At 51.9% G+C, this 72089-nt stretch overlaps 1 protein-coding gene across 1 annotated transcript; it reads left to right on the top strand.

Annotated features, from left to right (window-relative positions):
- The first annotated feature begins 18863 nt into the window (after positions 1-18863).
- Positions 18864-60697, top strand: MPZL2 (myelin protein zero like 2). Its single transcript, XM_066606033.1, has 6 exons — positions 18864-19001; positions 20516-20670; positions 47298-47508; positions 52038-52179; positions 54686-54751; positions 57356-60697. The coding sequence occupies exons 1-5, from the start codon at positions 18947-18949 to the stop codon at positions 54726-54728; spliced, it is 606 nt and encodes a 201-aa protein (XP_066462130.1). The 5' UTR covers positions 18864-18946; the 3' UTR covers positions 54729-54751; positions 57356-60697.
- Positions 60698-72089: the final 11392 nt, after the last annotated feature.

Here is a 72089-nt window from a genome sequence, read left to right as displayed (position 1 = left end):
CGTCCCAGTGGAATGAAAGGTGATGCCGGATTCTCCCCCTTCCACGCTCCTACCTGGAGTTATGAGCCTGCGAGGAGGGCGCTGCACAGTGGACTTGTTTGCAGGGCAGCGCAGTTACTCGTGCCGGCTGCTAGAAGGTGCTGCTGCACCGCCAATGTGGAGACCTGCTCAGTAAGAGCAAGCAAGCTTGACTGAAGACGAGAGGGCTGCAGATGATGACAGACGGCGCCCTTCAGATGATCTCAGGCCAGAGAGAGAGATGGGAGCAGAGACTAAGCCTGCTCAGTGTAAGGCGACTTGAGTACCTTGGGCTTCCCTGTAAGTAGGACGAGGGGCTAAGAGTGAACTGTGGCCTTCAGAGGTGGGCAGGAGACTCTCCACACCTGCATAGTGGACCCAAACTAGGGGCCCGTAAGAGCAAGCAGCCTGTAGTAGAAGCTGCTGTTGGGCTGGAGAACACCATTCCTGTATCAGGGAGCTCCCTCAGGACTGCAGGACAATTAGAGACTTGGTATATACACTGCATTAGGGACACCTACTGAACAACGGGTCGGTGCACCTTTTTCGGTGATTATGGCTCTCAGACTTTGGGGGAACATCCTCCATACTCATCTCGGCCCATGTCCGTCACTATTCGTCTCACCCCATTTCCATCACTACTCTTCTCGCCACAAGTCTATCACTACTTATCTCGCCCCATGCCTTCTGCAGCAACTACGTCACTAGGTGACATTTGGCAGATAAGTCGAAGCAGATCTCACGGCCCCTTTCAGCATATCATAAGCATGTTCATTGGGGGTCACAGTCAGAGTTTAGGGGCTGAAGCAGTGTGGGCATTCATTGTCATGGTCCTCCAACCCCTCTCTAGTCATCTGTGCTCGATGACACGGAGCCATGCCTGGTTGATAGATTGCACGGTGGTCAGGGAAGACGTCCTGAAGATATGGGTGCAGATGGTCAGCTGACAGGTCCCTGTAGCATTCACCATTCAAGGATTAGGGTATGATGACCAACGGTCCTAGGTCAGACCAGGAAAGTCTCCGCAGACCATGAAACCCACCAGCAGCCTTCTGAACCCAAACGACGCACCCCTGACATACGGCTTCACACTGTTTATGTCAGATGCTATCCATATGGTTCAACAGAAAATGAGACTTGTTACTCCAGACGATCTTCTGCCATGTGTCCACTGACATCTTTCCTAGGCCCATGCGAGGGGTTGTTGGTGATGACGTAGGGTCATCAAGGCCACCCTTGTTGGTGTTCGGTTATTGAACCCCTTAGATGCAAGGTGCACCACATGCTCTAGTACTGCTGGGTGAGATACCAGACGTGCCGCCTGACGCTCGCCTCTAGGATCGACCACATGTGGCCCAAACTTTAGGGTCACTGAGCACTTTAATTACCTCCTGCAGTGTGATTGTATTTGTGATTGTCTTGTGTAATGGAGGAGACACAAGGTGGTTTGTGTATTGTAAAGAAGACAGAAGACAGAAGACATATTAATTATTGAATATAGGCAGTGGGCCTTTCCAAAAACATTTGGGAAAAAAAATCTATTTGGGCTGCCTGTGAGTGTCCTCAGTGTTCTGGGTCTGTGCTGGGGGTAGTTGTCCTAATTCATACGCAGCCAGCTAAGTGTTACAGCAGGCTTGCGCAAAATTATTTCCTGGCTCTGCTGTGTGTTCCGTAAGCGAAGTCAGCCTCCAACCACAGGCCAATAAGCGGCACATTTAATTACAGCGTTCTGTTTCTGCACTACTGGTAATACAGCATGCTGAGGGGTAGGGGTAGGCCTAGAGGACGTGGACGCGGGCGAGGACGCTGAGGCCCAAGTCAGGGTGTGGGCACAGGCCGAGCCAGTGCGGTGGCCAGGGGTAGAGGCAGGGCGAGACCGAATAATCCACCAACTGTTTCCCAAAGCGCCCCCTCGCGCCATGCCACCCTGCAGAGGCCGAGGTGCTCTAAGGTGTGGCAGTTTTTCACAGAGACGCCTGACGACCGACGAACAGTGGTGTGCAACCTTTCTCGCGCCAAGATCAGCCGGGGAGCCAACACCAACAGCCTCACCACCACCACCATGCGCAGACATATGATGGCCAAGCACCCCACAAGGTGGGACAAAGGCCGTTCACCGCGTCCGGTTTGCACCACTGCCTCTCCCCCTGTGCCCCAACCTGCCACTGAGATCCAACCCCCCTCTGAGGACACAGGCACTACTGTCTCCTGGCCTGCACCCACACGCTCACCTCCACTGTCCTCGGCCCCATCCAGCAAGGTCTCTTAGCGCAGCGTCCAGACGTCGCTAGCGCCACTGTTTGAGCGCAAGCACAAGTACGCCGCCACGCACCCGCACGCTCAAGCGTTAAACGTGCACATTGCCAAATTGATCAGCCTGGAGATGCTGCCGTATAGGCTTGTGGAAACGGAGGCTTTCAAAAGCATGATGGCGGCGGCGGCCCCGCGCTACTCGGTTCCCAGTTGCCACTACTTTTCCCGATGTGCCGTCCCAGCCCTGCACGACCACGTCTCCCGCAACATTGTACGCGCCCTCACCAACGTGGTTACTGCCAAGGTCCACTTAACAACGGATACGTGGACAAGCACAGGCGGGCAGGGCCACTATATCTCCCTGACGGCACATTGGGTGAATTTAGTGGAGGCTGGGACAGAGTCAGAGCCTGGGACCGCTCACGTCCTACCCACCCCCCGAATTGCGGGCCCCAGCTCGGTGCTGGTATCTGCGGCGGTGTATGCTTCCTCCACTAAAGCACCCTCCTCCTCCTCCTCCTCCTCCTACGCAACCTCTGTCTCGCAATCAAGATGTGTCAGCAGCAGCAGCACGTCGCCAGCAGTCGGTGTCGCGCGGCGTGGCAGCACAGCGGTGGGCAAGCGTCAGCAGGCCGTGCTGAAACTACTCAGCTTAGGAGATAAGAGGCACACGGCCCACGAACTGCTGCAGGGTCTGACAGAGCAGACCGACCGCTGGCTTGCGCCACTGAGCCTCCAACCGGGCATGGTCGTGTGTGACAACGGCCATAACCTGGTGGCGGCTCTGCAGCTCGGCAGCCTCACGCACGTGCCATGCCTGGCCCATGTCTTTAATTTGGTGGTTCAGCACTTTCTGAAAAGCTACCCACACTTGTCAGACCTGCTCGGAAAGGTGCGCCGGCTCTGCGCACATTTCCGCAACTCCAAGACGGATGCTGCCACCCTGTGGACCCTGCAACATCGGTTTAATCTGCCAGTGCACCGACTGCTGTACGACGTGCCCACACGGTGGAACTCTACGCTCCACATGTTGGCCAGGCTCTATGAACAGCGTAGAGCTATAGTGGAATACCAACTCCAACATGGGCAGCGTAGTGGGAGTCAGCCTCCTCAATTCTTTACAGAAGAGTGGGCCTGGTTGGCAGACATCTGCCAGGTCCTTGGAAACTTTGAGGAGTCTACCCAGATGGTGAGCGGGGATGCTGCAATCATTAGCGTCACCATTCCTCTGCTATGCCTCTTGAGAAGTTCCCTGGAAAGCATAAAGGCAGACGCTTTGCACTCGGAAACGGAGGCGTGGGAAGACAGTATGTCGCTGGATAGTCAGAGCACCCTCATGTCTATATCTCAGCGCATTGAGGAGGAGGAGAGGGAGGAGCATGAGGAGGAGGGGAAGAGACAGCTTGGCCCACTGCTGAGGGTACCCATGCTGCTTGCCTGTCATCCTTTCAGCGTGTATGGCCGGAGGAGGAGGAGGAGGAGGATCCTGAAAGTGATCTTCCTAGTGAGAACAGCCATGTGTTGCGTACAGGTACCCTGGTACACATGGCTGACTTCATGTTAGGATGCCTTTCTCGTGACCCTCGCGTTACACGCATTCTGGCCACTACGGATTACTGGGTGTACACACTGCTCGACCCACGGTATAAGGAGAACCTTTCCACTCTCATTCCCGAAGAGGAAAGGGGTTCGAGAATGATGCTATACCACAGGGCGCTGGTGGACAAACTGATGGTAAACTTCCCATCCGACAGCGCTAGTGGCAGAAGGCGCAGTTCCGAGGGCCAGGTAGCAGGGGAGGCGCAGAGATCAGGCAGCATGTACAGCGCAGGCAGGGGAACATTCTCCAAGGCCTTTGCCAGCTTTATGGCTCCCCAGCAAGACTGTGTCACCGCTCCCCAGTCAAGGCTGAGTCGGCGGGAGCACTGTAAAAGGATGGTGAGGGAGCACGTAGCCGATCGCACGACCGTCCTCCGTGACGCCTCTGCCCCCTACAACTACTGGGTGTCGAAGCTGGACACGTGGCCTGAACTCGCGCTGTATGCCCTGGAGGTGCTTGCTTGTCCTGCGGCTAGCGTCTTGTCAGAGAGGGTGTTTAGTGTGGCTGGGGGAATCATCACAGATAAGCGTACCCGCCTGTCAACCGACAGTGCCGACAGGCTTACACTCATCAAGATGAACAAAGCCTGGATTTCCCCAGACTTTTCTTCACCAGCGGAAAGCAGCGATACCTAAGCAATACGTAGGCTGCACCCGCGGATGGAAGCATCGTTCTCTATCACCATCCAAAACGGGGACCTTTTAGCTTCATCAATCTGTGTCTAATATTCCTCCTCATCCTCCTGCTCCTCCTCCTGAAACCTCACGTAATCACGCCGAACGGGCAATTTTTCTTAGGCCCACAAGGCTCACTCATATAATTTTTCTAAACAATTTTTATACGTTTCAATGCTCATTAAAGCGTTGAAACTTTCACCTCAACCAATTTTTATTTTAACTGGGCTGCCTCCAGGCCTAGTTACCAATTAAGCCACATTAACCAAAGCGATTAATGAGTTTCACCTGCCCTCTTGGTTGGGCATGGGCAATTTTTCTGAGGTACATTAGTACTGTTGGTACACCAATTTTTTGGGGCCCTCGCCTACAGTGTAATCCAATTAATTTTTTGCCCACCTGCATTAAAGCTGAGGTTACATCAGCTGTGCTGGGCACTGCAATGGGATATATTTATGTACCGCCGGTGGGTTCCAGGGAGCCACCCATGCTGTGGGTGCACACGGAATTCCCATTGTGGAGTTGGGGATTCCCAGTTGTACCTGCCTGTGACTATTTATAAAAAACCGCGGTCTGACTGGGGCATGCAGACACCTTGACAGAATGAATAGTGTGTGGCACATAGGTTCCCCATTGCTATGCCCACGTGTGCAGCTCCTGATGGTGGTGGCACAGGATTCTATTTCTCATTGCTTCTGTACAGCATTGTGGGCTATTGCCCCGCCCCTTTTAAAGAGGGTCGCTGCCTAGCCGTGCCAACCCTCTGCAGTGTGTGCCTGCGGTTCCTCCTCATGGCAGACGCACTTATAAATAGACATGAGGGTGGCGTGGCATGAGGGCAGCTGAAGGCTGCACAGGGACACTTTGGTGTGCGCTGTGGACACTGGGTCGTGCAAGTGGGTTGGGCAGCATGTAACCCAGGAGAAGTGGCAGCGGAGTGTCATGCAGGCAGTGATTGTGCTTTGTTGGAGGTAGTGTGGTGCTTAGCTAAGGTATGCATTGCTAATGAGGGCTTTTCAGAAGTAAAAGTTTTTGGGAGAGGGGGGGGCCCACTCTTGCCGCTATTGTGGCTTAATAGTGGGACCTGTGAACTTGAGATGCAGCCCAACACGTAGCCCCTCGCCTGCCCTATCCGTTGCTGTGTCGTTCCCATCACTTTCTTGAATTGCCCCGATTTTCACAAATGAAAACCTTAGCGAGCATCGGCGAAATACAAAAATGCTCGGGTCGCCCATTGACTTCAATGGGGTTCGTTACTCGAAACGAACTCTCGAGCATCGCGATAATTTCGTCCCGAGTAACGAGCACCCGAGCATTTTGGTGCTCGTTCATCTCTAGGGTCTATATTACCACTTATGAAGCCACTAAAGCCATATTTAATGGCAGATAGCTCCTTGGGCACAACTCATCACACATGGACAGCCGCCCCGTATGTGGTGTGATGTGTTAGACACCGCACATTGCAAGTCCTTTTCTTGTGCCATTGAAAGGCAGTTTTACAGGATACAGAGGAGGCGTGGCTTAGCATAAAAGGGCGTGGTCTGTCATTACAATTTGCTGCAATATGTGCACCGCTGGCCCTTTCATTAATGTGTCCCCAAATGTGGCCCCTTTTGTAACAATACCCCCAAATGTGTCCCCTTTGGTAACAATGCCCCCAAATGTGTCCCCTTTGGTAACAATGCCCCCAAATGTGTCCCCTTTGGTAACAATGCACCCAAATGTGTCCCCTTTAGTAGTACTGTCCCCAAATCCCCGGAGCATGTATCATCCTTGAGCCTGAGAGAGTAGAAAGGCCAAGCTGTCCAGCAATGGATCCAGCCAACCTGCTATCTTGGTGTTTCCGGCCACAGATGGCCTTTCATCTGCACCGGACTGCCTCAAATGATCCTGAACTTCTACGTACAAGGACTGCTACCCTGCAGCCCATCAGTCCAGATGCATCCTGACCTTCCGGAGAGAGAAGTACCGGTTATGTGCTCTGAAAGGACGGCTACCTGACCGGTATTTAGGCTGAGCTTCTAATCCAACTAACTTTGTTTCCCTGTTTTATCCAAGCTGAAACAATGCCCCAGTTCCCAGTGCTACCTCTACGTCCCAGTACACAGTGCTACCTCTACGCCCCAGTCCACAGTGCTACCTCTACGCCACAGTCCACAGTGCTACCTCTACGCCACAGTGCTACCTCTGCGCCACAGTCCACAGTGCTACCTCTGCGCCCCTGTTCACAGTGCTACCTCTGCGCCCCTGTTCACAGTGCTACCTCTGCGCCCCTGTTCACAGTGCTACCTCTGCGCCCCTGTTCACAGTGCTACCTCTGCGCCCCTGTTCACAGTGCTACCTCTGCGCCACAGTTCACAGTGCTACCTCTGCGCCACAGTTCACTGTGCTACCTCTGCGCCACAGTTCACTGTGCTACCTCTGCGCCACAGTTCACTGTGCTACCTCTGCGCCACAGTTCACTGTGCTACCTCTGCGCCACAGTTCACTGTGCTACCTCTGCGCCACAGTTCACTGTGCTACCTCTGCGCCACAGTTCACTGTGCTACCTCTGCGCCACAGTTCACTGTGCTACCTCTGCGCCACAGTTCACAGTGCTACCTCTGCGCCACAGTTCACAGTGCTACCTCTGCGCCACAGTTCACAGTGCTACCTCTGCGCCACAGTTCACAGTGCTACCTCTGCGCCACAGTTCACAGTGCTACCTCTGCGCCACAGTTCACAGTGCTACCTCTGCGCCACAGTTCACAGTGCTACCTCTGCGCCACAGTTCACAGTGCTACCTCTGCGCCACAGTTCACAGTGCTACCTCTGCGCCACAGTTCACAGTGCTACCTCTGCGCCACAGTTCACAGTGCTACCTCTGCGCCACAGTTCACAGTGCTACCTCTGCGCCACAGTTCACAGTGCTACCTCTGCGCCACAGTTCACAGTGCTACCTCTGCGCCACAGTTCACAGTGCTACCTCTGCGCCACAGTTCACAGTGCTACCTCTGCGCCACAGTTCACAGTGCTACCTCTGCGCCACAGTTCACAGTGCTACCTCTGCGCCACAGTTCACAGTGCTACCTCTGCGCCACAGTTCACAGTGCTACCTCTGCGCCACAGTTCACAGTGCTACCTCTGCGCCACAGTTCACAGTGCTACCTCTGCGCCACAGTTCACAGTGCTACCTCTGCGCCACAGTTCACAGTGCTACCTCTGCGCCACAGTTCACAGTGCTACCTCTGCGCCACAGTTCACAGTGCTACCTCTGCGCCACAGTTCACAGTGCTACCTCTGCGCCACAGTTCACAGTGCTACCTCTGCGCCACAGTTCACAGTGCTACCTCTGCGCCACAGTTCACAGTGCTACCTCTGCGCCACAGTTCACAGTGCTACCTCTGCGCCACAGTTCACAGTGCTACCTCTGCGCCACAGTTCACAGTGCTACCTCTGCGCCACAGTTCACAGTGCTACCTCTGCGCCACAGTTCACAGTGCTACCTCTGCGCCACAGTTCACAGTGCTACCTCTGCGCCACAGTTCACAGTGCTACCTCTGCGCCACAGTTCACAGTGCTACCTCTGCGCCACAGTTCACAGTGCTACCTCTGCGCCACAGTTCACAGTGCTACCTCTGCGCCACAGTTCACAGTGCTACCTCTGCGCCACAGTTCACAGTGCTACCTCTGCGCCACAGTTCACAGTGCTACCTCTGCGCCACAGTTCACAGTGCTACCTCTGCGCCACAGTTCACAGTGCTACCTCTGCGCCACAGTTCACAGTGCTACCTCTACGCCCCTGTTCACAGTGCTACCTCTACGCCCCTGTTCACAGTGCTACCTCTACGCCCCTGTTCACAGTGCTACCTCTACGCCCCTGTTCACAGTGCTACCTCTACGCCCCTGTTCACAGTGCTACCTCTACGCCCCTGTTCACAGTGCTACCTCTACGCCCCTGTTCACAGTGCTACCTCTACGCCCCTGTTCACAGTGCTACCTCTACGCCCCTGTTCACAGTGCTACCTCTACGCCCCTGTTCACAGTGCTACCTCTACGCCCCTGTTCACAGTGCTACCTCTACGCCCCTGTTCACAGTGCTACCTCTACGCCCCTGTTCACAGTGCTACCTCTACGCCCCTGTTCACAGTGCTACCTCTACGCCCCTGTTCACAGTGCTACCTCTACGCCCCTGTTCACAGTGCTACCTCTACGCCCCTGTTCACAGTGCTACCTCTACGCCCCTGTTCACAGTGCTACCTCTACGCCCCTGTTCACAGTGCTACCTCTACGCCCGTTCACAGTGCTACCTCTACGCCCCTGTTCACAGTGCTACCTCTACGCCCCTGTTCACAGTGCTACCTCTTCGCCCCTGTTCACAGTGCTACCTCTACGCCCCTGTTCACAGTGCTACCTCTTCGCCCCTGTTCACAGTGCTACCTCTACGCCCCTGTTCACAGTGCTACCTCTACGCCCCTGTTCACAGTGCTACCTCTACGCCCCTGTTCACAGTGCTACCTCTATGCCCCTGTTCACAGTGCTACCTCTTCGCCCCTGTTCACAGTGCTACCTCTACGCCCCTGTTCACAGTGCTACCTCTACGCCCCTGTTCACAGTGCTACCTCTACGCCCCTGTTCACAGTGCTACCTCTATGCCCCAGTTCATAGTGCTACCTATATGCCCCAGTTCATAGTGCTATCTATATGCCCCAGTTCATAGTGCTACCTATATGCCCCAGTTCATAGTGCTACCTATATGCCCCAGTTCATAGTGCTACCTATATGCCCGTTCATAGTGCTACCTATATGCCCGTTCATAGTGCTACCTATATGCCCCTGTTCATAGTGCTACCTATGCGCCCCAGTACATAGTGCTACCTCTACGCCCCTGTTCACAGTGCTACCTCTACGCCCCTGTTCACAGTGCTACCTCTACGCCCCTGTTCACAGTGCTATCTCTTCGCCCCAGTTCACAGTGCTACCTATATGCCCCTGTTCATAGTGCTACCTATATGCCCCAGTTCATAGTGCTACCTCTATGCCCCAGTTCATAGTGCTACCTCTATGCCCCTGTTCATAGTGCTACCTATGCACCCCAGTACATAGTGCTACCTCTATGCCCCAGTTCACAGTGCTACCTATGCTCCCCAGTACATAGTGCTACCTCCACGCCCTAGTTCATAGTGCTATCTATGGGGGCTGCTGCCAAAGCAAATGGGGTCATGGGGGCATCAGAAGAGTTCTAGGGGCACATGACGAGAACAGTGTACCCCCTCTAAACAAGTCACTGGACAGACCACACATGGAATATTGTGGACCGTTTTGGGCACCGATACTCAACAAGGACTTATCAGAGCTTGAGCGTAATAAATGTAATTGGCGGACAACAATACCCAGAGAGGCTATCAAAACCGCGGTTATTTAATTTAGAAAAAAGAATCTGAGGGGCGACCTAGTAACTATGTATAATATATCAGGGTCAGTACAGAGATCTCTCCCATCATCTATTATACCCAGGACTGTAACAAGGGGGCAGTCTAATAACTATGTATAATATATCAGGGTCAGTACAGAGATCTCTCCCATCATCTATTATACCCAGGACTGTAACAAGGGGGCGCTCTAATAACTATGTATAATATATCAGGGGTCAGTACAGAGATCTCTTCCATCATCTATTATACCCAGGACTGTAACAAGGGGCGCTCTAATAACTATGTATAATATATCAGGGGTCAGTACAGAGATCTCTCCCATCATCTATTATACCTAGGACTGTAACAAGGGGGCGCTCTAATAACTATGTATAATATATCAGGAGTCAGTACAGAGATCTCTCCCATCATCTATTATACCCAGGACTGTAACAAGGGGGCGCTCTAATAATTATGTATAATACATCAGGGTCAGTACAGAGATCTCTCCCATCATCTATTATACCCAGGACTGTAACAAGGGGGCGCTCTAATAACTATGTATAATATATCAGGAGTCAGTACAGAGATCTCTCCCATCATCTATTATACCCAGGACTGTAACAAGGGGGCGCTCTAATAACTATGTATAATATATCAGGGGTCAGTACAGAGATCTCTCCCATCATGTATTATACCCAGGACTGTAACAAGGGGGCGCTCTAATAACTATGTATAGATATATCAGGGGTCAGTACAGAGATCTCTACCATCATCTATTATACCAGGACTGTAACAAGGGGGCACTCTAATAACTATGTATAATATATCAGGGGTCAGTACAGAGATCTCTTCCATCATCTATTATACCCAGGGCTGTAACAAGGGGGCAGTCTAATAACTATGTATAATATATCAGGGGTCAGTACAGAGATCTCTTCCATCATCTATTATACCCAGGACTGTAACAAGGGGCGCTCTAATAACTATGTATAATATATCAGGGGTCAGTACAGAGATCTCTACCATCATCTATTATACCAGGACTGTAACAAGGGGGCACTCTAATAACTATGTATAGATATATCAGGGGTCAGTACAGAGATCTCTACCATCATCTATTATACCCAGGACTGTAACAAGGGGGCGCTCTAATAACTATGTATAATATATCAGGGGTCAGTACAGAGATCTCTCCCATCATCTATTATACACAGGACTGTAACAAGGGGGCGCTCTAATAACTATGTATAGATATATCAGAGGTCAGTACAGAGATCTCTCCATCATCTATTATACCCCGGACTGTAACAAAGGGCGCTCTAATAACTATGTATAATATATCAGGGGTCAGTACAGAGATCTCTCCCATCATCTATTATACCCAGGACTGTAACAAGGGGCGCTCTAATAACTATGTATAATATATCAGGGTCAGTACAGAGATCTCTACCATTATCTATTACACCCGGACTGTAACAAGGGTGCGCTCTAATAACTACCAATAGATATATCAGGAGTCAAAAAAGAATCTCCCAATCATCTATTATACCCAGAACTGTAACAAGTGGGGCGCTCTAATACCCATGTATAATATATATGTTACGGCACTCTGCCCCCCCCCCCCCCCCCGAGCGCCAGGTGGGGTGCCCTGATCTTCTCGCACCCCACTGTCCCTGCCTACTTGCCTCGGCCCTGGCTAACCACAGGCGGACAACTGGACGGCGGTCCCTGCACTGGCAAGGGACCTGGCGACTGACAAGATGTGACTAACTGATGGGGGGAACAGAGTGCCGACAGAGAAGGCAGATGGAAATGACCAACAGGGAAGGGACAAAAGTTTTCAATAACGACTTATGGAACACCTTGTGAACCCCCCATGTAGCTGGCAACCCCAGTTCGTAGGCGAGCGGGTTCACCACCCGCGTGATGACAAACGGACCCATGTAACGTGGCGCCAGATTCAGGGATAGAACCCTTAATTTGAGATTTTTAGAAGACAGGTATACCTTCTCTCCCACCTTGTAAGGTTCAGATACAGACAGACTCTTCCCACTACGCAACTGCATACGAGTCCCCGTTGCTTCCAAGTTTTTCTGTACCTCTTCCCATACTCCCCGAAGCATATCTGTGGCGACATCAGCTGCAGGACTGACCGAGGGAGTAGGGATCGCTGTAAGGAAGCGAGGATGCTGACCGTATACACAAAGGAATGGAGACACCCCAGTGGAAGAACAAGTGCGGTTGTTTACTGCAAACTCTGCCAACGGCAGGAACTCTGCCCACTGATGAGCCTTCTCGCTAGCAAACAACCCGTAAATATTGCACTAAATCCTGGTTCTTCCGCTCCGTCTGACCATTAGTTTGCGGGTGGAATGCTGAAGAGAAGGAAAGCGACGTTCCCAGGTTTCTGCAGAAGGCTCGCCAAAACTGTGACACAAACGGAACCCCAAGATCAGATACGATGTTCTCGGGAACCCCATGTAGGCGAACGATTTCTTTTACAAAAATCTTGGCAAATTCTTTTGCCAAAGGTAGCTTCTTTAGCTCCACGGAATGAGCCATCTTTGAGAACCGGTCGACCACCACTAAGATAGTGGTGCACTTCTGGGATTCTGGTAGATCAGTGATGAAATCTACCGATAAGTGCGACCACGGACTGGTAGGGACCGGTAACGGTCTCAGAGGCCCCTCCGGACGACGACGCTGACTCTTATTGCGAGCACAGACCGAGCATCCCCTAACAAAGTTGCGGATCTCCTGAGACATGCCTGGCTACCAGAAGTGTCTGGAACAAAGATCCAGGGTCCCCTGAAACCCTGGATGCCCTGCGAGAACCGACGAGTGAGATTCATCCATGACTCTAGGACGTAGAGTCTCTGGCACAAACCATCTGCCCTCCGGCACCCCTGAAGGAGCGTCCTGCTGAGCATCCTGTAGTTGAGGGACAACTTTAGACTCTACAGCTGCCACCACCACTCCAGGGGCTAAGATATTCTTGGGGGTCATGGTCTCACTATCCGGCACCCCGAAACTCCGTGACAGGGCATCCGCCTTCACGTTCTTCTCTCCTGGGATGTATGTCACAACGAAATTAAACCTGGTGAAGAACAGCGCCCACCTGGCTTGACGAGCTGTGAGTCTTTTAGCATTGGCGAGATATACCAGATTCTTGTGATCAGTATACACGGTAATTGGGTGTCTAGCTCCCTCAAGATGGTGTCGCCACTCTTTCAGAGCCCATTTGACCGCCAGTAATTCACGGTTACCCACGTCGTAGTTGCGCTCTGCTGAATTAAACTTCCGCGAAAAGAACGCGCATGGGCTATACCCAGATCTCCCACTGACTTCCTGCGACAATACTGCTCCTGTCCCCACCTCAGACGCATCTACCCCAGTAAAAAAGGGTAGTCGTGCGTCCGGCTGTATTAGCACCGGGGCAGTCGTGAATGCCCTCTTTAGATGCCTAAAGGCCTCAAGGGCTGCAGGCGACCATCTTACCAAGTCGGCCCCCTTCTTAGTCAGGTCGGTCAGGGGTTGAGCAATAACTGAGTAATTCCTAATGAATTTGCGGTAAAAATTTGCGAAACCCAAGAACCGCTGGAGAGCCTTGAGGTTGTCTGGTCTGACCCATTGGGAGATTGCTGCCACTTTATCAGACTCCATTTGAATCTCCGTACGTGAAATCACATAACCAAAGAAAGACACTTGTTTAGAACCAAATATACATTTCTCTAACTTGACAAAAAGTTGATACTCACGCAACCGGGTCAGAACCAGCCTCAGGTGCCGCACATGTGAGTCCCAGTCTGGGGAGTACACCAGAATGTCATGGAGATATATGACCAGAAATACCCCCAGGAAGTCGTGAAAGACCGCATTCATAAACCCGTGGAACACAGCAGGGGAGTTACAGAGTCCGAAGGGCAAGACCAGACATTCAAAATGTCCGAATGAGGTGTTGAACGCGGTCTTCCACTCATCTCCCTCTCTAATGCGAATTAAATTGTAAGCCCCCCGCAAGTCCAGTTTGGAGAACCAGTGGGCCCCTACCAGATTCAACAAGTCCGGAATCAGGGGCAAGGAGCACTGGTTCTTCACTGTAATTTTATTCAAGGCCCGATAATCCACACAAGGCCTCAATGTCCCGTTCTTCTCTACAAAGAAGAGACCTGCCCCGGTAGGGGACCTGGACGGCCTGATATGTCGTTTGGCCAGAGACTCTGAGATATAGAACTTGAGGGCCTCATGCTCACGGCCTGACAAATTGAAAATGGCTCCCTTAGGGATGGGACTGTCGGGAATGAGATCAATACCACAGTCCCGCTCCCTATGAGGAGGCAGAGCCTTAGACAGTTCTCTGGAGAATACATCCTGAAAGTCTGCCAAATACTCCGAAATGAGCACCGTATCTGCGGAGCACACAGCTATGGTAGACAGGTGGTCGTAACAGGATGACCCCCAATGAGTCAATTCCCGGGTGGACCAATCAAATTGGGGATTGTGCAGTGCCAACCAGGGCATACCAAGCACCACATCAACCGACATTTTTTCCATAACCAGGAAAGACAGTTCTTCTGAGTGGAGAATCCCCACCGTGAACTGTAATCCTGGGGTCCTCCATCGTACCAGGCCTGTAGAGTGAGGGGTAGCATCAATTCTGGTAAAATGAATTGGCGTCTTCAGCGCCACAAATTCCGCCATCAGGGAACGGACAAAACACAGACTTATCAAGTTAGCGGCGGCTCCGGAATCAAGAAACGCCCGTCCTGATCGGGAAAAATCTCGGAATCTAACGTGACACGGTACCAAAAGCTTAGGAAGTACCTGAAGTCCGAGGCGATCCTCCCTGCAATCGCCTAGGACTCGGAGTTTTCCGCCGGTTCCGACTGCGAGCGTTGAGACCTCAGTGGGCAGGTTATCACCCGATGTCCAGCTTTCCCGCAGTAGAGGCAGAGACGGTGCAACAAACGGATCCGGCGTCGCTCTTTGGGGTCCAGCGGATCCACCTCCATCGGCTCGGGGACAGAGACTGCTACGGAAGAAGAGTGAACAGGACTGACGACCTCCCTGACTCTATGGGTCGGTCTATCTTGCTTCCCAGCCCTGAGCCTCCTATCTGCCTTCACCGCTAGCTCCATAGCCTCCCTTAAGGACCCGGGAACGGGATGGGAAATCAACAGTTCTTTAACCGCGTCCGAGAGACCCTGCAGAAAAACGTCCTTCAGAGCGCTATCGTTCCATGCAGTATCACCCGCATAGCGTCTGAAGTTGGAGCAATAATTCTCCACACAAAGCGACCCCTGATGCAGCGCCAGCAACCGAGAAACCGCCAACCCCACACGGTCTGGCTCATCGAAGATACCCCCGAGTTCCTGAAAAAAGGAGTCCACCGACTGCAGGCAGGGGGAACCCTCGGGAATGGAAAAAGCCCCGCAGCAAGGACATTATAAGCCCGACCCTCTGAGCCTCCGACCCGGAAGAACGGGGACGCATCCGAAAAAATAAGCGACACGCCTGTTGGAAAACAAAAAATTTGTTCCTCTCCCCAGAGAACACCTCAGGAAGAGGGCACTTAGGTTCTGGGCTGGTTGAGGCGTCCAGACCCTGCGACGACCCTCGCTGCTCCTGGGCTGCCATACGGGCGGATAAATCCTGGACCACCGGCACCAGGGCTTGCAGCTGGTTCACGAGGGAGCTCATCGCCTCCATGAAAACGGTTTAAAGGGCCAGTTATTATGTTACGGCACTCTGCCCCCCGAGCGCCAGGTGGGGTGCCCTGATCTTCCCGCACCCCACTGTCCCTGCCTACTTGCCTCGGCCCTGGCTAACCCCAGGCGGACAACTGGACGGCGGTCCCTGCACTGGCAAGGGACCTGGCGACTGACAAGATGTGACTAACTGATGGGGGGAACAGAGTGCCGACAGAGAGGCAGATGGAAATGACCAACAGGACATACAGAGAAAGCAAAGCTGGAAATGGAAGCTGACAGGCAAACTAGAGGCTGAACTGAGGCTTAGCTGCAGACCGGACCGACTAGAGGCTAGCAGAACCAATAACTGGCAGTGAGCTCAGGTCACTGCCAGCCTTATAACTGCAAGCCTCCGCCCAGGGGCAGAGAGTGGGAGGGGCTGACTCTCCCACTGCTGCATAAGAAAGTTGGATGAGTGCGGACGGCACCCTACGGGATGACACGCCCACGCCGCCGCACACTGGCTGCCCCACGCCTACGAGAGAGCCCCGACTCCAGAGCTCCAGGACGCCGGAGCCGACCGCGGGACCCTGCGCCGCCCTGCATGGTATCAATATGAAGTGTCAGTACAGAGATCTCTCCCATCATCTATTATACCCAGGACTGTAACAAGGGGGCGCTCTAATAACTATGTATAGAGATATCAGGGGTCAGTACAGAGATCTCTCCCTTCATCTGTTATACCCAGGACTGTAACAAGGGGGCGCTCTAATAACTATGTATAATATATCAGGAGTCAGTACAGAGATCTCTCCCATCATCTATTATACCCAGGATGGTAACAAGGGGGCGCTCTAATAACTATGTATAATATATCAGGGGTCAATACAGAGATCTCTCCCATCATCTATTATACCGAGGACTGTAACAAGGGGGCGCTCTAATAACTATGTATAATATATCAGGGGTCAGTACAGAGATCTCTCCCATCATCTATTATACACAGGACTGTAACAAGGGGGCGCTCTAATAACTATGTATAATATATCAGGGGTCAGTACAGAGATCTCTCCCATCATCTATTATACACAGGACTGTAACAAGGGGGCGCTCTAATAACTATGTATAATATATCAGCGGTCAGTACAGAGATCTCTCCCATCATCTATTATACCCTGGACTGTAACAAGGGGGCGCTCTAATAACTATGTATAGATATATCAGGGGTCAGTACAGAGATCTCTCCCATCATCTATTATACCAAGGACTGTAACAAGGGGGCACTCTAATAACTATGTATAATATATCAGGGGTCAGTACAGAGATCTCTCCATTATCTATTATACCCAGGACTGTAACAAGGGGGCGCTCTAATAACTATGTATAATATATCAGGGGTCAGTACAGAGATCCCCCATCATCTATTATACCCAGGACTGTAAGAAGGGGGCGCTCTAATAACTATGTATAGAGATATCAGGGGTCAGTACAGAGATCTCTCCCATCATCTATTATACCCAGGACTGTAACAAGGGGGCGCTCTAATAACTATGTATAGATATATCAGGGGTCAGTACAGAGATCTCTTCCATCATCTATTATACCCAGGACTGTAACATGGGGGCGCTCTAATAACTATGTATAGATATATCAGGGGTCAGTACAGAGATCTCTCCCATCATCTATTATACCCAGGGCTGTAACAAGGGGGCGCTCTAATAACTATATATAGATATATCAGGGGTCAGTACAGAGATCTCTCTCATAATCTATTATACCCAGGACTGTAACAAGGGGGCACTCTAATAACTATGTATAATATATCAGGGGTCAGTACAGAGATCTCTCCCATCATCTATTATACCCAGGACTGTAAGAAGGGGGCGCTCTAATGACTATGTATACATATATCAGGGGTCAGTACAGAGATCTCTCCCATCATCTATTATACCCAGGACTGTAACAAGGGGGCGCTCTAATAACTATGTATAATATACCAGGGTCAGTACAGAGATCTCTCCCATCATCTATTTATACCCAGGACTGTAACAAGGGGGCGCTCTAATAACTATGTATAGATATATCAGGGGTCAGTACAGAGATCTCTCCCATCATCTATTATACCCAGGACTGTAACAAGGGGGCGCTCTAATAACTATGTATAGATATATCAGGGGTCAGTACAGAGATCTCTCTCATCATCCATTGTACCCAGAACTGTAACAAGGGGGCGCTCTAATAGCTATGTATAGATATATCAGGGGTCAGCATACTGAGTGAGTAAATACACTGCACAACAGTGCAGGCACTTGTGTATTTATATTGTGTTTTTGCACAGCGTATTTACGTGACCGAAACCCAGAATACGCCTGAACCCTTAGGGCGACTTCACACTGGCGAGGAAATTGTGCGAGATTTAGGTGTTGCGAGATGCACAAATATGAACCGCAGTCTTTTAAATAATGGGGTCGTTCACATTAGCGATGTTTTTCTGCATGGCGCCGCGAAACGGGAAACCAATCGCATGTCGCAACTTTTTGCACGATCGGCCATTGTTTTCCACAGCAGCGCCGGTCCCATTGAAAGCAATATGAGAGCTTGTCGCTCCTCCGCCGCGCCATGGATTCCCTTCATCCTCTATCTTCATGAAGACGCCTCCCCTCTTCGGGTTTCCCATGGATGGCGAGGGCGATATCGGGCCGGGAATGGCATATTCCTCTCGCCAGCGTGAAGCAGCGCTTGCAGAACCTTCACCCAGGATGTATTAGTTGCAGCAACCTGCTGCGGACTTTCTATTGCGTTTCTGCAGGTGGGCGGAGTTACCAAGCGTTGTGGAAGTTGTGCGTTTTCATGTTCCGGTTTTGTGTATGTACCTACACATACTGCTGCGGACTGTGGCGCTCCTGTGATGCGGCAGCCGCAGCTCCTGCACGGCAAGCCTTATTAACCCCCCACTACTCCTCCTGCTGCTCATTGATCTCTATGGTGACAGTCTGCAGCAGATTTGCGCAGTTTCCGCCGCAGACATGTTGCGCGAATGTAAACTGTAGCGCTTCTCAAATTTGCAATGCAGATTCATTGCAGAAAGCTTTAGGTGTGAAGCTGTGCAGCGCGTCGCTCCCCTGCAGCCTGTGAAGGGGGCCTCATGCATGCGCCTGCCGCAGCGGACCACCATGCGCTCTCAGCTCTCGCTGTCCTTCCTGAATGTCTCACCTGCATTCCCAGTACAAGCAGCTCCTCCCAGTGTAACCGGAGCCAGCAGGACAGGTGGGGGCGCTGCTCCCGGGAGCCGGGCAGACATTCCAGCACACAGCCATGACCGCTCGCAGCTCCCTGGGGTTCGTGGTGCACCTAGCCCTGCTTGTGGCAGGTAAGTCCCCAGCACTCACCTGACTGATCTATGGAGGAAGGAGCACAAGCATTGGGATCGTTAACCCTATCATTGCCCTGCAGCCGGCTGGACTCTGACCACAGGGTGCAGACAGATGGGCAGCTGCCGCGGTCGTTGTGCGGCTGACGTCTGCCTGTCTTGTGCAGAGAGTGCAGACCTGTAGGGACGCGTTTCCCCGGCCGCTGTGAGCAGCACAGACAGCCCATCGTGTTCCGTCTGTTCACACCGGCGGTTTTCTCTTGCAGCAGTTGTGCAGTAAACGTACGCGCTGTCTTATGGGTTACGCCCGTCTCGCCCTCGCACCGCGCCAGGAGACTCTTACCGGTCGCTATGGAAATAACATCAGATTTTCTGGCGCATTTACCGCCATTTCTTTTTTCTGCAAAATGTATTTCACTCACAGGGCAGAGTGCATTATGGGGGAGCGCTGCGTACGGCGAGGATGATATATAGCCTTCAACTACCTCCGGCACTCCCATTGGTATACACGACCGCCGCTCCATCCTCGTGGCTGCTGGGAGTTCCAGCAGTCAGACAACAACCAATCAGATGCCGACGCGCCCTCCCCCTGCTCTCTACTGCCGACGCAACTCCCCCCCCCCCCCTGCTCTCTACCGCTGATGCACGCTCAATGCTCTCTACTGCACTCTTCCCCACTCCTTACTGCCGACACGCTTTCCCCCACTCTCTACTGCGCACCCCTCCTTCGGCTCTCTATTGCCAACGTGTCCCCTCCCCCAGGTCTCTACCACGCACTTGCCCACTTCTCCCCTGCTCTCTACTGCTGACGCGCCCACTCCCCCGGCTCTCTACTGCCAACCCGCCCCCTCCCCGACTTTCTACCACACACTTGCCCACTTCTCCCCCTACTCTCTACCGCTGATGCACGCTCCCCGCTCTTTACTAACAACACGATCTCTATGCGCACTTGCACACTCCTCCCCCACTCTCTACTGCCAACTCGCCTTCCCCTCCGCTCTCTACTGCCAACTCGCCCCCTGCTGACTCGCCCTCCGCCCGCTCTCTATTGTGCACCTGCTCACTCCTCCCCCATCTTTCTGCTACCAACTCACCCTTTCTCCCGCTCTCTACTGCTGACTCGCCCTCTCCCCGCCTCTCTACTGCCGACTCCCCCTCCCCCTGGACACCTACCCAGTCCTCCCCCGCTCTTTACTGTTGACGAGCCCTCCCCCGCTCTCTACTGCTGATGCGCGCTCCTCGCTTTCTACTGTGCACTTGCCCGCTCCTCCCCTGCTCTCTACTGCTGATGCGCTCTACCCACTCTCTATTGCCGACTCGCCCTCTCCCCTGCTCTCCACTGCCAACAGAGCAACCAATCACAGGGCAGCTTTGATTTTAGCACAGCAGCTTTAGGAATGAAAGCTGCGCTGTGATTGGTTGCTGTGGGCGGCATGGACGTCTCAATGTTAGACAGTTGTAGTAAGTGAGGCTGCGGTCGTCTGGTCTTTGTCTGATCTCTTTCTCCTCCTCAGCCTCGGCGATGGAAGTCTACACGCCAAAGGAGCTCCAGGCCAAGAATGGGACCGACGCCCGCCTGAAGTGCACGTACAGCTCTGCTGAGCCCCAGAGTGATGGCCTGATTGTGTCCTGGACGTTCCGCCCTCTTCTGGGGGGCAGCGAGGAGACGGTACGTAGAAGCGCCGAGTATTGCTGGCGACGCCCATCTGTTTGTTCTTCGTAAAGATGTGATTCATAGAGGAAGGCAAGATGTAAACCAGTTGAGCTTGTGGAGTACTGATTCGTGTGAGCACATGTGCCGCTCGCTGAGACGCCACAGCACGCCGAGCGCCAATCACATCCCCAGCGAGAGCCACACAGAAGTAGATGTAAAAATCCAAGCCACAAGTCTCTACCTGCCGCAGCTGTAAACTACTGAGGGCCCGAAGGCAGGGCAGGTCATCCATAGTAGATACGTGGGTGCTGCTGCCCAGGACCCTCGCCCATTAGCTGTCCTCTGGGCTGCTGTACTTGTGCGCTGATGTGGCCAGGAAGCGGACAGCGCCATTCTCTCTACGGTGGCCAGGCTTGGTATTGCCATTAAGATGAATTTGTCCATTGGATAATTATTCCGTATGAAGGTGCTGAGAAATGCGCAAGCGCTCCTGTGTCCGTGAGAGGGTTCGGCGTCGGGGAATGTTTGTGGTTTTTCGTATTGTATAGCTTTAAATCTGTAATAGAGCTGGGAGGGCCGAGGGGAGACGGTCTCGCTGCGTGCCGGCGGTCCGCCCTCCACCCGGCAATATAAGAGAAGACGTGAAGATCTACACCTGCGGCCCTACAGGAGGGTGAGCAAGAGTCTCGCTGCTGCGGCGGGCGGGTGAGCTGCATTACAAAGTATCAGTTTTAGGGCGTGTATATTTCTGCAACCAGATTCTTGCAGTCGTCTTCTTTCCATTCTCCGCTCTAAGATGTCGGCTTCTCCTCCATGGGGTCGTGCAGACAGCGGGTCACACGGAGACCTCAGAAGTGATTCCTCTTGGTCAGGTTGGTAGTATGACATAAATACATACATACATATCGGCTGTTCTTCACTTGGCAGCTACAGTTGGACCACTTCTTCGTTTTGGGACGGGCGCCATGATGCTTCAGAGCAGATGAATCGTCTCCTTTGTGGAAGTTTTCCTGCTTTTCTTTGTCAGGTCGATCTTCTGTTTCACTAACGGCGCAGCAGAGTCGGTGACGGGCCATCTGTTCCGGCGGCGGTGTTGGCACTACTTCCATACAGAATCTTTGTATGAGACCCGCAGCTAAACAAAGTGTAACCCTCAGCATTCAGTGCTTTGTGGGTGGCATGACCAGTGGTCTGCTGGCTAGCCATGGTGCCGGTCTTGCATGCCGCCTGGACTACTGGTGGCGCTACTCTAGTGGCCCGGAGTGTATCAGATCACTGTTCAGACTGGTGGATTCTGCAGTGTGATGTGCAATGACTCAGGTCACAAAAGGGTTAATGTCCGGTGTTGTATCAGTCTAGTCTGGTTATGTGTATTGTTCTTCCTAACCTGCTGCGTGTGCGCGTGATGTGAAGTGAGTCAGGTGATAGGGGGAGGAGCTAGACAGTGGAGTGGTAGTCGGGAGGAAGACGTAAAGGAGGTAGTTGGAGAGTGGAGATGCGATGCAGAAGCAGAGCTGTGTGAGGAGGCAGGAGTCTTGGAGCTTACCCGTGCCTTACCCTCCAACAGCACCAGAAGGCCTTCCCTTTGGAGCGGTCGGGGAGCAGATCCTGTTTTCCTGGAGTTGGCAGTGGCGTGCACACGGTTCCTCCATAGATCTGCTAAGGAGTGAATGTGAGAGAGACTGTAGAGCTGGAGTTGGGGAGTAAGGAGTTATTTAAGAGAGGAACTGTACTGAGACATGTGCCTAGTTTTACAACCGGAGCACTCCAACAAGGGTCCGTTAGATAACTTAGACTACAGACCAGAGATGAGCGAGCATACTCATTAAGGACAGATACTCGAGCGAGTATTGTCCTTTTCGAGTACCTGCCCGCTCATAAGAAAAGATTCGGGTGCCGGCGGGGGTGAGCGCTGTGTTGCAGGAGGAAGCAGAGGGGAGAGAGAGATCTCCCCCCTGTCCCCCTCCCCCCCCCCCCCGTCCCGTCCCATCCCGCTCTCCTCCCCGCCCCCCGACGGCACCCGAATCTTTTCTCACGAGTGGACAGGTACTCGAAAAGGACAATACTCGCTCGAGTATTTGTCCTTAATGAGTATGCTGGCTTATCTCTACTGCGGACGCATCAAAAGAGAGAGAGAGACTTCTGGATATAAACTTGTAAGGGAAGAATTTAAGAACAAGTGTTTGCATGCTTTTACTTAAGACTGTTGAAACCGTGTAATGGAACCGCACTGTATGAATAAGGGGAAAATACGTGTGCCTCCGGTTTTGGAAAAATGTATTCCTTTGTCAGCTTTTATATTTACACTCAACATTGGAAAGGGGCACTGGCGTCACGAAGACAATCCGGTATGAGCGGTTCCCTGCGTGTTACTTACAGGACCTGTGAGCGGCGGGTTTAACTAGGCTTTGCGGCCTTGGAGGAGAAGGTGGTAGAGCCGCCTAGGACAAAAGTAAGTGTTCTATCCCGCCATCTTCCCCAGCGCCAAGAATGGTACTAGGCCACTGCACTGCCGTCGCAGAATGTGTAGACTCGGGGTATGCTCACACCAGCTAATTCACAGCAGGAAATAAATGTGGATATGCTGCAGTTTCGCCATTTGCATTGTGAACGCTGTACAGCAACAATCGGCAGCAAACAATTAATATTTAAAATCCACACTGCACTGCGCTTGTCTTCCTATGAAGGAATTCCTGGGGTAGCTTCACGCTGCCGCGGCCGCCTACAGTCCTGCCTGCTTGCAGGTAGCGGGAGGGCTCCGCAGCAGTCATCCTGGGAGCACTCCGCAGCGGGGGGAGAGAGGCCTCCATGGAGGGATAGGCCAACCGCACGGTTAGGCTATGAGGAGCTCCGACGGCCTGGCAATGGGCTGGGTCTCCCTCACTACCCCAAAGAGGAGGGAGAGTCTCTCTGGGAGGAATCCAAGTAGGTGGCCGGGTCCAGCGGTGTTAGGTCGGCCTTAGTCTGATTGGTGGGCAGGACTTACCACAGCAGATGGCATGAGGGAGCCTAGTTCTACGGTGAGCTCTCTTCATGAAGTACAAGTTGGGGATTACATCAGTCGGCGGGAGAGACAGAGGCAAGAGAAGAAGAGGGTTTGCAGCAAATCTGGTTGGCTGTACAGCATGTGCGACGGAGCGGGCAGTGGTCGGCTGACCCGGCATCTGGTAGGAGTTCCATGGAGTCTGAAGCGTCGCCTCCATCCATATTATCTATCTCCATGGTGCAGCAATACCAGCAATGACCATGCAGCAAGCGGAGGAGGGTCCAGCAGTCCCAAGTACCGATCATCTGCATTCCGGGTTACCTGCTGGTGGGCTCATGGCTCCTGCACAGCCTGGTATGTGTCCGTGTCCTGTTAGCTGTAAGGGCAGTTCATGGGTGTTTGGGGTCTCCACTGGGGTCTGACATTAGCCAGGGTGGCGGGGACCTGAGGGCATTGTTGGGCAGTGTTAGGGACTTGGTGTGAGAGGGGAGCTGTGGTTGGCTTGCCGGGTTATCCTTCACCGCTGTTGGCATGGATAACCCGTTCAACTTCATTTGCTATTCTGGATGGGGGACGTATGCCAGGTAGCCAGTTGGTGGCAGGCTATCAGCGGGCAGCCGGGTTGACGGTAGCGGTGCAGACAGAGGGATACGCTTGGATGATAAAGCAAAAGACAAGGCACTTATTTGCTTTCAGGGTCCGTTGGGAGCAGGAAGTAAGGGAAAAAATATGGTGGGATGAATACGTGGGGATTATTTTCTCTCCTCCCTTTGGAGAAATCAGATACAGGAAAGTGGAGTGATTGTAAAGAGACGGAAGAGAGGCAGAGATGGCGCCTGACCCCGCAGACGTTGGCCAACTGGCTGCAGACTTGTGGTATTTTAGCTAGTGTGGTTGGAGAGTGCCGGACAACTGTTCAGCTCTGCCTCGCTATATGGATTCAATGCGTTTGGCATTCATGGGGTCAGGCGTGGCTTCAATCCAACAACCCGTTTAGACAGCGTAAAGCAGTCCATCCTAACATTCAGTGGGACCATAAGGACATTTGCCTATGAATATGGGTCATGGCGCCATTGCGTTATGGGCTGTCCTTTCAAGGGGCCGCCAAGTCTTTGGGCACAGACAGTACTGCCAGTGGCTCCATACAGGAGGGCCAGTCCTCTGGACAGAAATCAGGACTCTGTTGGCAATGTAATGGGGGACAGTGTAAATTTGGAACCGTTAGTAAGTTGTAACCCATCTGCTCGCGCTGCACTGGCGCCTCACTTGGGTCATCCCACAGTTTTGAAAGGGGAAGGCAAAAGGCACAACTGGTGCTGGACAAAGGGACGACTGCCCTGAGGCTTCCAGAGATGGTCCTCTATCTGAACAGGTTTCCAGATGGGGCTAAGGGTGACTACCCGCTGCAGTTTTGTTTCACTGCGAAATTCGCAGCGTTTTTTTCCCTGCAGGGGTCTATGGGACTTGTAATGTTAACATCGCGATTCCGCAGTAAAGCTGAAACTCTATATTCAGGTTTTAAAGAGGGTTTCAGAATTCCATCCTCTTCGCGGTTAAAAAAGCAAGGTAGAGGGTACACCTGCCACTCTCACCGCTGCTGGCCGCACTGATTGTCTGTGATGCGTTCCGGCCGCAGGGAGGATGAGGACTGATTGCGGGATGGCGGCTACCTCTTCCGTTTCAGCGGCCGCCTACCAGCCCCGAGCATCCAGGGCCCTGTGTGCTCCCTTAAGGCGGCTCCCCTGCGCACACCTAGTGCCCATGTGTCGGCCCCGCCGCTGACGATGTTGCTGTGGTCCGGCAGCGCACTCTGATCCCTGCTCTGCTGCTGCACCGTGCTTACAGCCTGCTGTCACAGTGCCTTCCCACCATCGCCGGGCCCTCCATACTGCTGCCGCCGTCATCATTAAGTGACATGCTGGGGTCCGCTAATGGCCTGCAGGAGAAGCTGAGTAGTACGAGAATGTGCCAGCGCCGCCGCTCACGATCCTGCTGTGGTCCGGCGGCGCACTCCCATCCCTCCAGTGCTGCTACACTGTGCGTCCTGCCGGGTCTGACAGTGCCTTCAGTCGCCGCTGCGCCCTCCCTGCCGCGGGTGGCATCTGTAAGTTGCATGTGCGGGGAGGGGGGGGGGGGCACTAGTGGGCTGCAGTAGAAGCCGCCTCACTGCTTTGTAGCCCCAGCAGCGGCCGACGCTGTATGACTTGATAGGTTTTATTACCTTCCAGGACCTACTGCCTTGGCAGCTGTCTAGCCAATCAGCTACAGGGGGCGTCACCCCCCTGTCAATCTTGACTCCACCAGGACTTCCTGGTGGCGTCAAGATGAACTAATACCAGTTCCTAAAAAGACTGAAGCCCCTCCACTTGTCTTGGGTTTCTTAGTCTCACTATTGACACGGACTTGATAAAATGTAGGCTGCCAGGAGATAAATTGGACTCTTTGCATTAAGACATTAGTAGGCCCGTCGCTTGAATAAGATTTTAGGTAAGCTCAGTTTAGTGCCGGATCACGTCCGTGGGAAGGGTTTTTGCCGCAGATTGGTAAGTGATACGTCAGGGATAAAATCGTCCCATCATTCCATTCGTCTAAACAAGGAGCACAAGGCAGACTTGGACGTCTGGTTGTCTTTTCTTGAGCAATGTAACGGCTGATCATTGATAATGGCGCAGATGATTGATACTTTTGATTGCGAGCTGTTCACTGATGCGGCGGCAAGCGCGGTGCGTTTTGTCAAGGGCCGTGGTGTGTCGCTCCATGGCCACAGTCTAGGGTGGGAGCTAGCCTTGTTAAAAGCTTGGTGTTGTTGGAACTCTTCCCTATTGTGATGGCGGTGGAGTTACGGGGTGAATGGTTTTGTAATAAAAAAGTTAAGTTTCATTGTGACAACTTGGGGTTCCATTAACAACACAACAGCGTCCCCTCCCCCGTTGTCTGTCTGTTAGGGCATCTGCTGTTGTCTTGCTTTTCCTTGAATGTGTGGTTGGTGGAAGTTCATGTAGAAGGGGTTAATAAGCGTTTCAGATCCTTAGCGCCGGAAGCAGGAGGGAAACCTTGCCCTCCTCAACTTTGGAGATGTGTAGTGAGTCATCTGATTCAGGGGTCATTGGCGCCGGGTACGTAGATGGCGTATGAGGTGGTGTGTTGGGAATGGGAGCAATAGGTTGACTGGTTGGGTGCGTACGGATGAGGTAGGGGTGCTGTCGTATTTATTGACAGAAGCTTCGGTTATCAGATGGTCTACAGCAAAAGTTAATTGTTTCATAGCAGCCGTGGCCTCTGTGTTAGATGTAAGGGCGTCGGGGATATAATGAATTTGTTTAGTTGGCCAGGCCATACGAGGGTTTAGACAGAGCAACATTACAAAGGCCAAGCGTAGGCGCATTTCATTTCACTTACTAGGGTGTTTGGGCGGCCTGGAATCCATCTGGTTTACTTATAAAGAGGTCATTTTAGTTTGTCTTGCTCTCTTTGGCGTTTTCCATGTGAGTGAATTAGCATCTCCCAGCACAAAATTGGGGAAAGGGATCCTGAGTTTCGATGTACTTCTGGGGGATCATTTGGCAATTTGGGTTGGAAAAAATGTACCAGTTTGGTAGTGGCGGACGTAGTTAGAAAGGGGAAATGGAAGGGATTCGTAGAGGTGGACATAGTATGAGCAGTACAGTGAGACGTGACTCTGCTATACCTGAGTCATGTGAAGGTGGCCAGGCGGTACGAATACTGAGGAACAAACCTTCATTCGGTCTGACTTCCCGCACCAGTAGCTGAGCTAAATAAAGCTTTGGTCACATCTGCATCGGAGGAGCCTTCTGCGGGTGCAGATCCATCTGGGGATCCCGGAGGAGAGAACTCGGCATGCTGCACTATTTCATCTGGGAAATGCCAAAGGATATGAGGGAAGCCTGATGGACGCTATTGTAGTCAGTGGGGTCTGTCAGGCTCCCTTTGCTTCCATCGTGGGACGAATCTGGCTTCCTGTGATGGAACAGATGAACGGACAACTAAATGCTCATGTGATCAGAGCCGGAGTGCGTTCTCATTGGAGCGCGGCGAGACGAGCGGCTGCCGGCAGACACTTCTGGTGTCCTTTGTCTCCCTGCTAAAAACTGGGATTGGATACAAAATCATCCTCCAGCACATTCCTCATGACTCAATATTAGTGGAGGGCACTTGACTTACACCACATGGATGGCCCTCCAACAATAACCAAAATATGTTTCCTGTGATCCTTGTTGATCGTTCCGTAGAGATTAGAGGACCGTTAGAGATAACTGATGAAAAATTGTACTCCACATCTAAATATCCCACGGAGATCTTCCCAACCTCCTACCAAATGGTTCTTTGTAAAGACGTCTTATCACTTCACAACGCGCTGAGGAAGAATCTTGGGACTGCATCACAGATAATCGAATTAAAGGGTTCCCGCAGTCCATCAGAGCGCATTAGTGTCCAAGAGAACACTTACAAAGGTGGTGTATGACCCCTGACCAGAGACATCCTACTCTTCAAGCCCAAATACCCACAGGAGGTGCCCCCGGGCCCTGGCACGTGCATCCAGATCTGGTGGCCATCCCCCTCCCTTTCTCAAACCCTTCTGGGACTCCATTCTCAAAATCTCAATCCAGTTAATCTAATTAAATGACCCCCCCCCCCCCACCACCACCACCCCAAACTCTTCCCGTCAACCATTAGGCAATTACTACAGGCTGATCAACCAGCTCTTTCCTGCAGGCCGGAGATGAATTACCTGGAGGCCCTCGGTGCCCGTCAGCCCGCAGCTGGTTAATACCTGATGGGAGAAGCTGCAGCCATGGACACACAATCTTTTACAGGACTCTTGATGGACGTTCTGCTCCTCTCTTTCCTCCTCTCCTTGAACGACTTCTCTTAACAACTCCTGAAAGACCGTCCAGCATCAACCTGCGAGCAGCGAGGCTCAAACAATGAGGACTCAGTAGTAAAGGGGACGTATTGTCCGCCCAGGAATAAATGGTTTGCTCGGGTTACCGATTGGCGATCCCGCGGCTCCAGCTGCCGTACAGTACAACACCAGTATGGAAAGTGTTCACAGTGACTCTCCGGTCGGTCCAGGAAGAGGCAGTCTAGTCAGCTGGTGCCTCCTTGCTCCATGTTCTCGGTCCTACCACTGTTCAAAGCACATGCCGGCCAATCGGGACTGTACGTGCTGTCATAAAGGACTTTGCCGCTTTCTGCTGACTTCTTCAGTTTTTACTTTGTTACAGAATAGGAAAAAGAAAATTCTAATAGAAATGCACTTAAAATTCTACTCGCGTACCTGTCTGTGGAGGAGACATTATACAGTATTACTACAGCAGCGTCTCCTCATGTCTGTCAGTGTCTGTGGAGCAGACATTATACAGTATTACTACAGCAGCGTCTCCTCATGTCTGTCAGTGTCTGTGGAGCAGACATTATACAGTATTACTACAGCAGCGTCTCCTCATGTCTGTCACTGTCTGTGGAGGAGACATTATACAGTATTACTACAGCAGCGTCTCCCCATGTCTGTCAGTGTCTGTGGAGGAGACATTATACAGTATTACTACAGCAGCGTCTCCTCATGTCTGTCAGTGTCTGTGAAGGAGGAGACATTATACAGTATTACTACAGCAGCGTCTCCTCATGTCTGTCAGTGTCTGTGGAGGAGCAGACATTATACAGTATTACTACAGCAGCGTCTCCTCATGTCTGTCAGTGTCTGTGGAGCAGACATTATACAGTATTACTACAGCAGCGTCTCCTCATGTCTGTCAGTGTCTGTGGAGGAGGAGACATTATACAGTATTACTACAGCAGCGTCTCCTCATGTCTGTCAGTGTCTCTGGAGGAGACATTATACAGTATTACTACAGCAGCGTCTCCTCATGTCTGTCAGTGTCTGTGGAGGAGACATTATACAGTATTACTACAGCAGCGTCTCCTCATGTCTGTCAGTGTCTGTGGAGGAGCAGACATTATACAGTATTACTACAGCAGTGTCTCCTTATGTCTGTCAGTGTCTATGGAGGAGAAGACATTATACAGTATTACTACAGCAGCGTCTCCTCATGTCTGTCAGTGTCTGTGGAGGAGACATTATACAGTATTACTACAGCAGCGTCTCCTCATGTCTGTCAGTGTCTGTGGAGGAGCAGACATTATACAGTATTACTACAGCAGCGTCTCCTCATGTCTGTCAGTGTCTGTGGAGGAGACATTATACAGTATTACTACTGCAGCGTCTCCTCATGTCTGCAAGTGTCTGTGGAGGAGCAGACATTATACAGTATTGCTATAGCAGCGTCTCCTCATGTCTGTCAGTGTCTGTGGAGGAGCAGACATTATACAGTATTACTACAGCAGCGTCTCCTCATGTCTGTCAGTGTCTGAGGAGGAGACATTATACAGTATTACTACAGCAGCGTCTCCTCATGTCTGTCAGTGTCTGTGGAGGAGACATTATACAGTATTACTACAGCAGCGTCTCCTCATGTCTGTCAGTGTCTGTGGAGGAGGAGACATTATACAGTATTACTACAGCAGCGTCTCCTCATGTCTGTCAGTGTCTGTGGAGGAGCTGACATTATACAGTATTACTACAGCAGCGTCTCCTCATGTCTGTCAGTGTCTGTGAAGGAGGAGACATTATACAGTATTACTACAGCAGCGTCTCCTCATGTCTGTCAGTGTCTGTGGAGGAGCAGACATTATACAGTATTACTACAGCAGCGTCTCCTCATGTCTGTCAGTGTCTGTGGAGGAGCAGACATTATACAGTATTACTACAGCAGCGTCTCCTCATGTCTGTCAGTGTCTGTGGAGGAGCAGACATTATACAGTATTACTACAGCAGCGTCTCCTCATGTCTGTCAGTGTCTGTGGAGGAGCAGACATTATACAGTATTACTACAGCAGCGTCTCCTCATGTCTCAGTGTCTGTGAAGGAGCAGACATTATACAGTATTACTACAGCAGCGTCTCCTCATGTCTGTCAGTGTCTGTGGAGGAGACATTATACAGTATTACTACAGCAGCGTCTCCTCATGTCTATCAGTGTCTGCGGAGGAGACATTATACAGTATTACTACAGCAGCGTCTCCTCATGTCTGTCAGTGTCTATGGAGGAGACATTATACAGTATTACTACAGCAGCGTCTCCTCATGTCTGTCAGTGTCTGCGGAGGAGACATTATACAGTATTACTACAGCAGCGTCTCCTCATGTCTGTCAGTGTCTGTGGAGGAGACATTATACAGTATTACTACAGCAGCGTCTCCTCATGTCTGTCAGTGTCTGTGGAGCAGACATTATACAGTATTACTACAGCAGCGTCTTCTCATGTCTGTCAGTGTCTGTGGAGGAGCAGACATTATACAGTATTACTACAGCAGCGTCTCCTCATGTCTGTCAGTGTCTGTGGAGCAGACATTATACAGTATTACTACAGCAGCGTCTCCTCATGTCTGTCAGTGTCTGTGGAGGAGCAGACATTATACAGTATTACTACAGCAGCGTCTCCTCATGCGTAGAGCTATAGTGGAATACCAACTCCAACATGGGCGGTATAGTGGTAGTCGGCCTCCCCAATTCTTTACCGAGGAGTGGGCCTGGATGGCAGGTATCTGCCAGGTCCTCGGAAACTTTGAGGAGTCTACCCAGATGGTGAGCGGCGATGCTGCAACCATTAGCGTTATCACCCCGCTGCTATGCCTGCTAAGAAGTTCGCTGCAAAGCATAAAGGCCGACGCTTTGCAGTTGGAACAGGAGACGGGGGATGAGAATATGTCGCTTGATAGCCAGACCACCCTCATGTCTATATCTCAGCGCGTGGAGGAGGAGGAGGAAAAGGAGGGGGAGGAGGAGGGGGGAAGAGACAGCTGGGTACCCATGCTGCTTGCCTCTCATCTGCTCAGCGTGTATGGGCTGAAGAGGAGGAGGAGGATCCTGAAAGTGATCTTCCTAGTGAGGACAGCGATGTGTTGCATACTGGTAGCCTGGCACACATGGCTGACTTCATGTTAGGCTGCCTTTCTCGTGACCCTTGCATTAGACGCATTCTGGCCAACACTGATTACTGGGTGTACACCCTTCTCGACCCACGGTATAAGGAAAACCTTTCCACTCTCATTCCCGAAGAGGAAAGGGGTATGAAAGTGATGCAATACCACAGGGCCCTGGTGGACAAACTGATGGTAAACTTCCCATCTGACAGTGCTAGTGGCAGAAGACGCAATTCCGAGGGCCAAGTAGCAGGGGAGGTGCGGAGATCAGGCAGCATGTCGAACGCAGGCAGGGGAACACTCTCCAAGGCTTTTGCCAGCTGTATGGCTCCCCAGCAAGACTGTGTCACCACTCGCCAGTCAAGGCTGAGTCGAGAGGAGCACTGTAAAAAGATGTTGAGGGAGTACATAGCCGATCGTACCACCATCTTCCGTGATGCCTCTGCTCCATACAACTATTGGGTGTCAAAGCTGGACACGTGGCACGAACTTGCGCTGTATGCCCTGGAGGTGCTGGCTTGCCCTGCCGCTAGCGTCTTGTCAGAGAAGGTGTTTAGTGCAGCTGGGGAAATCATCACGGATAAGCGTACCCGCCTGTCAACTGCCAGTGCCGACATGCTTACACTCATAAAGATGAACAAAGGCTGGATTTCCCCAGACTTCTCTTCTCCACCAGCGGAGAGCAGCGGAACCTAAAGATTCTTTTCGCTGCAACCAGAGAAAAAAGCATTCTCTATCCCTGGAAAAAAAGAGGGAATTAGCTTTATCAATCTCTCTCGGATATTAGTCCTTTCCCTCCTCCTCCTCCTACTCCTCCTGAAACATCATGTCCTCACGCTGAACTGCCAATTTTTCTGTGGCCCAAAAGGCTCTGCTTTCAATTTTTTTTACAATTTTTCAAAGTTTCAAAAGTATTGATACTTTAACATAAACCAATTTTTTTCACAGTTCTGCCTCCAGGCTCTCTTACAAATTAAGCAACAGTGAGCTATATTTTTAAAAAATATTTATGGGTTTCACCTGACCTCGCGGTTGAGCAATTTTTCAGGGGTGCACTTATACTCTTGGTACACTAATTTTTCTGGTCCTCGCCTATACTGCTATCTAACTAATTTTTCCAGACTTCGCCTACACTAATGGTACACCAATGTTTCAGGGGTTCACCTATACTCTTGCTACAGAAATTTTACTGGGGTCTGACTATACTTTTACTTCAGAAATGTTACTGGGGTCTGCCTATACTTCTGCTACAGAAATGTTTCAGGGTTTCGCCTATACTTCTGCTACAGAAATGTTACTGGGGTCTGCCTATACTGTTACTACAGAAATGTTACTGGGGTCTGCCTATACTTCTGCTACAGAAATGTTACTAGGGTCTGCCTATACTTCTGCTACAGAAATGTTACTGGGGTGTGCCTATACTGTTACTACAGAAATGTTACTGGGGTCTGCCTATACTGTTACTACAGAAATGTTACTGGGGTCTGCCTATAACTTTGCTACAGAAATGTTACTGGGTTCTGCCTATACTTCTGCTACAGAAATGTTACTGGGTTCTGCCTATACTGTTACTACAGAAATGTTACAGGGGTCCGCCTATACTTCTGCTACAGAAATGTTACAGGGGTCTGCCTATACTTCTGCTACAGAAATGTTACAGGGGTCTGCCTATACTGTTACTACAGAAATGTTACAGGGGTCCGCCTATACTTCTGCTACAGAAATGTTACAGGGGTCTGCCTATACTTCTGCTACAGAAATGTTACAGGGGTCTGCCTATACTTTTACTTCAGAAATGTTACTGGGGTCTGCCTATACATCTGCTACAGAAATGTTACTGGGGTCTGTCTATACTTCTGCTACAGAAATATTACAGGGGTCTGCCTATACTTCTGCTACAGAAATGTTACAGGGGTCTGCCAATACTTTTACTAAAGAAATGTTACAGGGGTCTGTTTATACCTTTGCTACAGGAATGTTACTGGGGTCTGTCTATACCAGACCTGGGCAAAGCACGGCCCGCGGGCCACATCCGGCCCGCTGAATAGCTCGGACCGGCCCGCAAAGAGTGTCCTGGTGACTCACCAATGAGTCCGGTGCTCATGTCCACGGGGAAAATCGGGCCCGCTACGGATTCTACATGTAGAATCTGCAGCGGGTCCCTCCTTCCCCCGCGGACATGAGCGCTGAAAATACAAATAAATGACAATAAACTCACCTCCCATCCGCTCCGTTTCTTCTCTTCGCGGCGGCGTCATCTTCTCTCGTCGCGGCCGGATCTTCATTCTTCGGCTCGGCGGATGTGCACGATGACGTCGGTGACGTGCCCCGCGCATGCGCCGGGCCGAAGCAAAATGATCCGGCCGCGGCTGAGAGAGGATGGCGCGGCGCCGAAGAGAAGAACCGGAGCGGGTAAGTAAAATGTGATTTTTGTGTCCCGCGGATCCGGACGGCTTCCATAGGCTTTTAAAATCACTTTTATTGACGATCCGCGGGTATTTATCTACCCGCGGGTGGTCAATGCATCCCTATGGGGTGCAGATCCGTGCGCGGGAGAAGAGTTAAAATCCGCTGCGGATTTTAATTCTTCTTTTCCTCGTGGACATGAGCCCTAAGGGCTCATGTCCACGGGCAAAATGAGATTTAAAATCCGCAGCGGATCTCCCGCGCGCGGATCCGCACCCCATAGGGATGCATTGACCACCCGTGGGTAGATAAATACCCGCGGATCGTCAATAAAAGGGATTTTAAAAAAAATGGAGCATGAAAAAATCTGGACCATGCTCCATTTTCGTGCGGGTCTCCCGCGGGGACGGCTCCCGCGGGCTTCTATTGAAGCCTATGGAAGCCGTCCGGATCCGCGGGAGACCTAAAATAGGAATTTCAAGGATTTACTCACCCGCAGCGGGCCGCGAAGCTCTGCTCTTCCTCACGGCCGCATCTCCCTTGCTTCGGCTTGGCGGATGTGCCCGGCGGATGCGCGCGGCACGTCGACGACGTGCCGGCGACGTGCCGCCGGCGTAAGGAATTCATCCGCCGGCCGAAAAAGAAAATCCAGCCGTGAGGAAGAGCAGAGCTTCGCCGCCCGCTACGGATAGGTAAATTCCTTTTTATTTGTATTTTCAGCGCTCATGTCCGCGGGGCAGGAGGGACCCGCTGCAGATTCTACATGTAGAATCCGTAGCGGGCCCGATTTTCCCCGTGGACATGAGGCCTAAGTGATGCCACTGTAACTTCTGAGTGGAGATGGGAGTGCTCCTTACCGCTCCCCTCTCCATTGGCAGACACGGGGGCCGCGCCGTAAAACGGGGTGAAACACCGGGTGTTCACCACGCCGTATTACAACGCCATTCATTTTCAATGGCGGACGTATTCTGGCCGCAAATCGGGCGGCTGGAATACGGCCCCATTAAGGCAATGTGCATGGAGCCTTCGTATGTTGGTCTGGCCCTCTAAAACCATTCCAATTTCTCATGTGGCCCCATGGGAAAATTAATTGCCCACCCCTGGTCTATACTATGGGTGCACTAAATCTTCCCATCGCGGTGCTTTACCTATCTGGCACAAATACACTGACTGACTAGGGCTTGAATTGTGGGCCGAGGCCAAGGTCGTTGGCGAGGTGAAACTCTCCCATGGTTGGGCACTCTGATTTCTTCCTGTGTAATACCATCTTTGTGCACTGACAGCATAGGCGAGCCCAAGGAACTCAAAGACTTACCCTTGCAGTGTTGAGCTATCTGTGTGGGGACACATGGATTTCCCATTGCTATTTAATTCAGGGCACCTTGGGTCACACAAGGTGGAGGCTGGGACCGAGCCTGACCCAGGGCCCTCTCACATACTTCCCACACAGAGTATAGCGGGTCCTGGTCATGGTTTCTTGACCTTGTAATGCCACCTCCTCCTCCAGCTTGGGGTCGGGGATCAGCACTGGGCAGCATGTATTTTCTCTCGTGTTACCACAGTTATCTGAGGCACTGGTTTGGGCCAAACAAGAAGAGCGTTACTGCATTCATGAGACGTTCACAGCTGTACTAGCATCGGAGTCCGCTTTATGCCCGCGATTGCTGAGGGTGTGGGCAGAGGCCTATGTCCTCGGCACAGTGAAAGTCTGCCATGTTTGAGCACTGTGATTTCTTCAGGTTTAATACTTTCCTTGGGTTCCTTCGGCTCGCCTATGCTGTGGGTGCACACAGACTTCCCATCGCAGTGTTTTACCCGTCTGGCACAAATACACTGACTGACTTGGGTAGGGTGCAGAGTGCAGATAGTTTGGGCCAAACAAGAAGAGCATTACTGCATTCATGAGACGTTCACAGCTGTACTAGCATCGTAGTCCGCTCTATGCCCGCGATTGCCGAGGCTGTGGGCCGAGGCCTATGTCCTGGGGGAAATGCAACTGCACCAGGTTGGGCCTGTGGAACTTGTTCCTGGTTAATCCCAGTCTTTGGAGCAGTGAAAGCAACCGCAAATAATTAAATGAGACGTTCACAGCTGCACTAGCATCGAAGTCCGCTTTATTCCCACGATTGCTGAGGGTGTGGGCAGAGGTCCTTGGCGGGGTGAAACTTTGCCACGTTAGGGCGCTGTGATTTCTTTATGCGTAATACCATCTTTAAAGGGGTTGTCCCGTGCCGAAACGGGTTGTTTTTTTTTCAACAGCTCCCCGTTCAGCGCGAGACAACCCCGATGCAGGGGTTAAAAAAGAAAACCGGACAGTGCTTACCTGAATCCCCGCGCTCCGGTGACTTCTTACTTACCTGGTGAAGATGGCCGCCGGGATCTTCTCCCTCGGTGGACCGCAGGGCTTTTGTGCGGTCCATTGCCGATTCCAGCCTCCTGATTGGCTGGAATCGGCACGTGACGGGGCGGAGCTACAAGGAGCCGCTCTCCGGCACGAGCGGCCCCATTCAGAAAAGAAGAAGACCGGACTGCGCAAGCGCGTCTAATCGGGCGATTAGACGCTGAAAATTAGACGGCACCATGGAGACGAGGACGCCAGCAACGGAACAGGTAAGTGAATAACTTCTGTATGGCTCATAATTAATGCACAATGTACATTACAAAGTGCATTAATATGGCCATACAGAAGTGTATACCCCCACTTGCTGCCGCGGGACAACCCCTTTAAGTTCCTGGGGCTCGCCTATGCTGTGGGTGCACAAAGACTTCCCATTGAGGTGTTTTACCTGTCTGACACAATCCCACTGACTGACTAGGGCAGAAATGTGGGCCGAGGCCCTTAGGCCTCATGTCCACGGGGAAAATCAGGCCCGCTACGGATTCTACATGGAGAATCTGCAGCGGGTCCCTCCTGCCCCGCGGACATGAGCGCTGAAAATAGGAATTTAAAAGAATTTACTCATCCGGAGCGGACCGGGAAGGTCTTCTCTTCCTCACGGCCGGATCTTCTTTTTCGGCCGGCGGATGAACTCGTCACGCCGGCGGCACGTCGCCGACGGGCCGCGCGCATGCGCCGGGCACATCCGCCAAGCCGAAGCAAGAAAGATCCGGCCGTGAGGAAGAGAAGACCTTCCCGGTCCGCTCCGGATGAGTAAATTCTTTTAAATTCCTATTTTAGGTCTCCCGCGGATCCGGACGGCTTCCATAGGCTTCAATAGAAGCCCGCGGGAACCGTCCCCGCGGGAGACCCGCACGAAAATGGAGCATGGTCCAGATTTTTTCATGCTCCATTTTTAAAAAAATCCCTTTTATTGACCATTTGCGGGTATTTATCTACCCGCGGGTGGTCAATGCATCCCTATGGGGTGCGGATCCGCGCGCGGGAGAAGAGTTAAAATCTGCTGCGGATTTCAATTCTTCTTTTGCCCGTGGACATGAGGCCTTAGCAGGGTGAAAGTCTGCCATGTTTGGGCACTGTAATTGCTTCATGTTTAATACTTTCCTTGGGTTCCTTTGGCTCGCCTATGCTGTGAGTGCACAAAGACTTCCCAGGGCGGTGTTTTACTTGACTGACACAAATACACTGACTGACTAGGGTAGAAATGTGGGCCGACAGCATAGGCGAGCCCAAGGAACTCAAAGACTTCCCATTGCGGTGTTGAGCTATCTGACACCTACACAGAATGAATAGTGTGGGGACACATGGATTTCCCATTGCTATGTAACTTGCGGCACCTTGGGTCACACAAGGTGGAGGCTGGGACCGAGCCTGACCCTGGGCCCGCTCACGTGCTTCCCACACAGAGTATTGCTGCATTGTGGAGATGTGTAGAAGTGCTGGCACCTGAGTCCCCTTTATGCCCTCGTTTGCGGCTCCTGACAATTTTGTGACGGAGGTACCATGGATTGGAATGATGATCGTACGTTAATTAATCATCTATTCTTATCAGCATTGTGGGCTATCGGCCACACTTTCAAAGAGGGTCACTGCCAGGCCCTGCCAACCCTCTGCAGTGTGTGCCTCCAATTCCTCCTCATGGCAGACGCACTTATAAATAGACATGAGGGTGGTGTGGCTATGCAGCGAGCGTGTGGCATGAGGGCAGCTGAAGGCTGCGCAGGGAAACTTTTGTGTGCGCTGTGGACGCAGGGTTGTGCGAGGGGTTGGGCAGCATGTAACCCAGGAGAAGAGGCAGCAGTGTCACCCGCAGGCAGTGATTGTCCTTGGTTGCAGGTAGTGTGGTGCTTAGCTAAGGTGTGCCATGCTAATGAGGGTTTGTCCAAAGTAAAAATTGTTGGGGGGGGGGGGGGCAGACTCTTGCCCCCATCTTGGCTTAATAGTGAGACCTGACAGCCTGAGATGCAGCCATGCATGATGCCCCTGCCCTTCCCTATATGTTTCTGTGGTGTTTCCATGACTTTCTGAGGTTTTCCAGAGTTTCACAAGTCATCACCTATGCGGAGCATCAGTCCCATACAAAAATGCTCGAGTCGCCCATTGACTTCAATGGGGTTCATTACTCGAAACGAGCTCTCGAGCATCGCGGAAAGTTCGACTCGAGCAACGAGCACCCGAGCATTTTGGTGCTCGCTCATCTCTAGTGTTAGGGGGTCACCAGGCCTGTCTATTATCTCTGCTATAGATTCCAAATATTGTCCATGATGCAAGAAGCCTCTTGAGATGTTGATTCCAGTCTCGAGAGGTCAAAGATAGTTTTAAACTTGAACTCCCAAATTCTTGTATTTCTTTGTGACTTGAAATTGCCTTTAAGTATAATAACTTTCATATCTTCTATGTTGTGTCCATGACCAGAAAAATGCTCAGTTGCAGGTAATTCTATCTTTCTCTCTTTAATTGTGTTGGGATGAGATCTCATCCTCGCTCTCAGTTTCTGTCCTGTTTCTCCAACATAAAGCCCCCTAACAGGAAATTTACTGCACATGATCAGGTACACAACATCAGAGGTGGAACATGTGACCATACCCCGGGATCTTATAGTCCTGCTGTGTGTTGGGGTTATGTATCCTGTCTGCGGTCCGTACATGTCAGCAGGTCTTACAGCTCCTTACATTACATGGATCTTATAGTCCTGCTGTGTGTTGGGGTTATGTATCCTGTCCGCGGTCCGTACATGTCAGCAGGTCTTACAGCTCCTTACATTACATGGATCTTATAGTCCTGCTGTGTGTTGGGGTTATGTATCCTGTCCGCGGTCCGTACATGTCAGCAGGTCTTACAGCTCCTTACATTACAGGGATCTTATAGTCCTGCTGTGTGTTGGGGTTATGTATCCTGTCCGCGGTCCGTACATGTCAGCAGGTCATACTGCTCCTTACATTACAGGGATCTTATAGTCCTGCTGTGTGTTGGGGTTATGTATCCTGTCCGCGGTCCGTACATGTCAGCAGGTCTTACAGCTCCTTACATTACATGGATCTTCTAGTCCTGCTGTGTGTTGGGGTTATGTATCCTGTCCGCGGTCCGTACATGTCAGCAGGTCTTACAGCTCCTTACATTACAGGGATCTTATAGTCCTGCTGTGTGTTGGGGTTATATATCCTGTCCGCGGTCCGTACATGTCAGCAGGTCTTACAGCTCCTTACATTACAGGGATCTTATAGTCCTGCTGTGTGTTGGGGTTATATATCCTGTCCGCGGTCCGTACATGTCAGCAGGTCTTACAGCTCCTTACATTACAGGGATCTTATAGTCCTGCTGTGTGTTGGGGTTATGTATCCTGTCTGCGGTCCGTACATGTCAGCAGGTTTTACAGCTCCTTACATTACAGGGATCTTATACTCCTGCTCTGTGTTGGGGTTATGTATCCTGTCTGCGGTCCGTACATGTCAGCAGGTCTTACAGCTCCTTACATTACAGGGATCTTATAGTCCTGCTTTGTATTGGGGTTATGTATCCTGTCTGCGGTCCGTACATGTCAGCAGGTCTTACAGCTCCTTACATTACAGGGATCTTATAGTCCTGCTGTGTGTTGGGGTTATGTATCCTGTCCGCGGTCCGTATATGTCAGCAGGTCTTACAGCTCCTTACATTACAGGGATCTTATAGTCCTGCTGTGTATTGGGGTTATGTATCCTGTCTGCGGTCCGTACATGTCAGCAGGTCTTACAGCTCCTTACATTACAGGGATCTTATAGTCCTGCTGTGTGTTGGGGTTATGTATCCTGTACGCGGTCCGTACATGTCAGCAGGTCTTACAGCTCCTTACATTACAGGGATCTTATAGTCCTGCTGTGTGTTGGGGTTATGTATCCTGTCCGCGGTCCGTACATGTCAGCAGGTCTTACTGCTCCTTACATTACAGGGATCTTATAGTCCTGCTGTGTGTTGGGGTTATGTATCCTGTCTGCGGTCCGTACATGTCAGCAGGTCTTACAGCTCCTTACATTAAAGGGATCTTATAGTCCTGCTGTGTGTTGGGGTTATGTATCCTGTCTGCGGTCCGTACATGTCAGCAGGTCTTACAGCTCCTTACATTACAGGATCTTATAGTCCTGCTGTGTGTTGGGGATCTGTATCCTGTCGGCGGTCCGTACATGTCAGCTGGTCTTACAGCTCCTTACATTACAGGGATCTTATAGTCCTGCTGTGTGTTGGGGTTATGTATCCTGTCTGCGGTCCGTACATGTCAGCAGGTCTTACAGCTCCTTACATTACAGGGATCTTCTAGTCCTGCTGTGTGTTGGGGATCCGTATCCTGTCTGCGGTCCGTACATGTCAGCAGGTCTTACAGCTCCTTACATTACAGGGATCTTATAGTCCTGCTGTGTGTTGGGGTTATATATCCTGTCCGCGGTCCGTACATGTCAGCAGGTCTTACAGCTCCTTACATTACAGGGATCTTATAGTCCTGCTGTGTGTTGGGGTTATATATCCTGTCCGCGGTCCGTACATGTCAGCAGGTTTTACAGCTCCTTACATTACAGGGATCTTATAGTCCTGCTGTGTGTTGGGGTTATATATCCTGTCCGCGGTCCGTACATGTCAGCAGGTCTTACAGCTCCTTACATTACAGGGATCTTATAGTCCTGCTGTGTGTTGGGGTTATATATCCTGTCCGCGGTCCGTACATGTCAGCAGGTCTTACAGCTCCTTACATTACAGGGATCTTATACTCCTGCTCTGTGTTGGGGTTATGTATCCTGTCTGCGGTCCGTACATGTCAGCAGGTCTTACAGCTCCTTACATTACAGGGATCTTATAGTCCTGCTGTGTATTGGGGATCTGTATCCTGTCTGCGGTCCGTACATGTCAGCAGGTCTTACTGCTCCTTACATTACAGGGATCTTATAGTCCTGCTGTGTGTTGGGGATCTGTATCCTGTCCGCGGTCCGTACATGTCAGCAGGTCTTACAGCTCCTTACATTACAGGATCTTATAGTCCTGCTGTGTGTTGGGGATCCGTATCCTGTCTGCGGTCCGTACATGTCAGCAGGTCTTACAGCTCCTTACATTACAGGGATCTTATAGTCCTGCTGTGTGTTGGGGTTATATATCCTGTCCGCGGTCCGTACATGTCAGCAGGTCTTACAGCTCCTTACATTACAGGGATCTTATAGTCCTGCTGTGTGTTGGGGATCTGTATCCTGTCTGCGGTCCGTACATGTCAGCTGGTCTTACAGCTCCTTACATTACAGGGATCTTATAGTCCTGCTGTGTGTTGGGGTTATGTATCCTGTCCGCGGTCCGTACATGTCAGCAGGTCTTACAGCTCCTTACATTACAGGGATCTTATAGTCCTGCTGTGTGTTGGGGTTATGTATCCTGTCCGCGGTCCGTACATGTCGGCAGGTCTTACAGCTCCTTACATTACAGGGATCTTATAGTCCAGCTGTGTGTTGGGGATCCGTATCCTGTCCGCGGTCCGTACATGTCGGCAGGTCTTACAGCTCCTTACATTACAGGGATCTTATAGTCCAGCTGTGTGTTGGGGATCCGTATCCTGTCCGCGGTCCGTACATGTCAGCAGGTCTTACAGCTCCTTACATTACAGGGATCTTCTAGTCCTGCTGTGTGTTGGGGATCCGTATCCTGTCCGCGGTCCGTACATGTCAGCAGGTTTTACAGCTCCTTACATTACAGGGATCTTATAGTCCTGCTGTGTGTTGGGGTTATATATCCTGTCTGCGGTCCGTACATGTCAGCAGGTCTTACAGCTCCTTACATTACAGGGATCTTATAGTCCTGCTGTGTGTTGGGGTTACGTATCCTGTCTGCGGTCCGTACATGTCAGCAGGTCTTACAGCTCCTTACATTACAGGGATCTTATAGTCCTGCTGTGTGTTGGGGTTATATATCCTGTCCGCGGTCCGTACATGTCAGCAGGTCTTACAGCTCCTTACATTACAGGGATCTTATAGTCCTGCTGTGTGTTGGGGTTATGTATCCTGTCCGCAGTCCGTACATGTCACCAGGTCTTACAGCTCCTCACATTACAGGGATCTTATAGTCCTGCTGTGTGTTGGGGTTATGTATCCTGTCTGTGGTCCGTACATGTCAGCAGGTCTTACAGCTCCTTACATTACAGGGATCTTATAGTCCAGCTGTGTGTTGGGGATCCGTATCCTGTCCGCGGTCCGTACATGTCGGCAGGTCTTACAGCTCCTTACATTACAGGATCTTATAGTCCTGCTGTGTGTTGGGGTTATGTATCCTGTCTGCGGTCCGTACAGGTCAGCTGGTCTTACAGCTCCTTATATTACAGGGATATCATAGTCCTGCTGTGTGTTGGGGTTATGTATCCTGTCCACGGTCCGTACATGTCAGCAGGTCTTACAGCTCCTTACATTACAGGGATCTTATAGTCCAGCTGTGTGTTGGGGATCCGTATCCTGTCCGCGGTCCGTACATGTCGGCAGGTCTTACAGCTCCTTACATTACAGGATCTTATAGTCCTGCTGTGTGTTGGGGTTATGTATCCTGTCTGCGGTCCGTACAGGTCAGCTGGTCTTACAGCTCCTTACATTACAGGGATCTCATAGTCCTGCTGTGTGTTGGGGTTATGTATCCTGTCCACGGTCCGTACATGTCAGCAGGTCTTACAGCTCCTTACATTACATGGATCTTATAGTCCTGCTGTGTGTTGGGGTTATGTATCCTGTCCGCGGTCCGTACATGTCAGCAGGTCTTACAGCTCCTTACATTACAGGGATCTTATAGTCCTGCTGTGTGTTGGGGATCTGTATCCTGTCTGCGGTCCGTATATGTCAGCAGGTCTTACAGCTCCTTACATTACAGGGATCTTATAGTCCTGCTGTGTTTGGGTTATGTATCCTGTCTGCGGTCCGTACATGTCAGCAGGTCTTACAGCTCCTTACATTACAGGGATCTTATAGTCCAGCTGTGTGTTGGGGATCCGTATCCTGTCCGCAGTCCGTACATGTCAGCAGGTCTTACAGCTCCTTACATTACAGCGATAAGTTCCTTCTTGTGTGTTGGAGGACAATGCACTCCTGATTATAAAGGTCCTTAGACTTGGAGGTTGCTTGTAACACAGAAGGGGAGGGTCCGGGAATATGGTGGTCAGACGGTCATCCTTGTGTAGGTATGGTGGAGTTTCTTTGCAGTTTCCCTTGGTACCTTTAGCTGTGGATTGTAGGTCACTACTAGAGGTACATGACCATTTCCTTCCTTCTCGGTGTATCAGAGTAGTTGATTCCTGGGTCTCCTGGTGGTTCTGGTGATTCCTGGGTCTCCTGGTGGTTCTAATGATTTCTGGGTGTCCTGGTGGCTCTGATGATTCCTGGGTCTCCTGGTGGCTCTGATGATTCCTGGGTCTCCTGGTGGTTCTGGTGATTCCTGGGTCTCCTGGTGGTTCTAATGATTTCTGGGTGTCCTGGTGGCTCTGGTGATTCCTAGGTCTCCTGGTGGCTCTGGTGATTCCTAGGTCTCCTGGTGGCTCTGGTGATTCCTGGGTCTCCTGGTGGCTCTGGTGATTCCTGGGTCTCCTGGTGGCTCTGGTGATTCCTGGGTCTCCTGGTGGCTCTGGTGATTCCTGGGTCTCCTGGTGGCTCTGGTGATTCCTGGGTCTCCTGGTGGCTCTGGTGATTCCTGGGTCTCCTGGTGGCTCTGGTGATTCCTGGGTCTCCTGGTGGCTCTGGTGATTCCTGGGTCTCCTGGTGGCTCTGGTGATTCCTGGGTCTCCTGGTGGCTCTGGTGATTCCTGGGTCTCCTGGTGATTCCTGGGTCTCCTGGTGGCTCTGGTGATTCCTGGGTCTCCTGGTGGCTCTGGTGATTCCTGGGTCTCCTGGTGGCTCTGGTGATTCCTGGGTCTCCTGGTGGCTCTGGTGATTCCTGGGTCTCCTGGTGGCTCTGGTGATTCCTGGGTCTCCTGGTGGCTCTGGTGATTCCTGGGTCTCCTGGTGGCTCTGGTGATTTCTGGGTCTCCTGGTGGCTCTGGTGATTTCTGGGTCTCCTGGTGGCTCTGATGATTCCTGGGTCTCCTGGTGGCTCTGATGATTCCTGGGTCTCCTGGTGGCTCTGATGATTCCTGGGTCTCCTGGTGGCTCTGGTGATTCCTGGGTCTCCTGGTGGCTCTGGTGATATCCGGGTCTCCTGGTGGCACTGGTGATTTCCGGGTCTCCTGGTGGCGCTGGTGATTTCCGGGTCTCCTGGTGGCGCTGGTGATTTCCGGGTCTCCTGGTGGCTCTGGTGATTTCTGGCTCTCCTGGTGGCTCTGGTGATTTCTGGCTCTCCTGGTGGCTCTGGTGATTTCTGGCTCTCCTGGTGGCTCTGATGATTTCTGGCTCTCCTGGTGGCTCTGGTGATTTCTGGCTCTCCTGGTGGCTCTGGTGATTTCTGGCTCTCCTGGTGGCTCTGGTCGCCCTGGTTTATAAATGTCCTTATAAGATGGTCTAGATGTTCCTCACTGTCTGTTGGGTTGGAGCAGAGCCGGTTGTATCTGATGGCCTGGCTGTAGACAATGGACTTTTTGATGTGTTTGGGGGTTGAATCTGCACAAAAGCAAGTGAAGTGGCTTCCAGATGGCTTCTTCTGACCGAACGGACTGATGTCCATGAAGTGGAGGTGACTTGGGGTTTTGCTGCTTCCTTTTATTATTCTAATTTGTGAAAACAACATACAAACTATTTCATAAATATTTAACATTTTAAGGTTCTTGCTGCCAACACCTTTTAGAAAAACTGTTTCCTCTTCAACAATCAAATGGTGGCACAGTCATGACATCAAAATGCTAACGACTACCTGTCCGTGAGTGACTGAGTTACATGCTCTGCCCCTGATCACATGATGGTGACATCATCAAAGCTCATAAAACATTCAGAGCCTGACAGCAGCTGTGTGCTTACAGGACTTATGATGATGTCACCATCATGTGGTCAGTCACCTGTGTGGGAGGAGTTCGAGGTCACATGACCAGGGGGTGATCAGTATGTACAGGACTCTACTGTGCTTATTGTTATCTTTGTTGTATGAGATGAAGAATGTAGGCAGCAGAGCTGTGCGCATGTGTGACGTGCGTGTAGCAGAGCTGTGCACAACGTGTGTGTAGCAGAACTATCTATTCTCTAGCAAACACATTAGAGGTGCAATGATGGTGATGTCATCACAGGTCCTAAACCAGCAACGGTGTTCTTACAACTCCAATCCCTTTCACTATATTATATAAACACTGGTACTCTAATGTCCTATTAATTACTAGTCAAAATACTAATGATCACCTGTCCATGAGTTACATGTGATGATGTCACTGTCATGTAATCAGTCAGCAGGCCTCCGAGCTCCATCCCTAATCATATGACTGTGATGTCAACACAGATTCTTCCTTCCTGTGCTCTAAATGAGGGATTTCATGTTATCAGTCACCTGGGCTCCACACGGCTGCTGTCCGGCTCTGCTGGTTTAGCACCTGTGATGATGTCACCGTCATTTGATCAGAGGCAGAGCTCAGAGCCCTGCTGACTCATCACATAATAGTGACATCACCACAGGTCCTGTAAGCACATGGCTGCTGTCCGGCTCTGCTGGTTTAGCACCTGTGATGATGTCACCGTCATTTGATCAGAGGCAGAGCTCAGAGCCCCGCTGACTCATCACATAATAGTGACATCACCACGGGTCCTGTAAGCACACGGCTGCTGTCCGGCTCTGCTGGTTTAGCACCTGTGATGATGTCACCGTCATTTGATCAGAGGCAGAGCTCAGAGCCCCGCTGACTCATCACATAATAGTGACATCACCACAGGTCCTGTAAGCACACGGCTGCTGTCCGGCTCTGCTGGTTTAGCACCTGTGATGATGTCACCGTCATTTGATCAGAGGCAGAGCTCAGAGCCCCGCTGACTCATCACATAATAGTGACATCACCACGGGTCCTGTAAGCACACGGCTGCTGTCCGGCTCTGCTGGTTTAGCACCTGCGATGATGTCACCGCCATTAGACTAGTAAGTGGAGCATTGCGCCATCAGAATCACTGGTACTATAATTTCCTAACAATTACTCGTAAAGTGTAAGAACCGTCAGATGAACAGACATTTCGGAAATGTTTTAGATCGGGTTTGGATAGGTTGTCAACCTATTGGCACACACAAATATTAAAGGGATTGTCTGCTTACTGGGAACTTCACTTCAACAGGACCCCTGTATTAAAATGATGATCAGACCTTATCCCTCTGCGGCCACTGGGATCCAGCGCTGCAGTCCCGGTGATTGCTGCAACAGATGGCGTCACAGGAAATCAGGTGACTGCTGTAGCCAATCAGAGGCTGCAGCATCCCGTTCCTGAGTTCCTGGCGCTCAGGATGTGAGCGCCGATGCCGGGTGAGGGGGTGAAGACGCTGCAGCTATCGCTTTCCTGTGACCTCATCTATCACAGCAATCACTGGGACTGCAGCGCTGGATCCCGGGGGCCGCGGAGGGATAAGTAGAGCTCAGCTTATTGTTGTAACTCAGGGGGCCCTATTGAAGCAGGATTTTTCCAGTATCCGGCCCTTTAATAAAACCTCTCTGGCACGCCCCTGGGGAGACGTCAAATTTCTGCGCATAACAACCCAGACATTATTCTTTTCTCGCAACGAACGGACGGTATTTTATAATGTCGGAAGCAGAGAACGCACAAACAGCGTAAGTTAGGTGTAATAAACCCGCGCACTTCTGCTGGTTTACTATAAAGCGTCTTCGTGTTTTTCCTCTCGCCGGTGGGCGGAGCTTTGTGTCCCTTTTCCTTCGTGGCCATTGGACTTACTGCTCCTTTCTCCTTCGCTCTCTTAGATCTTCTTCTTCCACATGGAGCCGTATCCTCCTACTAAGGGCCGCTTCGCCAATCGAGCCTTTTGGGATGGGAACCCGAAGCGCAACGATGGATCGATCATTATCAGGAACATTCAGCCGATGGATAACGGAACCTACCTGTGCCAGATCAAGAACCCGCCGGATGTGCATGGAGAGGTGGGGGAGATCATGGTGAGCGTTGTGGACCAAGGCAAGTAGTCGCCGCACGCAATGGCGCATGTTTATTATAGTGTTACTGCGGCTGCAGCACTTTATCGTCTGTCCCCAGCGCCAGCGGCAAATGGACGGCATCTCCGATGCAGCAAGACTTACTGAAGCGCCAACATATTCCACAGCGCTGTACACATCAGAGGAGACACCTAGAGTAGAAGAGTAGTGAGTAAAGGGTGATGGCCCTGCGCACAAGAGCTAACAATCTATGAGGAGGAGATAGGGGGACATGAGCTTACAGTCTATGGGGAGGAAATAGGGGGACACAGGAGCTTACAGTCTATGGGGAGGGAATAGGGGGGACACAAGAGCTTACAGTCTATAAGGAGGAAATAGGGGGGACACAAGAGCTTACAGTCTATGAGGGAATAGGGGGGACACAAGAGCTTACAGTCTATGGGGAGGGAATAGGGGGACACAAGAGCTTACAGTCTATGAGGAGGAAGTAGGGAGGACACAAGAGCTTACAGTCTATGGGGAGGAAATAGGGGGGACACAAGAGCTAACAATCTATGAGGAGGAAATAGGGGGGACACGAGCTTACAGTCTATGAGGAGGAAGTAGGGAGGACACAAGAGCTTACAGTCTATGAGGAGGAAGTAGGGAGGACACAAGAGCTTACAGTCTGTGAGGAGGAAATAGGGGGGGCACAAGAGCTTACAGTCTATGGGGAGGAAATAGGGGGGACACAAGAGCTTACAGTCTATGAGGGAATAGGGGGACACAAGAGCTTACAGTCTATGGGGAAATAGAGGGGACACAAGAGCTTACAGTCTATGGGGAGGAAATAGGGGGGACACAAGAGCTTACAGTCTATGAGGAGGAAGTAGGGGGACACAAGAGCTAACAATCTATGAGGAGGAGATAGGGGGGACACAAGAGCTTACAGTCTATGAGGGAATAGGGGGACACAAGAGCTTACAGTCTATAAGGGGGAAATAGGGGGGACACAAGAGCTTACAGTCTATGAGGGAATAGGGGGACACAAGAGCTTACAGTCTATGAGGGGGAAATAGGGGGGACACAAGAGCTTACAGTCTATGGGGAGGAAGTAGGGGGGGACACAAGAGCTTACAGTCTATGAGGAGGGAATAGGGGGACACAAGAGCTTACAGTCTATGAGGAGGAAGTAGGGGGACACAAGAGCTTACAGTCTATGGGGAGGAAGTAGGGGGGACACAAGAGCTTACAGTCTATGAGAAGGAAATAGGGGGACACAAGAGCTTACAGTCTATGAGGAGGAAGTAGGGGGACACAAGAGCTTACAGTCTATGAGGAGGAAATAGGGGGGACACAAGAGCTTACAGTCTATGAGGAGGGAATGGGGGGACACAAGAGCTTACAGTCTATGAAGAAATAGGGGGACACAAGAGCTTACAGTCTATGAGGAGGGAATGGGGGGACACAAGAGCTTACAGTCTATGGGGAAATAGGGGGACACAAGAGCTTACAGTCTATGAGGAGGGAATGGGGGGACACAAGAGCTTACAGTCTATGAAGAAATAGGGGGAAACAAGAGCTTACAGTCTATGGGGAGGAAATAGGGGGGCACAAGAGCTTACAGTCTATGAGGAGGAAATAGGGGGGCACAAGAGCTTACAGTCTATGAGGAGGAAATAGGGGGGACACAAGAGCTTACAGTCTATGGGGAGGGAATAGGAGGGACACAAGAGCTTACAGTCTATGAGGAGGAAGTAGGGGGGATACAAGAGCTTACAGTCTATGAGGAGGGAATAGGGGGACACAAGAGCTTACAGTCTATGAGGAGGAAATAGGGGGGACACAAGAGCTTACAGTCTATGAGGAAATAGGGGGGACACAAGAGCTTACAGTCTATGAGGAAATAGGGGGACACAAGAGCTTACAGTCTATGGGGAGGGAATAGGGAGAACACAAGAGCTTACAGTCTATGAGGAGGAAATAGGGGGGGCACAAGAGCTTACAGTCTATGAGGAAATAGGGGGACACAAGAGCTTACAGTCTATGAGGAAATAGGGGGACACAAGAGCTTACAGTCTATGGGGAGGGAATAGGGAGAACACAAGAGCTTACAGTCTGAGGAGGAAATAGGGGGGACACAAGAGGTTACAGTCTATGGGGAGGGAATAGGGGGGACACAAGAGCTTACAGTCTATGAGGGGGAAATAGGGGGGACACGAGCTTACAGTCTATGGGGAGGAAATAGGGGGGACACGAGCTTACAGTCTATGAGGGGGAAATAGGGGGACACAAGAGCTTACAGTCTATGGGGAGGAAATAGGGGGGACACGAGCTTACAGTCTATGAGGGGGAAATAGGGGGGACACAAGAGCTTACAGTCTATGAGGAGGGAATAGGGGGACACAAGAGCTTACAGTCTATGAGGAGGAAATAGGGGGGACACAAGAGCTTACAGTCTATGAGGAGGGAATAGGGGGGACACAAGAGCTTACAGTCTATGAGGAAATAGGGGGAAACAAGAGCTTACAGTCTATGAGGAGGGAATAGGGGGACACAAGAGCTTACAGTCTATGGGGAGGAAATAGGGGGGCACAAGAGCTTACAGTCTATGAGGGGGAAATAGGGGGACACAAGAGCTTACAGTCTATGAGGAAATAGGGGGACACAAGAGATTACAGTCTATGGGGAAATAGGGGGACACAAGAGCTTACAGTCTATGGGGAAATAGGGGGACACAAGAGCTTACAGTCTATGGGGAGGGAATAGGGGGACACAAGAGCTTACAGTCTATGAGGAGGAAATAGGGGGGACACAAGAGCTTACAGTCTATGAGGAGGAAGTAGGGGGGATACAAGAGCTTACAGTCTATGGGGAGGAAATAGGGGGGACACAAGAGCTTACAGTCTATGAGGAGGAAGTAGGGGGGATACAAGAGCTTACAGTCTATGGGGAGGAAATAGGGGGGACACAAGAGCTTACAGTCTATGAGGGGGAAATAGGGGGACACAAGAGCTTACAGTCTATGAGGAGGAAGTAGGGGGGACACAAGAGCTTACAGTCTGAGGAGGAAATAGGGGGGACACAAGAGGTTACAGTCTATGGGGAGGGAATAGGGGGGACACAAGAGCTTACAGTCTATGAGGGGGAAATAGGGGGGACACAAGAGCTTACAGTCTATGGGGAGGAAATAGGGGGGACACAGGAGCTTACAGTCTATGAGGGGGAAATAGGGGGACACAAGAGCTTACAGTCTATGAGGGGGAAATAGGGGGGACACAAGAGCTTACAGTCTATGAGGGAATAGAGGACACAAGAGCTTACAGTCTATGAGGAGGAAATAGGGGGACACAAGAGCTTACAGTCTATGAGGGGGAAATAGGGGGGACACAAGAGCTTACAGTCTATGAGGGGGACACCAGAGATAGCATTGCTTGCTCAGTGGGATCTTTGACCATCACCGTGGGTAGGGTAGTAGGCATAAAAATAAAAAAAAAAAGAAGCTGCGCTCGCCGGTTTGCTCCCCAGCCCAGTCCTCTGCTGAGCTTTGTCTATATAGCTGCAGTGATGGCGTGCCCGTATATCCACATGACTGCAGCAGCCAATCACTGGCCTCCGCAGTCTTGTGCCGTCCACCAGTAACAGACTGCAGTGGTCATGTGGGTATACAGCGGCCAGCGATGCCCAGACTGAGATGCCGTCCGCTGCCCGCATGTAGTTCCATATATGTAATGCAGCAATCGTTCTCTGTACAACAAGACTTTGCAATCCTGCAACATCCTGTCATAGAACTGCGCCTTGGGAGGTTCCTCTGTTATTCCTCCTGGAAATGTATGAATAAATTGTCAATTGGGCGTGGTCATTCCCTTGGTCAGTCTGCAGTGTTGGAGTGGCAGACGATTAGGAACGGTAACAATGTATCCAACAATAAGGCTGTAGTCACGCAGGCGATCTCCCCGTACGAGTCGCCCATGTCTGACACCGAACGAACTCACACAGAGAGTAAAGCTGTTCATTCCCTCAGTGCAGCGTGTTCCCGGTCATGTGCCTGCGGCCTGAGGAAGGCGCTAATGCAGATTCATGAAGCTCCTAATGGGATTTACTGAGCCTGGCGAATCGGAGAGCAGACGGGACTCTTTAAAGGAATTATGTCGCCAGGCCGCCCGAACCACGGAGATGCCCGATGCACCTGTGAGAGCTTTATTCTGAACTGCTGCGGCTTTGCAGTGTGTCTTGGAGCAGAGTCTTGGGGGCGGGCAGCCTCTCCCACCTAAGGCATGAAGACTGGCAGCTCTTTCCTATACACAAGCAGGAAGGAGCTGTCAGTCTGCATACAGCGGGTGGGAGAAGCCTGCGGACCGCCCCCCCCATGACTCACGGGGGCAGCGGGCAGCTCTGTGGTTCAGGCGGCATGGACCTGATGATCCCTTTAAGTGTACCAGGAAGCTGAAGCATGGTGCGGTAGTTTCCGCAGCGGTCTCCCCTGTTCCTGGCCGGCTAGAACAATGCAGCTTCTGTATGCTGTGGCTTGCAGTCCCGCAGGGACCTGACGTTGTCCTCCTGTCTCCACAGTGAAGTTCTCGGAGATCATGTTGCTGATGCTGGTGATCGGGGTTGGCAGCGCGGTGATCATAGCCATAGTGATAGTCGTGGTCCTGGTGCGCTACTACCGCAAGCAGAGGACGCACAGCACCGCCGTCTCCGTGATGGAATGGTAAGCCTGGTGGAGACATCCTGCCGCGTATATTAAAGCCATTCCTCCTCTTCTAGCACTCTGGCCGTCTGCGATCAGCTGGGATCTGAGAGCTGCCTGCCGGGACACGGATGGTGGGTATGCCTGATGGTATGCCTAATACCGTCCTGTGTGAACACGCACTGATCACATGACTCGCGTTAGGAGCCGCTCGGCGGGAGTTGGGACATTTTGGGTTTGTTCCCTTCACAATTAGGGAGCCCCACCGGCACTCCTGAGGTGTCATGCTGGAACGGTGTCCGCTAACTGGGTGTTACCAATGGGGGACTGGTCAGCAGACTAGGGGTGTCTCAGGCTGACGTTTACCGCAGGATAGGCTGAGACCCCACCGCAGAGTCCCGAGAACGGGGGTCCCGCTGTCGTGGGTTTATTTGGGTCCATGGCATAATCAATAGGAATCTTTGCACCCTTCCTGATTAATCCTGAGATCGTGCGCACAGAAGAACTTGACTCGGAGACGGACGGTCCGTGTAGAAAGCCTTCCCCGACTCTGTTTATTAGTAGGCGTCCAGCATCTTATATAGCATTATGGGTTAACTGCCCCCTATGGGCAGCAGGAAGCAATAGGGGATTAGGAATCAAAGCATGGGATTGGGTGGTCCTATTGGGTGTTCGATGGAGGGGGCAGGGGCGGGATGAGCAGCCTGTCATCAAATGACGCCTGAGGGTTATGTGCGGGTAATAAATGTGCCCTGAGGAGCATATTGTGATAACGGTGAGCAGTACAGGATGCGGCCGGCATATTCCATTCAGCTGTACATACATAACTATATACCGGAGATCCCCAGGTTATACCAGCATGCTCCATATCACTATATACAGGAGATGTATAACTTATACCAGCTGTACATATATAATTATATATAGTAGATCCCCAGGTTATACCAGCATGCTCCATATCACTATATACAGGATCCCCAGGTTATACCAGCATGCTCCATATCACTATATACAGGAGATGTATAACTTATACCAGCTGTACATATATAATTATATACAGGAGATACCCAGGTTATACCAGCATGCTCCATATCACTATATACAGGAGATGTATAACTTATACCAGCTGTACATATATAATTATATACAGGAGATACCCAGGTTATATCAGCATGCTCCATATCACTATATACAGGAGATGTATAACTTATACCAGCTGTACATATATAATTATATACAGGAGATACCCAGGTTATACCAGCATGCTCCATATCACTATATACAGGAGATGTATAACTTATACCAGCTGTACATATATAATTATATACAGGAGATACCCAGGTTATACCAGCATGCTCCATATCACTATATACAGGAGATGTATAACTTATACCAGCTGTACATATATAATTATATACAGGAGATACCCAGGTTATACCAGCATGCTCCATATCACTATATACAGGACATACCCAGGTTATACCAGCATGCTCCATATCACTATATACAGGACATACCCAGGTTATACCAGCATGCTCCATATCACTATATACAGGACATACCTAGGTTATACCAGCATGCTCCATATCACTATATACAGGAGATGTATAACTTATACCAGCTGTACATATATAATTATACACAGGAGATACCCAGGTTATACCAGCATGCTCCATATCACTATATACAGGAGATGTATAACTTATACCGGCTGTAAATATATAATTATATACAGGAGATCCCCAGGTTATACCAGCATGCTCCATATCACTATATACAGGAGATGTATAACTTATACCAGCTGTACATATATAATTATACACAGGAGATACCCAGGTTATACCAGCATGCTCCATATCACTATATACAGGAGATGTATAACTTATACCGGCTGTAAATATATAATTATATACAGGAGATACCCAGGTTATACCAGCATGCTCCATATCACTATATACAGGATGTATAACTTATACCAGCTGTACATATATAATTATATACAGGAGATACCCAGGTTATACCAGCATGCTCCATAGCACTATATACCGGATGTATAACTTATACCAGCTGTACATATATAATTATATACAGGAGATACCCAGGTTATACCAGCATGCTCCATATCACTATATACAGGAGATACCCAGGTTATACCAGCATGCTCCATATCCCTATATACAGGAGATGTATAACTTATACCAGCTGTACATATATAATTATATACAGGAGATCCCCAGGTTATACCAACATGCTCCATATCACTGTATACAGGAGATGTATTGTTTCATGTTCCTTATTTGCATATTTCCCAGAGGAGCATGGATGGCCTTATAAGTCTCCTCGCACCTTCTAGGGGTCTCCTTAAGGAGAAACGATCCCCTCCCTGAGCCTAGTTTTCCAGCAATGTGGTGAAGCCGCCCCTGCTGTCCGCCCGGGACGTTCCCGATGATGTGACCTACAGACGATGGCTGCGCGCAGGGAGGACTTCTCATGTCTTTCTAACACGATTCTTATTTTTCCTTCTTAGTAAAGAGAAGCTGAATGACAAATCGCACAATGTGACTGCATGACCCCAGGAGACGCCGTCCACGAGGTCAGTAGCCATGGACCGCACGCAGGAAACATTAACCCAAGCCTAGGTGGATTCTAACCTCTGGAATAGTCCTCCGAGGACTCTTACTGCTCTTGTAGGACCGCAGCAGAGTGCCTACTAATGTCAGCCGAAGGACTGGTCATGGCATGCTGGAGCCTGTAGTGCACATCCTAAACGCTGAACTAAAGCATGGAGACTCCACACCTGGGCCCTCTGACTATTTCTGGTGACACGGCTACGTGGAGCTCCATGCCGATTATACTGTATGTTGTGGGAGATTTCCCAGTGAAATTAGTCCAGTTTTCTTCTGTAACTGTAGTGAAGACAATGGTGTTTGCCCCGGAGGCCACTCTTCGGATGTCCTATGAGTCACCTAGGCACCATGTTGGAGATCATCATCTAAATACAAAATTGCATCTTTCTAAAGAGTCTTCATTCAAATGTTCTACAATTTTGCTGCTGTAGAGTCTGCAACTCCTTTATGTAGCTGGTTGTGACATCGATCTGAAGCTCACTGCTCGGTACTGCTGTCAGCTCAGGGCTGGCGTCAGCTGCTCTCCCTTCACTTAGTGTCCTGACACCTTCAACAACTGACTGCTCATTCGTTAGACAGCTGTTTCCCTCGGCTCACCTACATACATGAATGTTCAGCTTGGGTGATTGGTCGTGTGTTGAGTGAGTTACGCCGGCCCCAGAGCTGTAGCTTATCTCCCAGGTAAAAAAAAAATGGATCAGGCATTGAAATTCAATTATCCCTATTCTTCTTTCTCCCTTTTTTGGGGGGTAAAGTTGAGTAGCCCTTTTTTACATCATAGAATTGTCCAGCCATAATGTGTATGGAGGATTTTAGACCTACCCCTAGGAGGGGGGTTCATGAAAAACTAAACTCCATTAACCCCTTAGCAGCGTGGCCCATTTTGGACCTAAGTACACAACTATTATTTAGGGATTTTCATATCCACTTTTGAAAGGTCATAACTTCTTTATTTCCTTCGCCGCGGCCGTAGGAGGGCTTGTTTTGTAGCGTGACGAGCTGCAGTTTTCATTGGCATCATTGTAGGGTACATCTGGCGCTTGCCGGGCAGGTCGTTACGATGTGATGATACCAAATGTGTGTTTATACTTTAATAATAAGGGGTCTTGTAGGGGTCTTGAACCTGTTATGCTATGATGGCTTTGATAATACACTGCTGGACTGCAGTGTATTATTGTTATTCATAGTGATCACAGGCCATGTCACACCTGGATGGCAACCCATTGGCCCTCCATGATTACACGGCAGAGAGCTGATGACATCACAAAGGGAGCCCCCTCCCTCTGTGAATCCTTTACATGCTGCAATCAACATTGATCATGGCAGGTAAGGGGTTAACTGTGGGGATTGATGTTCTTGTTGATCCCCACTGTGAATGGCTCAGGGCGGACACCCACTGGTGCGCTAGCCCCATTGAAAAGATATCAAGAATGCCGTGGACTTCTGTCACAGCTGAGGCAGAAGTGTAGCATGCTATCCCATTACTTTCAATGGGATCGGCGCTGCTGTTGGTCCCATTGAAAGCAGTGCTTTGTAGCAAACCCTGCAGTATGATTTTCGGGGAAGGGCTTGAAATATAAGCCCTTTCCTGAAAAGCATCAATAAGTGGTAAAAAAAAAAAAATTGCCCACCTCTCCGCCGCGTCCTCCGGCTGGCTCCCCGACACTGCTGTCCAGCACTTTCATGGAAGTGCTGTGCTGATTGGCTGAGCGCTCAGCCAATAACAGATAGTGCTTAGCGATTCATTCATAAATACCTAAGATAGTGCTATTCATGAATGAATAACTAAGCACGATCTGTAATTGGCTGAAAGTGCTGGACAGCAGTGCCGGGGAGCCAGCCGGAGGATGCGTCTGAGCGGCGGAGAGGTGAGTAATTGTGTAAAAAAAATTTTACCACTTATTGGTGCTTTTCAGGGAAGGGCTTATGTTTCAAGCGCTTCCCCGAAAATCATACTGCAGGGTTTGCTACAAACCACTGCTTTCAATGGGACCGGCAGCAGCACCGATCCCATTGAAAGCAATGGGATAGCATGCTGCACTCCTGCCACAGCTGTCACAGACGTCCGCGGCATTCTCCATATCTTTTTAATGGGGCTACCGCCGCTGCCAGCATTGAAAAGACTTGCGAGATCCCGTTTTTTTTCTCGCACTGCGCTGCGAGAGTTTTCACTTACTCTCGCAGCGCAGGGGAGAAAAAAATGCCAGTGGGTGTCCGCCCGCCCTCAGGCTTAGTTTCAGAGTAAGTTTACATTTATTCATGGGAAGCCCTTTCCTCCCGGGATGTAAACTAATGTCCTAGGGCGGGAAGGGGTTAAAGAGAGAGTAGAGATCACGTTGGCTGCATCGAGCATGGAGAGAAGCCACCACGGTAGAGGGGACCACGTCCTGATCACTCTGAGCTGAAGCTGTGGATCTACTGAGCTGAGCGCATGCTGCAGGGAGGGCTGTCAGAAGTTGTCAGGCTCCTGCATGTGAAAGCCAGCACCCCGCACCGCCCGCCATGTTCCCCCGAAATCTGGGCCCGCGCACCACGTTCTGCTTTGCTCACTATTCCTCTCTCTCATGTAGGTCATTTCAGACATCCGGTTGCCTCTTCCTCCTTGGACCCGACTGCCTGTGAACCCTGAAGATGCTTCCATGACCGGCAGCTTACCTCCTCTACAGCTGAAGACTGGAGGCTTCCTTCTAATGTCCTGTTGCATCTTCTATCTGTAATCTTTGACCTGTTTGTGCTCCGTGTTCCTGAAAACAGAAGCTCCTCCCAGTGGGGGGTTTCTCCGCAGACCCCCCTATAATCTCCCAGGTCAGTATGGACAGGAACACGGACTACAAATCCCAGCCTGTAAATGTCTGTGTAGTTTAGCAGGACGGGACATTACTGATGTAGTGAGCATTGTATAAACGGGTAGAGTCTGCGCACTGCGGTAAAATGTATAAAGCGCAGGATCCATGGGCTTAGCAGCTGGTGACATTTGTACCAGATGTATAAAAGCGGCCGTTTGGCGCTGCCCATGCTGGACACTAACTGTTTACTGACGGGCATACACACCAACAAATGGTGCATACCATTAAAGGGGCCCTGGCAGGCCGGACGGGACGACCTGGCGCACAATCCGGCTAAAGCGAGTCAGGTGATAATTCAGGCGCTCCGCTCGTCTAGTGGTGAAAAACGCTGGCAGGTTCCCCTTCATTAATTCGGCACATTTTACGACGCCCCCTCTAACACTGCTGACACACGCGGTGGGTGCTCCGCCATACTGCCCGCTTCTACAGGAATGCTCACACAGGCTGCCGGGTCGGTTTGTGTGTTTTCATACAGACCTCACGGACGGCGTTAGCACGCACACACGTGTCTACAGCACGCACACACGTGTCTACAGCACGCACACACGTGTCTACAGCACGCACACACGTGTCTACAGCACGCACAGACGTGTCTACAGCACGCTCCGCAGTGACCGGATCCTTCGCTGCTCTATACTCACGTTCAGTAATTGTTTAGCTGCAGTAAACGGCCCTCAGTAATCCGGGTGCCAGGGCCCCGTCGGCAGGATGAGCAGCAGCGGGGCACAAGTCGTCACTATTTTGCCAACCATTTGGTTTTAGCATTTTGCTCGGTAGGAGCCCAGCGGCGGGCTGTAGGATCTGGTCCAGAACAGGCAGCCGTGTGGAGGAGCTGCACAGTCTCTACACCAACAGGATTTAATGAAGACTCTACAACAGTTGGATTATTTGCATTTCAGAAGCAAAAGAACAATAAAAATAGAATCTGTGTAAAAGAGTCCTGTAGATCGCCGCTACGAAAGGATTGGCGCTGCAACTGGTTCTAGGTGTGAGATCTAGGCCGGCTGCTCATGGCCGGATTTCAATTGCGGAATCTGCGGACGATACGTGGCATTCTGGACCTAATAAGATAAAACATCTGCGCGGCGGCTCGGCGGAGCAGACCTATCACAGCATCCGCTATATTATAGCAGAATCTGCACAGACTGCTTCCCTTGAGCTCAATGGAAGCCGTCCGACCCGCTGCCCATCCACAATTCACATTGTCAGACGAGGACCTGGGAAATACAATTAAATACTGCGCACGGCCAACGGCAATACCCAAAGAAGGTACGGCGGGTCAAAGCTGGATTCTGCTGCGGGCTCCCACATGCGGGATCCAACTCATTCATTGGCCTTAGGGTCAACTGACCAACAGTCATCCCAACAGTCATCAGTCCTAGGCTTTCACACAGGAGTGATAACCGCTCGTTGAACGGAGGCGGAGCTTGCTGGAGGTCTCTTCCGGCCGTCCATCCAGTTCCACCTATTACCCCACAGATCCAGTGGAAGGAAAAAAAAACCCCAATGAGGTAGAAGCCAATTTTTCTCATTTTAGGGGGAAAAAAATTCCATCCCGACTCCAATCTGGCCCTCGGAATAAACCCCGGATCAACAATCCAACGTCTTTACACGGGTGGATCGCCAATTTATTTCTGTGGCTGCAACAATAAGCGAACACATCATCGATCGGCGCTCAGTCGCCAGCGGCGTTTACTCTAAACAATTGTTCCGTTTTGCACCAACCTGCGATAAACTGAATGCTATTCGTACCGTGTAAAAGGGCCTTCCTACTATCCAGGATGGAGCGTCCAAGACCACCAGAAGCAGCCGCGCCCCCTGAGGACCCAACGAGACAGAGATGTAAAAACATTCTATTTCCTATTCAAAAAAATATCCCCTTTTCAGATTGGCGTAAGCCGCGATGACGCCGTTTACACTTCACGTCCGATTTATATATTAATATCCGTAATAACACGAGGTGAAGCAGCGCCTGGCGACAACGGTCGTATTCTGACAACCTGAAGATCTCCGCACTCTGGGAGGACCGAGACTGCAGGATGCTTACTTAGGAGCGCGTTTGGACAGCCCCAACCACTCGGAGGCGTCAAGGTTTCACCATTAGTCTTTATGTAATGCGGCATTTGCGCGGCTTCCTGTGTTCTGCATTACTCTACATGTAACATTGTTGCGGCACACGTAGCACAGGCTGAATGAGGCTTTATATCCGTCAGTCCCCCTTACTAAATACGGACAGAGATTAGCTATTCTCTATATTAAAATTATCTCTATTATGGAGGGACTGATACAAAGTGTCTGCGTGACGGAGGGCCGATCCCACGTGTCTCTATTATGGAGGGACTGATACAAAGTGTCTCTATTATGGAGGGACTGATACAAAGTGTCTACCTGACGGAGGGCCGATCCCACGTGTCTCTATTACGGAGGGCCGATCCCACGTGTCTCTATTACGGAGGGCCGATCCCACGTGTCTCTATTACGGAGGGCCGATCCCACGTGTCTCTATTACGGAGGGCCGATCCCACGTGTCTCTATTACGGAGGGCCGATCCCACGTGTCTCTATTACGGAGGGCCGATCCCACGTGTCTCTATTACGGAGGGACTGATACAAAGTGTCTCTATTACGGAGGGCCGATCCCACGTGTCTCTATTACGGAGGGCCGATCCCACGTGTCTCTATTACGGAGGGCCGATCCCACGTGTCTCTATTACGGAGGGCCGATCCCACGTGTCTCTATTATGGAGGGACTGATACAAAGTGTCTCTATTACGGAGGGCCGATCCCACGTGTCTCTATTATGGAGGGACTGATATTTTTTGATGGTACCATTTTAGGGGAACACGATCTAGTATATAGGATTTACACATTTTTGGAGCGCATAGAGGGAACAGAATCAGAAAGCAGAATAATTCCGCCATTGTCTTTGTGCTTCGTTTATGGCGCTCGCTATACAGAATAAATGCCGCGCCGTTTTCTGTGGGTCGGTACAATTACAACTAGACTAAGATTCTAGAATTTATTTTTAGGTTTTTCTATTCTTGCACAATAAAACTTTTTGACGATCTGTTGTTGGTATCGCTGCACTGAGAAAGGCATAACCTGATTCTCCATCACAAGGGCTGCTTATCTGTGGCACAAGCTGTACTTTCATTGCTACCATTGTAGTCAATAGAAGCCAGCCGTCATGCTATACTGCCGCCGGAGTCCGCCATGGCTGTGGGCATGAGGCTAAAGAGGTGCGAGTGAAAAAAGGCCATTCCCCCTCTTCAGCCACAGTCAATGCGGAGGGGTTGATGGGCCGGGAATGAAGTCTTCCCCAATCCTGGCAGTTAGTGGGGGGGGGCGCAAGAGCTATAATACAGCTGGCACTCACAATGATGGCAGCGGCCTGGCTCCTGCACCCTCACGGTTCTAGAATAGTTTGGCTGCTTGTGGTAAGTGTATGTGAGCTGCAACATACAGCTGGGTGGGAAGGGGTTAAAGGGACTCTTGTCAAATCACCTATTGTCTAAATCAAGTGTTTAGGTTAATCACTTTAAATATTTGCGCAGGTCACAGCGGGCGCGATTCTCTCAAAGTCCAAGGGAATAACGGAAGTGGTCAAGAACTGCACTCAGCTGTTTTGGTGTAACAGGCCAAATTAACCCTGACCCCGATTAATCCGGGTATAGTTTGGCCCTGGCTACCGTATACCCTGGGGGATAAACGATCCTAGGCCAAACTATACTCGGGGCTGTAAAATAGCTTAGGTTATACCCCTCCGGGCCAGAATAGACCCATCTAACATGGAAGGCAATCTCTAACGACGTCTCGTTAATTACTGTGAGTCAGCCCAGTAGTGGATGTCAATTAACAGTAAGTTTGTTATGAAGACATGACAAATATTCGCTATCTATAGTGATAAAATGGTCACAAACCGAGGATATTCGCCCAGTGCCAAAATAATTTCATCTAGTGTTGCAGTGGGCCAAAATTAACGGGGCCCTCAATAATGTTATATGTTTGTCTTGTATTGTCAGTGTCTTCAATGTTGTATGCATTTGATGTGTATTGCACCTCTGCACCACTGAATGGGTTAACATCTGGGTTATGTCTGAAAAATGTATCTCGTTGCTTGTCACATGATCGTGCTATGTATATATGTTTGCAAGGTGAATGCAAGTTAGCTAGTGGAGTACTTACTGAAAAAAATGACCAAATCTGGGATTGACAAGGCAACTGTTAGGTGGATTCACATCTGGCTGAGGGATCGTACTCAAAGAGTGGTCATAAATGGCTGCACATCCAAGTGGGAGAATGTATCAAGTGGGGACCACAAGGCTCTGTCCTGGGCCCAGTGTTGGTCAACATTGTTATAAATGATCTGGAGGAGGGAATTGTGGGAAACTGATCACATTTGCAGATGACACAAAGCTAGGAGGGAGAGCCAACACTAGGGAAGAGAGAGAGAGGATTCAGAAAGATCTAGACAAGCTTGCACAGTGGGCAGCGACTAACAGAATGGTATTTAACAGGGAGAAATGCAAAGTCCTACATCTGGGCAAGAAAAATGAAGAAAGCAGAAGAAAGCGCATACAGAATGGGAGGAATTGGGCTAAGCAGCAGCACATGTGAAAAAGACTTGGGTATACTAATAGATCATAGACTGAACATGAGTCAACAATGTGATGCAGCAGCCAAAAAGCAAACACAATTCTGGGATGTATTAAGAGAAGCATAGAGTCTAGATCACGTGAGGTCATTACCCCGCTCTACTCTTCCTTAGTCAGACCTCATCTGGAATACTGGGGCCAGTTCTGGGCACCCCACTTTAAAAAAAGACAGACAAACTGGAGCAAGTTCAGAGAAGAGTTACCAGTAGGGTGAGCGGTCTGCAAATCATGTGCTTAGAGGAACGGTTAAAGGATCTGGGAATGTTTAGCTTGCAGAAGAGAAGGCTGAGAGAAGACTTAATAGCGGTCTACAAATATCTGAAGGGCTGTCACAGTGCAGAGGGATCAGCCCTATTCTCATCTGTACAAGGAAAGACTAGAAGCAATGGGATGAAACTGAGAGGGAGGAGACACAGAATAGATATTAGACAGCGAGGGGATCAATGAGTGGAACAGGTTACCACGGGAGGTGGGGAGTTCTCCGTCAATGGAGGTGTTCAAACAAAGGCTGGACAAATATCTGTCTGGGATGATTTAGTGATCCTGCACTGAGCAGGGGGTTGGACCCGATGACCCTGGAGGTCCCTTCCAACTGTACCATTCTATGAGTAGTCTTGCAAAGTGTGTGGAGTACATTCCAGTTAGCAAGAGGAAGTCAGTGAGTGAGCCACACAGACACCAATCGGTCTGTGTGTGAAGAATGGAGGAAGCTGAGCAATTTCCTATTGCTTGGCCTTGGATTATTCTACCCAGGATGTGCCGGTGCTACCACTAAGCACTGAGTGAAGAAGGAATTGTTGCTTTGCAGATGAAGGCACAGGTAGCGTGTGTGAACCGGTAGAGAGCTGGAGAGAGAAAAAAAAGGCGCTGGGAGAAGATCACACTGATAACTGGGACTGTGGATCGTCCGGATTACCCTGAGAGTCCTACCTGTCACACCACCTTCTTCTGTTGTATCTGTGCCAATCTACTGTTGAACCGTGGATGATATGAAGTTTCATTAAACAGACATTACCGCCCGCTCCTGCTTTGTCCTGAAAGTTATCCATGTGTGTGGACTAAGTTATTGCCTACAACAAGTTTCACCACAGAGGATGGAATGGTGGCGTCATGAGTAACTAGAAGATTTAAGGTAACCACTAGTTACCCTTTCCCTGTGACCTTCCCCAGCAGTAACTTGGATGAGTCCCAAGCTACCCTCAGGAGAGGAGATGGTAGAGCCACCAGAAATCTTTATCTACGGCACCATCTCCTCGGCTTTGGGCCGGCTCCTCGGATGCTGCAGTGTGTCTTATACTCAGACACACAGCAGCTTTCCTATTTTTACAACCATGGAAGACCAACTGTACGGCCGTCTTTAGAGATTCTACACTGCAACACAACCAAAGTACCCGCAGTGGTGTTTGCCAATCACACCTCTGTGCGAGCCTCAACCACGTGCACTCCATATGGGGTCATGTATGGCTAGAAGACCAAGCTTCCTATAGACCTCAGAGGACACTGTAGACCTCTTTTAGATGATGCCAATCCTGATGTGCCGGATACACCGATAACCATTCATAAAAAGCTCAGCTTAACCGTCAGAACTGACATCCACTCCGAGAAACACCACAAGTGTCTATGATCGCCGACACAACAGCAACAAAGAAATCACCGCCGGCTCCATTGTTTATATGAAGAATCAGCACCGTATTCATCACATGGGTTCTAAGAGGGAACCGTGCTAGATTGGACCGTATTTGGGTCGCCTGCACACAGGAGGGATGAATTCTACATGTGAAATCCAGGCCTGGGAACAGCGGCATCCGTGCCTACCTGTACTTTCAGGTTTCATCTGTACGCAGATGGTCTGCACGGCTCGCCGTCGGACAGGCGCAGTACAGATTTTTTTTTCCAATCTCCTGCCTTTCCTGCGTCATCACCTAGCATTTCTTGTCATTGCGGAAAGGCTGCAGATCGAACGACTTCCATTGTCTTCAATGGAAGCCATCCGCATGGAAATATGGAGCAGGCTGCGATTTTTTACTCCGCTTGTGGAAACCACAATAGGTTTCCACAAGTGTGCATGAAGAATCGATTTCCAATAGCACGCTACGGGTGCCGTTTGCTGCCGATCTGCGGTGCGGACGCCTGCCGCGTATTCTGCAGCAAACATCCGTCCGTCGGCAGGAGCCCTCAGTTGTGGAATCCGTGAGTAACACTTAGAAACAACAAGACTGACAAGACCCACCAGGATAAAGGCTTCTCTGCCGCCCCGGCAAGTCTGACGATGACCAAAGCAAAAGAGCGCGTGAAGAACCAGACCTGACGACATCGGCAACTCGCAGAAACACAAGCAGACGGCTTCCAGCCCACAGCCAGGTTCAGGAAGGAAGCCTCTTAGCACCCCCGGCCTTATGTTCAGTAATGATGTCTATTAGGCCGCCTGCACACAAACAGACACTTGTGGCGCTCATCGGCACCGCAGCATATTATGGAAAATCGATTCGTAGCGCACACGAGCGGAGATCAACTGCGGTTTTTACAAGTGGAGGAAAATTTGCAGCAAACTCCATTTTTGTGCGTTGTCTACACGGACGGCTTCCACTAAAGGCATTCGATCTGTGGCCCGGTCACGGCTTCTGTGTCATTGCCTAGTGGCAGCGCAAGAAAAATAAACATTAAAAAAAATCTGAACTGCGCTTGTCTGACGGCGGCTCGCCACGGCCATCCACAATATAGAGACAAGAGGAACTCAGGTACACAGGGTCGCTGGTCAGGGCTGGAGTCCGCTGTGGGCTCCCGCATGGGGCCGTGGACCACCACATATAACACCAGGGGTGATGGGAACCGCTACATCCTAGGTTCAGAGGACAAGGAGCCCTTCTCAGACATGAAGTCATCCACCACATGAACACGGATTGACAAAGACACTTCAGGCCTATATGAACCAACATGAATAGGAGAAGACCCCTGGCGCCCCTCACTATGGAGTCTGGGCAACCAATGCAGAGATCATGGCGGCGGCGATCCGCTGAGTTACATCATCATCCACATTCAAGTGGAGACCCCATGGATGGTTGGCCGTCCTGCAAGCTACCTGCCGTCAACACAAAATGCACTTCATCTGAAACCAAGCAGGACCGTTCTGAAGTTGGCAGGGTTTAACTGATAGCGTAGCGAGGATACACGGGGGACGAGTGGCCGGCGCCGCAGCCAGGGCACACGGGGGACGAGTGGAGGGCGCCGCAGCCAGGGCACACGGGGGACGAGTGGAGGGCGCCGCAGCCAGGGCACACGGGGGACGAGTGGAGGGCGCCGCAGCCAGGGCACACGGGGGACGAGTGGAGGGCGCCGCAGCCAGGGCACACGGGGGACGAGTGGAGGGCGCCGCAGCCAGGGCACACGGGGGACGAGTGGAGGGCGCCGCAGCCAGGGCACACGGGGGACGAGTGGAGGGCGCCGCAGCCAGGGCACACGGGGGACGAGTGGAGGGCGCCGCAGCCAGCGCACACGGGGGACGAGTGGAGGGCGCCGCAGCCAGGGCACACGGGGGACGAGTGGAGGGCGCCGCAGCCAGGGCACACGGGGGACGAGTGGAGGGCGCCGCAGCCAGGGCACATGGAGGACGAGTGGAGGGCGCCGCAGCCAGGGCACACGGGGGACGAGGGGCCGGCGCCGCAGCCAGCGCACACGGGGGACGAGTGGAGGGCGCCGCAGCCAGCGCACACGGGGGACGAGTGGCCGGCGCCGCAGCCAGCGCACACGGGGGACGAGTGGAGGGCGCCGCAGCCAGCGCACACGGGGGACGAGTGGAGGGCGCCGCAGCCAGGGCACACGGGGGACGAGTGGCCGGCGCCGCAGCCAGGGCACACGGGGGACGAGTGGAGGGCGCCACAGCCAGGGCACACGGGGGACGAGTGGAGGGCGCCGCAGCCAGGGCACATGGGGGACGAGGGGAGGGCGCCGCAGCCAGGGCACACGGGGGACGAGTGGAGGGCGCCGCAGCCAGGGCACACGGGGGACGAGTGGAGGGCGCCGCAGCCAGGGCACATGGGGGACGAGGGGCCGGCGCCGCAGCCAGGGCACACGGCGGACGAGTGGAGGGCGCCGCAGCCAGCGCACACGGGGGACGAGTGGCCGGCGCCGCAGCCAGGGCACATGGGGGACGAGTGGAGGGCGCCGCAGCCAGGGCACACGGGGGACGAGGGGCCGGCGCCGCAGCCAGCGCACACGGGGGACGAGTGGAGGGCGCCGCAGCCAGCGCACACGGGGGACGAGTGGAGGGCGCCGCAGCCAGGGCACACGGGGGACGAGTGGAGGGCGCCGCAGCCAGGGCACACGGGGGACGAGTGGAGGGCGCCGCAGCCAGGGCACACGGGGGACGAGTGGAGGGCGCCGCAGCCAGGGCACACGGGGGACGAGTGGAGGGCGCCGCAGCCAGCGCACACGGGGGACGAGTGGAGGGCGCCGCAGCCAGCGCACACGGGGGACGAGTGGAGGGCGCCGCAGCCAGGGCACACGGGGGGCGAGTGGAGGGCGCCGCAGCCAGGGCACACGGGGGACGAGTGGAGGGCGCCGCAGCCAGGGCACACGGGGGACGAGTGGAGGGCGCCGCAGCCAGCGCACACGGGGGACGAGTGGACGGCGCCGCAGCCAGGGCACACGGGGGACGAGTGGACGGCGCCGCAGCCAGGGCACACGGGGGACGAGTGGAGGGCGCCGCAGCCAGGGCACACGGGGGACGAGTGGCCGGCGCCGCAGCGAGGGCACACGGGGGACGAGTGGCCGGCGCCGCAGCGAGGGCACACGGGGGACGAGTGCCCGGCGCCGCAGCGAGGGTACACGGGGGACGAGTGCCTGGCGCTGCAGCGGGGATACACAGGGCATGAGTGTCCGGTGTCGTTTGTATCACAGCTCATCCATGTTAAAGGGCCCTCAGGACGTTATGACTTGTATTATATTAGAATAGTCTATGTTCCGCTGGCATTATAACGCTCTGGTGCTCCTGTTATTGTGCATAGACTCCTGAGCAGTGCGCTAGTGATGCTTGTGTCAGGGCTGCTGCACACTGGCGAGGGGGTCATTCATAGCCCGATGATCGCCCTCGCAGTCCTTCTCGAAGTCCCCTGGATGCAAGGTGTTTTCATATGGAAACAGCCTCACATCCCTGCGGGGTTCCCTTCATCCCCGCCGCCGCCGGAGATCGCCATGTTCTTCCGTAGTTTTCAATGGGGCGGACGCTTCTGAACACAATGGTTGATATCGCAGTAAGACAGGACACGCTGCGATCTTTAATCACGCACTTTCACTCTCTCGCAGCGTGAAGGAGCCTCGGTCTGAGATCTTTACTGATTAAATAAGTGTCCTTAGAGTTTGGAGACGTCAGGCCTCACATCCACGGCGCCCGCAGATTTCTGCAGCGGATGCACTGTGAGTCAGTAAATTGATTTTTCATTGCTTGCGAGAAATTGCGCATTGCTTTTTTTTTCCCCACACGGACGTACTGAGGATCATCCAAGAAGAAAAGATCTGCTTCCCCCCTCCCTAATTGATCTTACTCAATTACTGCCAATCCGCAGTGAACCCACTAATGTATTTACGGATCGTAAGCTCCCATAGAGATGAATGGAGCCCATCCACGCAGGATCCGCGGTAAAATGGAGCACGCCGCGATTATCCCCACGTGGCATGCGCAAATTAAATGAAAACAAATCCGCAGGTGTTAAACAATGCGCGGGCGCCCAATGCTTCCCTACAGGCGGCTTGATTTGGGGGTCTTGCGCAGATTCCACAAATCAGATCCGCCCGTGGACATCGGGCCCAAGGCAGTTAGTTTTCCCACTTACCTGACAGAACTGAACCCCAATAAAATGCTGCTACATTAAGTCCTTCCTGTGCATCACTCATCACTACTGATATCGGGGTATCACCTGGCCGAGGCCCTATTAACCCCAGGTGTAGTCTGGACTGGGGGTAAACTGCAGGTAGCATCAGGCCTCTCGTAAGCACTCAGCAAACCCAGGCAGATGCCGGGGGCCACTGAGCTGGAGGGGCCACTACACTTGCTGACCAGAGATAGGGCACAGGGGCCGGGCTGCTGGGTCAGACGCACCAGTTGGGCCCCTCATGGTATTTGGAAATGTGCCAGTCCCTACTTGCCTCCACTGTCGCTCCCCGCAGCGGTCAGGATCACGCTGTCCCCGGACTGTGCAGTCATCGCTGCAGTCAGTTCCCAGCGTTAGCCTCACACAGCGTAAGCAGCGTCCGCTTTGGAGGCCTGCTGCAGATTACAGCTAAGAGCCCGGCAGCGACCCTGCGTACGGCCGCGTATTGCAGCAGAACTGTACTGTGCACGACCACATACTCCCGCATACTCCCGCATACTCCCGCATACTCCCGCATACTCCCGCATACTCATGCAGGCGGTCATGCGCTGTACAGTAAATCACAATTAATTGCCAGCCACAAAGACTAATAATAAATTAGCGCTCACCATAGCGCTTTGTGGCGGCACAACAACACGAACGCACAATGTGGAAGTTAGCGGGGGGACAGCAGCCCCCATTACAGCAAGAGGCGACCACAATTTGGCAATTTTTATTTTATTGCATACAAGGGGGCGTTGGGGCATTATTAATCAAAAGATGGCAAATGGGGCATTATTTCTGAAAGGGGGTGTTGGGCAATAATACAGTCAAGGTGCCCCCATATAGCAATAATGCCTTCATGAAGACCTTATTGCTACGTGGGGGCGTTTTTATTGTGCGAGGGTCACTATGAGCAGCACTTGCTGTGTGGGGCCTACAGGGAGCACAAAAATGGGGACAGTACTACTGTGTGGGGCGCCACAGGTGGCATTATTACTATCTAGGTTACTATACGGGGGTTGGGGCGTGAAAAGGCGTAGATAATGTACAGAGGGTGATGGAAAAGAAAGGAGCCAAAGATGTCTGTGTGTCAAATTCCACAGAAACAAGTTGTGGCCAGGAGAAGTCGTCATGGTAGTCTGGGCTGGATACAGAAGAAAAAGGAAACTATAGATAGGATGTGACCTTTGATCAGTGGATGTAATAACTTACATGGTCTGTAAAGTACCTGTATAGAGCTGGCGTCTACTGTGAGGGGGTGATTGTATGCACCGTGACAGATTTACTGCTGCCTGTGACTGACGCACGAGGGGCTGCATAAGGCTGGAGCCGGCCCGGGTTGCATACTTGCTCGACCACCAGTCCATTCGGACTCCGTCTTACCATAGCTGGATGGAACCGTGTTCTCTCCTTACAGCAATCAGTGGGCGTTCCAGCATCTCACATCAATCGCTCATCCAGAGATCCCTCGCTATGTCGCGGTTCAATGATTGCGGCTCCAGTGCATCGCCGGTTTTACACCACATAGAATTCTGTTTTCGCAGAGTTTTTCACTAGATCGTGGAATTTTGCGGCACATACAGGAAATACGCCACTAGCGCTGCCAACACGAGATGGTACACGGCACGACTGGCTGAGGGAAGCGGTTCTGTATCGGGCGCTGACTGGCTCCCTGATCGCAGCATCGCTCCTGATCCGCTGCCAGATGGAAAACGCAGAGTCAAATCGAAGACCTTCCGCTTCACTACGTTTCTAAAGGGTCAGGATGGAAACATGTTCTTTGACAGATCAGCAAACGGATGTGAGAATGAAGCGCAGCGGCATGCCTAGAGCGGCCGTGGGTGGCATTCTAGTCGAGGCAGACCGCTCATCTGAATGGGTTAATCCACGCGTGCGACCGTTAGTCCGAGACTCTAAACTCACATTCTGTGTGATTCCTCTTTAACTTTCCATGGGGCGTTCAAAAAAGCGATCCCACACGCGCCGCTGTGCGAAAAACATCACTTTAGTATGAAGACCTCATAAACCGTCCGTGAAAAACAGATGAAGGCCGGACGCCAATCGTGGGCGCAAGTGCGCAAAACCAATTAAATCTAATGAAAAATGATTATAAAATCCCCGGCCGTGAGGATACGGCCGCAGGGCGCACTCACACGGGCGTATTCGCCTTCTGTATTGTGCGCGTAATACAGCCAGCATAACCCCCACAGACTTGCATTGGGGTCTGCAACATGCGGGTTTCACACGCTTGAAAAATGCTGTACGTTGGTCCATATTAGGTGTGGGGTCCGACATGGCGTCCCTCAGCCCCGGGTGTACGAGGAGCCGCGACCGCAGTGTGAGGTGTGGGGGTCCGGCATGGCGCCACTCAGCCCCGGGTGTACGAGGAGCCACGGCTGCGGTGTGGGGGTCCAGCATGGCGCCCCCTCAGCCCCGGGTGTACGGGGAGCCACGGCTGCGGTGTGAGGTGTGGTGGTCCAGCATGGCGTCCCTCAGCCCCGGGTGTACGAGGAGCCGCGACCGCAGTGTGAGGTGTGGGGGTCCGGCATGGCGCCACTCAGCCCCGGGTGTACGAGGAGCCACGGCTGCGGTGTGGGGGTCCAGCATGGCGCCCCCTCAGCCCCGGGTGTACGAGGTGCCACGGCTGCTGTGTGGGGTCCGGCATGGCGCCCCCTCAGCCCCGGGTGTACGAGGAGCCACGGCCGCAGTGTGAGGTGTGGTGGTCCGGCATGGCGCCACTCAGCCCCGGGTGTACGAGGAGCCACGGCTGCGGTGTGGGGGTCCAGCATGGCGCCCCCTCAGCCCCGGGTGTACGAGGTGCCACGGCTGCTGTGTGGGGTCCGGCATGGCGCCCCCTCAGCCCCGGGTGTATGAGGTGCCCCGAGCGCGGTGTGAGGTGTGGGGGTCCGGCATGGTCCCCCCTCAGCCGGGGTGTACGAGGAGCCCTGGCTGCAGTGTGGGGGTCTGGCATGACGCCCCTCAACCCCAAGTGTACGAGGAGCCCCGGCCGCAGTGGGAGGTGTGAGGGTCCGGCATGGCGCCCCTCAGCTCCAGGTGTACAAGGAGCCCCGGCCGCGGTGTGAGGGGTCCCACATGAGAACCTCAGCTTCGAGCGTACGAGGAGCCCCGGACACGGTGTGAGGGGTCCCACATGACGCCCCTCAGCCCTGGGTGTACAAGGAGCCGCGGTGTGGGGGTCCGGCATGGCACCCCTCAGCCCCGGGTGTACAATGAGCCCTGGCCACGGTGTGGGGGGGTCTGGCATGGCACCACTCAGCCCTGGGTGTATGCGGTGGAGCCCCGGCCGCAGTGTGAGGTGTGGGGTCCGGCATGGCGCCCCTCAGCCCTGGGTGTATGCGGTGGAGCCCCGGCCGCAGTGTGAGGTCTGGCATGGCGCCCCCTTATCCCCGGGTGTACAAGGTGCCCCGGCCACAGTGTGAGGTCCGGCGTGGCGCCCCCTAAGCCCTGGGTGAAAGAAGAGCCCCGGCCACAGTGTGAGGTCCGGCAAGGCGCCCCCTAAGCCCTGGGTGAACGAAGAGCCCCGGCCGCAGTGTGAGGTGTGGGGGTCTGGCATGGCACCCCTCAGCCCCGTGTGTGCGAGGTGCCCAAGCAGCGGTGTGAGGGTCAGATATGGTGCCACTCAGCCCCAGGTGTACGAGGAGCCACGGCTGCGGTGTGGGGGTCCGGCATGGCGCCCCCTCAGCCCCGGGTGTACGAGGTGCCCTAGCCGCAGTGTGAGGCATGGAGGTCCGGGATGGGGCCACTCAGCCCGGGTGTACAAGGAGCCACCGCTGCGGTGTGAGGGTCCGGCATGGCGCCCCTCATCCCGAGTGTATGAGGAGCCCCAGTGTGAAGTGTGAGGGTCCGGCATGGCGCCCCTCATCCCGAGTGTATGAGGAGCCCCAGCCGCAGTGTGAAGTGTGGGGGTCCGGCATGGCACCACTCAGCCCTGGGT

This window comes from Eleutherodactylus coqui, chromosome 6 (genome assembly GCF_035609145.1).
Source record: "Eleutherodactylus coqui strain aEleCoq1 chromosome 6, aEleCoq1.hap1, whole genome shotgun sequence".
Classification (NCBI taxonomy): Eukaryota; Metazoa; Chordata; class Amphibia; order Anura; family Eleutherodactylidae; genus Eleutherodactylus; species Eleutherodactylus coqui.
Note: the sequence above shows the minus strand (reverse complement) of the source record. Positions and strands in the feature narration are given on the sequence as shown.

Excerpts from the sequence above, each read along its gene's own strand:
- MPZL2 (XM_066606033.1), top strand. The coding sequence starts at position 18,947 with ATGACCGCTCGCAGCTCCCTGGGGTTCGTGGTGCACCTAGCCCTGCTT. Across the intron at positions 19,002-20,515 it reads CCTAGCCCTGCTTGTGGCAG|CCTCGGCGATGGAAGTCTAC; the intron begins GTAAGTCCCCAG and ends TCTCCTCCTCAG. Across the intron at positions 47,509-52,037 it reads GGTGAGCGTTGTGGACCAAG|TGAAGTTCTCGGAGATCATG; the intron begins GCAAGTAGTCGC and ends CTGTCTCCACAG.